Source organism: Lactuca sativa, chromosome 9, assembly GCF_002870075.4.
Source record: "Lactuca sativa cultivar Salinas chromosome 9, Lsat_Salinas_v11, whole genome shotgun sequence".
In the NCBI taxonomy this organism is placed as follows: Eukaryota; Viridiplantae; Streptophyta; class Magnoliopsida; order Asterales; family Asteraceae; genus Lactuca; species Lactuca sativa.
In genome coordinates this window covers 219,688,066-219,759,473 of record NC_056631.2, presented here as the reverse complement: position 1 = coordinate 219,759,473, position 71,408 = coordinate 219,688,066, and the positions used below count along the sequence as shown (strand labels likewise).

Here is a 71,408-nt window from a genome sequence, read left to right as displayed (position 1 = left end):
TGTGTTAGTGACCTGATAGGTCGGTACTCTAGTTACAGGAGAATTCTATGATTATGATCAGTGAGATAGATATGCTTGATGTTTGTATATGCCAGTATATGATAGCTATGCGCACATGGTTATTTGCTTGTCGGTTGGGTTGAGGCGGTCCTACTTTGTGTTGAAGGCCAACATACCCTATGGGCGGTCCGGGGAGACTATAGGCCCACATGGTGGACCAGTCATGCCGAAGGCCCGGGATAGATTCAGACAGACTGTAGGCCCGATAGGGAAGTCCAGTCAGGCTGATAGCCCAGTATGCATGATGATTGATTGATTATTACTAATATGGTATTGTCAGTGTGGTATTGGTATTTTGGGGGTACTAAGCCCTCGGGCTTACAGTTTTCAGTTTATTGTTTCAGATACTTCAGGAGTCCATGGAAAGGCGAAGGCGTGACCGTACTGCTCCTCATCCTTATGTTATGATTTTTGGGACACTCTGATGGAAAATGATTTGAAAACATTTTGTAAACGATGTTTTACGGTTTTTATTTATGATTGAAAAAATTTAAATTTGGCGTAAAATTCACTACTAGAAAAACAGCATTTTACGACGCACAATCAATGACACGCGCTGATAGAGGACACGCATTTGTGCGTGCTCTAAAAATTGATGTCAATTTTCAAAAATATGAAGAATAGAGGACACACATATTTTGCGTGTCCTAAAATTAGTGTCTAATAAAATAAAATAAAAAACACGGAGGGCACCTTAAATAAAATGTGTGTCGTCTAACTATGTCGTTTTATAAATTTTAATGAAACGCACGTTTCATCTAAGGGGGAAATGAAATCCCAAATATTAAAAAGCCCGCTTTGTTTCCACCGGCTGAAAACCCTACCTCATGCGCATCGAAACCCCTTTTCTTTCTTTCTTCTCTCTCGATTCTCAAACCTCTACCGCTTCACTTCTCCACATCTTCTCTCCAACTTTGCATCTCCAGCGCGATCCTCCGACAAATTCGCATCTTGTTCGCTTGTTCCCATAACTTCTCCACATTTGGTCTGCAACTTCTGGTTAACTTTATCTGTACGTCCGGTTCTTTTTCGACGATTGGAGATTGAGACACTGTTGGTGGACAAAGCAAGGCCATCCACCGCTGGGTAGACCCTTACACCACCCACCTCTGACCACAACTCCTTCTCCCATTCTTCCTGCCCTCTATGATGAACCTCCCCCAACCTGCAATATGTGAGCAGTGGTGGGTACTAAATCATCATGGATGCGATCGAGAATCAAACTCAGAACCGCGTTGTTGGTGGCTACCAGATCGACCATGGTCAATCAGCCCAGTCTCTATCTCAGGTTCGTATTCTTTTTGTAGGTTGTGTTTGGTAGAGGGAAATCAATGGGGAGAAATGGAACACTTAAATCGTTGCTGGTGTAGATGAAGCACACAAATTGTTTGTTAAAATGCTCGATAGAAACCATGTTTCATGGAACACTTAAATCGGTGCTTTGATTTGTGGTGGGTCAAAAGAATGCTTTTCAGTTTAGATAGTTGCGACATTTGAACAGTTGCAGCTCCAGATGTGAGATCACAAGATTACTGGTTATGTTCTTCATTCATCTTACACAACTAGATGTGTTAAATCATTGCTTTAGGTTCTTTTTCATGAATGGAAAATTAAAATAGTTGATTTTGTTTATTAATGGTTTAATGGTCTATAATGAACGTGTTTAGCTTAGAGATGACAAGGTGCAGAGGCGGTATGCCATTAAGTTTGTGATTAATAGTCTATCACTTGAATTATGTGATTCTTTCTAATTTATTTTATTATAAAACAATAATATGAGAAGACAAATAAATTTGATGACAATGAAGTTTGTGGTTTATACCTTTTATATTTAGTTGTTTCAGATACTTTATCCATTAGCATATAATAAAAATGTAACTTAAATTAGTTAATTAACAATTTAACATTTTCTTTGAACGTTAACCTAAACTATAATTTTGTTTGTTTTTGAACAAGTAATTCATTTTTTAATGGGGATGAAGAACATCCTACTCATAAGCTTTTACTTAATCATGCCTCTTACTTTTTAATCGAAAGTAATTTAACCTTCGTTGGTTTAGCAGGACTTCGGGTAAGCAGTTAAATTCGCTGGCTTAGCAGGACTTGTGACGATGTGAATGATGCACCTGCTTTGAAATTGGCTGATATTGGGATTGCAATGGGCATTGTTGGAAATGAGGTATGTGTATTCTAATAGAGATGATGAATGTAATCTATTTGTAAGCATAAATTTAATGTGAATCTTTTTGGGGCTTTTTTCTCCAGGTTGCAAAGGAGGTTGTTGACATGGTTTTGGCTGATGATAATTTTAGCACGATTGTGGCTGCAGTTAGAGAAGGCAGATCCTTTTACAACAATATGAAAGCCTTTATCCGGTTAGTTAACCAAACACTAACATAATTGAACGTAGTCTGAAACTAATTGCATTTTGTCCATTTGTGTCTGACAGGTATATGATTTCTTCCAATATTAGTTACCAGCATCTTTCTAACTGCTGCCATTGGGATTCCAAAAGGCCTGATTCCAGTTCAGCTTCTATGGGTGAATCTGGTTACGGATGGCCCACCTGCAACAACCTTGGGTTTTAATCCACTAGAAAAATACATCATGAAAAAAGCCCCTCATAGGAGTGACGATTCCTTAATTAGTCCTTGGATTTTATTCCAATATCTCGTAAGTTTTTAAAACCCTAAGCTTGCATTTGGTTTGTAGCATGATTTTGAAAAATAATGGAATTGTGATAAAATTATCATCATTGAGACATAATATGAATCTGTATTAATACAACTCTAGATCAACGTTTTTTTTTTTTTTTTTTTACTTTTCAGTTTATCTTTAATCCTTAAATCACTAGCTTATATTACAAATCATATTATGTCTCATTCAGGGACAAAACTGAGCTATGTAGACTTGTTTTTTTAATAACTGGAATTAGTTGTCTTATGAGGTTATTATGCATCAAGGTGATTGAATTTAGTAATGAATTTTTTGCATTACATTGGAGAGGTTATTATGCATTAAGCTGATTGAATTTAGTAACTAATCATCTTTTTGTGCGACATGGTTTATGTTGTATATATTAATTTAAGACTACAAATTTTACAAATTTGTCCCCATTCATGTTTCTTTCCCTTCCCCACCTATGTCCTCACTTTCTCAAATATTTTTCAAACATCATGTATCCATATCCAAACAACACATAACTCAAAAAAAAAAAAAAACAAGGACTGAATATATTTTTTTGTTAGGTTGTACCCCTTTGCATTGGGCAACACTGAGAGGAATTTTGGAGGCGTGTGTTGTACTTCAACATTCAGGGACAAAACAAGAATTAATGGTGAAAGATAGTGCTGGATTTACACCTGCACAAATTGCAGCAGATAGAGGCCATCACCATGTTTCTTTGATCCTTGTATGTTTCCTTTTTCTTTCTCATAATTCTTTTACCATTTATGAAAATTTATAATAATTATCTTTTTGTTTTTATGAAAATTATGCAGTCTAATGCACATCGTGCACAAAACAGTTGTTGGAAAGACAAATCTTGGATTAAAAAAATCAGGGATATATTCTCCGCCCTTATTTTGTTATCTTTAGTATTTGTCAGCACGTTAATCTTCATCAATTCCGTTCTTTTTGGTAGGTATCAATAATTTATATTATTATTTAATCATGTTAAAAGGATTTATTTTACTATACTAAATTACGAATCAAGATCTTCGCTTTTTCATCTATTTTAGCTTCCAATCTTGTTAAGGTCACTACTGTTGTTGGGCTTTGGGGATGGACAACTGTTACCCTTTCAATCGCCTATTTATTGATGGTTATCCGTTGTAGCAGGTATATTTTTTATTTTTTATTTTTTATTTTTTGAAATATTTCAAGAAATACAACAAATTTCATAGTGTTGCTTAATGTTGACTATTTTTTTGTTCATAACTTTTTCAGTAAAGATTCTGGTTATGTGAATATGTCGGGAGGGATAAAGAATAATGCTGATGCCGAGGTATGCTTTATTTCTGATTAATTAGTAAATGACCATTTTATCCTTACTCAAGAATTAATGCTAAATAAATAAACAAACTGTTTTATAATTCTTCTTGTAACTTAATATAGGGTCCTTTTTTGACCATTGATTTGACTAACACTGCTTATTGGAGTGCAAATTGGTCTCAGTTATGTCCTACTTGCAAGGTTTGTTAAAAAAGACTTTCTTTAATTTCTTTATTTTAATTCTTTTTTAAATCACACTTCAAACATATTATTATTAAGAGTAAATTACACGGATGGTCCCTGTGGTTTAGGGTAATTTGCATGTTTGGTCCCTAACAACTTTTTTTAACTCGGACCGTCCCTACTTTATATTTTTGTTGCACGCTTAGTCCCTATCTAACCTAAAAAGACTATTTTGCCCTCAATGACTATTTTTATTTTGTTAGTTCTTTTTATATTATTCCAGTTATTATTAATAAATTAAATTATTAATATAATGTTGGAAAAATTATTGATTCCAACTTAATCCTCCACAGTTCTTACCACCACCTCCAGTCACCGGCACCAAATCCGGTCATCATCTCCGGCCAAAGATCCATACCACAAAAATTACCCAAAAATCAACATAAAGCCATCTAACGTTCAACACTAAATCTGAATCTACATCTAAAACCAAACTTGTAACTCAAATTCAACACCAAAATAAAACCAGAAAATGATGATGAATCCTAGAAGAAAACCAGATTCAGGTGAATCCCCCTACCGTTTTGTTAATAGCAGAAGAACAACTTTTTGATGCCTTCACCGCTTAACGCCTATCCAATCGATGAGGAATCCTAGAAATAACTGTGGTCTCGAAAATCAGTGAAAATAAAGAAGATCGATGATGGGAAATCGACATTTGAAACCCAAAAATCCAGTCTAGAGACCGATAATATAAATGATAAACCAAATCGTTTTTTGTTCCATGTGAGAGAAAGGGGGATTCAGTGGGTTCGAAACTGAATAAAGGGGGGAACAAATAACAACCCTACCGATCTTTAGAAACCCAAGAATCCATCTTCACCGTTGCCAAAGTTTTTTCCCACGAACAGGAACAAAAATTGGTGCTTCAGAAACCCTAGTTCCCATCGTCGGCTGCCATGGTTGAGCTTTCTATAATTTCTGACATATAATAACGAGAGAACGAGGTGTGAAAACCCTACATCCCTTACCAGGTTGTGCGATTTATAGTTTATGTTTGCCAAAGAAACACCGACTTTCGACGTAGGTTCTTTTTTATTTAATATTGCATCTGATTAGTGGTGGTGGCTCGCCGGAGAATATAGAAGTGGTGGTGTTGCTGGTTCGTTTGAGAAGGACACGAAAACGATGGAGGTGGAGGGTGGGGTTTTATGGGAGGGGATGAGGAAGTGGGCCCACATATCTAATTAATATATTTTTTTTTCATATATATTAATATTTGTTTTTAATAACTAATATTTTAAAAAATGGTAAAAGAAATCAGTAAGGGTAAATTAGTCTTTTTAGAACGGACAGGGACTAAGCGTGCAACAAAAATATAAAGTAGGGACCGTCCGAGTTAAAAAAAATTGTTAGGGACCAAACACGCAGATTACCCTAAACCACAGGGACCATCCGTGTAATTTACCCTAATATTTAATATCCTTTTATCTAGTAATAAGACCCATTTGCTCCAAACATTGTCTTGCATGCAAACATGTGTGGAACAGTTTGACCATCATTGCCCCTGGATCTCAAATTGTGTTGGAAAGGTTTTTTTTTTAATTTTTTAATTTTTTGTATTTAAACCTTTTAAACTCAATTGTAATTAATCTTTTTTCTTCAACATGTAGGAAATACATATTATTGCAATTGCTTTTTTTTGTGCAGAAGAATAAATGGGACTTCTTTGTGTTTCTATTCTTGGGAACTCTGACTATTGCGCGTCGTAAAAGGTTGTTTTTCTAGTAGTGACTATTGATGAGGTTATTTGTTTTATTATTTATTAGATCTAACATGTAGTGTGTTTGCTAAAACGTGAGTTCTGGAAATGACTATTAGATCATGGTTTGCCAGTGTAATCCTTCATTAGATGGGCGCATGGGATGTCGGGATGAATGTCTTATTAGGATGTTGAATATAGAATGTGTAAAGAGAACATGCCCCTGTTGAGATTTGTGTTGAAATCAACAGGTTATTTATAATTTAAATTTTGAGTGTAAATACAATTTCATTTTTTTTTACATATTTTTGTAGGTGCTTGATATGCCTGCTTATGAGGCTTGACAAAAAGAATGTACTTGAAAGGGTCATAAGCATTTCTATTTCATGACATTGAATGGCAGTGAGGTTAGTATGCCCTTTAAATACACCTTTTGGATGAGATAAACAACATTTTATTTCAGATTTTAGACTATCATTATGCATAGTTTTTGTACTTATTCTTATTCAAATGTTGATAAAAAACATTTTATTTCAGGTTATTTTTGTCTCTGAGAAACTTGTAATTGGTGTGGGCTATGACTGCAATCCCATGGTTTTTGCAACAGACAGAATAAGATCATACAGAGTAGGAAGGTAGATCCGATCACAATATACATGGAGGCTGATGAAGGAGACAATTACACACATATTCCAGTAAGAAACAGAGTTGGATGATTATTTGTTAGTTTTATAGGAATAGCAATGTATTATTTTTGTTTAACATTTGAATGATTATTTATATGACATTTTGTGCAATTTATTTTATTTTGTGTATGAAATTTTATTTTATATTATGCAATGGATTGTATTTTTTGTATATGGTATTTTATTTTATATTATGAGATATTAAATACAAATTTAATTTGAAAATTAGTAAATCTATAAATAATATTTTTTTAAACATTTAAAATTATGATACGCAAAAATGTGTGTCATCTTCATTTATGACATGGCCTTTCTTGACAGGGGCTTTCTTGATACGCATTGCCTGTCATTAACACGCGCGTCGTAAGGTTACGACACGCGAATGTGTGTCGTCTTCCTTTATGACAGGGCCTTTCTTGATACGCATTGCGTGTCGTAAACGTGCGTCGTAATTGCGCGTCGTAAATGCGCGTCGTCTATAGACGACACGCAAAAGCGCGTCGTCTCTCTTTATAACAGGGCCTTCCTTGACACGCATTTGTGCGTCGTCTGAGCCATTTACGACGCCCAATGAGCGTCGTAAAAGGCTATTTTTCTAGTAGTGATTTATGGATGTTACAATGAGCCCAAAATATCAACCACACACAATCAAAGGAGAAGGGGAAGAACTAGGGTTTTCTGAGAGTGATGGATATGTGAGGAGGCCAAGTGGGAGGCTATAATGGGGTTTATATACGCCTTAAACCCTTAAATTAGGGTTTTCTTATTTGTTCACGTACGCTGCGCATACGCTGTGGTATGTTGCGCGTACGTGTGCGCGCCCCTGATTCTAAACGCGGCCCATTACGCCCCGCGTATGCCCAGGCTACGCCCATCGTACATCTTCTAGGTGGCCCAAGTCTTTAGTCCAAGTGCCTAAGTTCAATCCAATACTCCTTTTTATCCACACTTGGCCCAACTATAATTTAAGAAAATTAAATAATTAGTACCTCAAAAGTCGATTGTTACAATATAAGTTGATTCTGTTTTAAAGTAAGGTTTCATTTTGGTTTTTATTTCTTGAATCCATGACGAAAATCTCTAAGAAGGTGGAAAGATGCACGAGGTCAATTTTTCTTAGGTGGATTTATTATAGTAACTGGTAAATTTATCCCTCTACTTTACCTCTTTTCCACCAGGTTCAAAGGTACTCTAAATCCCTCATCATGACCAGACGAAACCCACATTACTCCGCATTCCTTCGTTCATCACCACAAACAAACACACTATACCACCAAACGACGACCACTACACCCCTTGTTTTTTCCTATACTCGCCAACCTCCACCCCTGGTTTTCTTTCTACTGCAATCGAATGAGCCAAAGAGTTAATCCATTTTAACCTAGCCATATAAAATCTCAGTTTGTTCATCATGTTATTTAAAAAAAATCTTCTCTTTTTTTGATTTTTATAAGATGATAGAAATCTGGTGTTCATCTGGAATAAATTTAGTTCAAAATTCAGAAGATGAAGCACATCAGGTTCTTTTCCCCTATATATCTATTTTTTTGGTTTTGATATGTTTCATTTTGATGTAGATCTAATCTGAGTTCATGTGTGTTTTTTTGAAGTTGTTTGTATGGGCTCATGAACTCATGGATAAGCACCCCAAAAGTTTCTTCTCTTTATCTGTTTTGTGAAGAATATTAGAGATATTAAAAGGGACTTTTGAAATGTAACATCCCAATCTTCAAGTATGAATTTAAAAGCTTATTATTTATATTTTCAGGGAAATTGGACAAGTTGGAAGGCTCAAACTCGTCGTGTGGAAGTATATTAAGCCGCATATCTTTCAAGGTCGACTCAACGAGTTGGAAGGCCCCAACTCGACGAGTTGAAGACTGTTTATGAAACCCTAATTTTCAGGGTTTTGCACCATATTTAAAGAACTTATGACTCATTTGTGGCCTCCCTCATCATCCCCTCTATCCAGCAAAAATCCTAATCACGCATCTTTCCCCATTTTGAGTGTTTGTGAGCTTAAAGTATGTTCTTTGGTGCTTTTCTTGAAGGAGCTTGAAGTTGGTGGTTGAAAGGAGAAGCTTTAGATCCGGGATTTTAAATGTTGTTACAGCCACTTGGAGGTATAAAGTCGTTATCTTGATCATCCCTTCTTCTAGATCTCTTCTTTTAGAAGTTATGGCCATTATTAGGTTATTTTGGGACCATTCTTGGATTTGAGCATGTTATGAAGCCATGGTTTCAGATCTGGACATTTCATGGCCCCTTTTGACATAAATTTGTCATCTTTATCAAGTATTGGCCCTCCTTCATGCCCTAAATCCCTTGATAAGCCTTATTTGAGTGTTTTAGCCCATTTGATGCCATGCATGGACGTAAAGTTAGCAACTTTACGTGGTATCTCAGTCCTAGGGGACCAGATCTATAGTGTGGAGCATTAAACTCGCATGGAAGCGTCTGAATGCATTATGGTTGGGAAAACTCGACGAGTTGCTCTGCTAACTCGACGAGTTGGTGGGGGTTTTTCCACTTTCTAGATGCTGAAGAACTCGACGAGTTGCTCTGGTAACTTAGCGATCCAAAAATCAACATTAAGCTCTTATTGGGTTAAGTAAAGTTGTCCAAACATATATCTAATCCGTAGGTAAGGACTTAAATAATAAAGTTGCCAACTTTACTCTCTTACATGCCTCAATGCCACTCAACACTTAAAAAGGAGCGTAATAAAGGTCTTAATACTTGCATGGACCAAAATCCTCTCTAAAGTTTGCATTTTATGAACAAGGAACCTTATTGGAGCTAAGATCTAACATTTATGGCTTCTGGAGTAGATTAAAAGCTCAACTTGAACTCAAAAGAGTTCAAAATGCATATAAAACAACATAGAATAGATCTAGCAACAAAGACCACCAAGGTGAGAGCTTTTAACTCAAAAGGCTTGCAAATGAGAAGGTAATCCTAGATCTACAAGCTCAAGCTATAAATCCAAGTGTTCCTCTTCTTCTTCTTCACCACAAAACACCAACCAACTCACCTTTAAGCTCAAATCTCACCAAATACACTTAGGATTTCGAATATACGGTTTAATGGGATGGAAGCTGATAATAAGAGGGTTTGGTGTTGAGTTAAGGAGCTTAAATATTGTCCAATACCCCAAATTAGGGTTTGCATGAACCTGGAGTACGCCCTGCATACTCTTAGTACGCCCAATGTACTCCAAATGATGCCCACGATCCTCCTCCCTAGTACGCCCATAATACTCCCTATGTACGCCCCGCATACTAGGTTTAGCCTTAACCCCACCAACTTCCAAAATCCATAACTTCTTCGTTCTAAGTCCGTTTTCGACGATCCTTATATCCACAGAAAGGTAACGAGAAGCTCCATACTTCTATCAAATCATCTTTGCCTTAAAAATTTTACAACTAAAATCCAAAATTCATAAAAAGCCTGATGTGACATCCCCAATTTCACGGCCAGAAAAGACCGATTTGTTTATGCTTTGTTTTTAAAATCAGAGTAATATTTTAAAGAAAACAGTTGAGGAATTTGTTCCCAAAATATGATAAAGATTTATCAAAACATTTCCTTAAAGAAATGTATTTCCATTATATAACAAAATCTCGGGATGTCATATTCCGATACAGACACATAAGCATAAACAGAACTTACATTATTTACACTAAAGATTTTACATCTCCTTTAATCTCTCTGTGAAATATATCTCCGTATCGATACCTGCGATACAAAGGAAACTGAGTGGGTCAGGCTTGGGAGCCTGGTGAGCATATAGGGTTTTCCTCCCATAATGTTATATCACATAAATATATATAGAACGTCCAAAATTATATAATTTCACCATATAAAAGCAACTCTTATCCCACCCCATCGATCCTCACAACGCTACGATCTAAACTCTCGTATCTAAAATTTTCCTCTTTATCTGATCCCTACTCATGGATCTAAACTAATCTCTCCACCTGATCCATACTCTCAGACCTAAAACTAACCTCTTGGTCTAATCCATACTCCCGGATCTAAACTAATCTCTTGGTCTGATCCATACACCCGGATCTAAAATTGTGCCCAATCCATACTCCCGAACTAGGGACAATTAACTATGTCTTAATCCATACTCCCAGATTAATAACAAGTTTACCTATTGGTCTGATCCATACTCCCGGATCTAAAACTGTGCCCAATCCATACTCCCGGACTAGGGACAATTTACTATACCTAAATCATGTTTTGATCCATACTCTCGGATCTAAACTGTGCCCAATCCATACTCCCGGACTAGGGACAATTAACTTAGTCTTAATCCATACACCTGGACTAATAACAAGCTTTATCTCTTTACCTGATCCATACTCCCAGATCTAAAACTAACCTCTTGGTCTAATCCATACTCACGGATCTAAAACTAACCTCTTGATCTGATCCATACTCACGGATCTAAACTAATCTCTTGATCTGATCCATACTCACGGATCTCATCTACCCATGTCCTACCCAACATATTTGTAGTTACAAAATACATATACAATTTAACTCATTAAAACCTATATAGTTCATCCATTCCACCAACATCTCAAATAAACAACAATATATAAACACATAGCACGTATTTCATAACAAATACTTAATATTTATGTGTTAGAAGAAAGTGACCACACACTCACTTGATCAGAAGATGATCGGACAGCACTACGGCTTGCAATGGTAGTATTCTTCGGTGAAACCGGGATCACTTCACACACCGGGTTTCATGCGGGCAGAGCTTCGGCTCGGAAACTCTTTTTCTTCTCGGGATCTTCGGGCTTCGGGACTTGCTTCGGGTCTCGGGATGATACCGGGGCTTCAGGGGGTTAAAATTACACGTAAAACAATGTAATATGGGAGAGAGATGAGAGAATGAGCAACCAAACTCGGCTAGCCCTTCAAATCTATTTATAGGTCAAAATCTGACCTTTCCACGTCGTGGCACCTTTTTCCACGTCGTGGGCTTGGTCGTCACTGCATGCGTCATCGCAAGATGCCCGGAGGTGTCAGAAGACTTGCCACATCGTGGCACTGCTTTCCACATTGTGGTATCTGGCAGTTTTAGTGTTTCGCGCCCCGAACTTCAGAAATTCATAACTTTCGCATACGAACTCCGTTTTCGACGTTCTTTATATCGACGCGTAGGTGAGATTATGCTCAACAACTCTCGTTTAGAATCCATTGGCTAATTTTAACTTTCTTTTTAATATATTATAAATATATTACTTATATATTATCTTTAGTAGGCCGGGACAGGAAAACTCCGTTTGAAATTCATAACTCCTTCATCCGAACTCCGTTTTCGTCTGTCTTTTTATCGTTGGACTACTATCGAAGACATCTTTGACTCTCGTTTAGATCACTAAGGATAGATATCTATCTACCTTAAATTCACTATTTACGTCGCGATGGGTCGCGTTGGGTCGTGACGGTTCTGTCGCGAAACTTCGACAGGTCATAACTTATTCGTTATAACTCGGATTTTGGCGTTCTTTATATGCACGGAAACCTTGTGACATATACTACAACTTGGTTAAGATTAATCCTTCTAAATAATCTTCCATAAAAAAATTCATTTTTGATGCTTATCATCTCTAAATTGACTAGCCCGGATCTACGGGCGTTACAGTTATCTCCCCCTTAAGATGATTACGTCCCGGAATCATCAACGAAATAGGACTTGTATAATGATTCCATACGCTATCTCTTCATCCTATGTAATAACCGTAACTTCTATGTTTTCTCGAAAGAGTATTTAACTCTATGGCTTTCTTGACCATAGACGATGCCCAATCTTGCAGTTGTTTATCGTACTATGTTGTACTTTCAATCATAACTTCCAAGTTACAAAATAAATCCTTATTGAGGACTCCTTCTTCTTCTTAGGATAAGTACTTTCATTCATTTATTGCAATAGATCGATGGGTCATGTTCTAATGACCTCTCATCGTATGATGCATCGCTTAGACTCAAGTCTCTTAGAGTCAAATTCCATAATGGAATATACCTTCCTTCATATTCTAATGTGATATAATCACATTTTTAACATGTAGCATGCCTAGCTACAAACTCCTTTTTTTTAACGAGCGTGATACTATCAATCGCTTTGATTTCAATCTTATGACTTGAGTTAGATGCTAACTCGAAGAACCACGTAACAAACTCCTCGTAGTCCAACTCAATTTGGTATGACCACTAGGGTCGGAATAACAACCATCTTACTAGTCACTACCGAAACAAGGGTAATGACACACTTGAACAAAACGGAATCAATTACTAGCTTCTTGGTAACCTTGTGACTTTCCATGATCCAAGTGTGAGTCCTGTGCTTTCGGTAGTATATGCATCTACTACCTTTCACACCTACTCATACTCGTCCCAAGTATTGTCCCGCAGTCGACCAAGTCACCATACAAGAAAATCACAAAACAATTTAACACATACGAATGTGTCCAAATAATCATAAACAATTTCCCTAGACTCTACTAGGACTTCTTCATTGCTCAATCTTCAATCATCAACTCTACTTCAACTCGATTGGTGATGGAAATACCAGATGATGAGACAACTTCAAGAATTTCTTCAATCGTTCCATCATCCTGCCAATCGAAGGTGTACTTCGGACATACCGTACTCCTCTAAACGTTCCATTATTTTATCAGACATAAAATAAAGGCATGACACCACTCTTACGATATCTTCCGATCGGTGTCATTCACTATCATAAGCCCTTTTCATTTCCTTCATTTACTCAATTCTCTACAAGTCTTCACCATGACCTTTTGTACACCCAAGCAGATGTTCGGTGTGCCGGCGAGAATTTAAGATAAGAAAGCTTCATTTACGATAAACGTATAAATCTCCTTATCCCTCCGAAACGTTTACATGCTAGTTCTAATATCGTAGTCATACGCTTAGAATCTTATACACATAAGGTTTCCAGATCCGGTCGGCAATAGAACATAGATCCGAACAAATAATAGCATCAATTTAGCTATCACATAAAACAATTAGCACATAAAAGCATTTTAGGCATCATTCCTAAAATAAACTGATGCAAGAGCATCGGTACCAGAACCGATCCAAGACCCGACCCCAGCTGTCCAACCGAACCCAAAACCAGTTACTATCCGGACTTACCAAAGGCGTGGGAAGACCCAATAGGATATGATCTTATTTTGATTTATTTTAAAAGTAGAAGTTATCTCTTTTTTTTATGAAAGATTCTAGTTTCTTTTTATTTGGGTTTTTTTTTTCCTTTTATTCGGCTAAACCAAAGTGGGGAAGGGATTATGTCCTTTTTTTATTCTTATTATTGAATTGAAATAAAACTCTCTGTTTTAGAGAAGTTCCAGCTTGTTGTTCATCGGCCATTTGATTTGTACCTCCGATTACATCATTTGGTATCAGAGCATAGGCGTAATCAAATGGCAGGACGAGGAAAAGGTAAGACCGTTGTTTGTAGAAACACCGACTGAGGCAACAAAGAAGACGTCCCGGATCCGTGTGATATTGAAATCGAAAGGCTCCGACAACGTGTTTGAGAGTTAGAAGTGATGAAGGAGTCAGTTGATGAGTCCGATGAGTCAACCACTATGTGGGATGAGGGTTTTGGCGAGGAGGGGAACCCTTTTGGGATCCAACGGCCAAGGAACCAACCCCATTTTCAGAATGATCCGCTCCATAATCTGGGAATTAAGATTGAAATCCCTGACTTTGATGGGAGTTATCAACCTGATGACTTCTTGGATTGGATACAAACGGTGGAACGTGTTTTTGATCTCCGAGACATCCCGGACCCGTTAAACGTCAAGGTCGTGGCGATTAAGCTTCGTAAGACCGCTTCCTTATGGTGGGAACATGAGAAGAATCGCAGGCGTTTAGAAGGAAAATCAAAGGTAGAGACGTGGGAGAAAATGAAACGGCTCCTAGTTAGGAAATTTCTTCCGATGAATCATCAACAGGAGACCTTTTTAGACTATCATCAAGCAACCCAAGGCAATATGTCAATCGAAAGTTTCATTGGCCATTTCGATTGTCTCCGTATGAGGTGTGCGGTCGATGAGGAAGAAGAACAGACAATTGCTCGGTTTTTGGGGGCCATTAAAACCGAGATAGCGGATGTCGTACATCCACAGCAATATGTAACGTATGATGATGTGTGCAGGTTGGCCCTAAAAGTGGAGAAGCAACAAAAGAACCGGAATCGTCCCTCAGGATCCCGGGTCATGCCAGTCTCAAAATTGACCCCAGTCGTGCCAGGGAAGCCCGAGTCAGCACCTGTTTCAACTCTCGGCCAACAGGGCACTTCAAATACTTCAGGAGCTAAGGTCAACCGGTGTTTTCATTGTCAAGGTGTGGGTCACATGTTCCGTGACTGTCCCAACAAACATGTGGTAACACTTGTTGATGATTCCCCGCCCCAGTTTGATGAGTACACAGAAGTGGAATGTGAAGGAGAAGACGAACAGAACCTGGTGTTTGCCGACCAAGGGGAAGCCTTAGTGATCAGGAGGATGTTGAACGCCACACCCTCACCCGAAGAAGACGATGACTATTGGAAGCGCAACAACATTTTTCGAACAAGGTGCACTTGTCACGTCAAGGTGTGTAATGTTATAATCGATGGCGGTAGTTGTGAGAATGTCGTGTCAACCTCTATGGTTGAAAATTTGGCTGTCAAACAAGTAGCACACCCGCAACCGTATCAACTTGATTGGTTAAAAAAGGGTAACTCGGTCAAAGTAGATAAGAAATGCCTTGTTCAGTTCTCGATCGGGGCACGGTACCAGGATGAAGTGTGGTGTGAAGTAGTTCCCATGGACACGTGTCACCTCTTATTGGGTCGCCCATGGCAGTTTGATCGTTGAACCCTATACGATGGGTATAAAAATACTTATCGTTTTAAAAAAGATGGAAATAATATTACATTGATCCCTCTTGATAACCGCCACCCGAGGGCTGCAGAAGCATCTGTAACCGTGCGTGAGACAGGGTTTGAACGATCGTTGTTGACTGAGAAGATTATTTTCCCTTGTAGTGTTCGAGACGAACCAATTTGGTCCGTCATTACCGTTGGCAGTCCAATCATTAATGCGTGATTTTGATGACGTTTTTCCCGATGAGATCCCGGTCGGCTTACCATTAATGTGAGAGGTTCAACATTGTATCGATTTTGTACCCGGCGTTGTGATGCCGAACAAACCAGCCTACCGAATGAATCTGAGGGAATACGAGGAACTACAAAGACAAGTGTCTGAGTTGTTACAAAAGGGGCTTATACAGGAGAGTAAAAGTCTGTGTGATGTACCCGCTTTATTAGTTCCAAAGACTAACGGAACATTTCGGATGTGCATTGATAGTCGTGTCGTGAACAAAATCACGGTCAAATACCGGTTCCCTATACCTCGTTTTGACGATCTAGTTGATTAACTCTACGGGGCGAGCATTTTTTCCAAAATCGATTTAAGGAGTGGGTACCACCAAATACGCATGAGACCGGGAGATGAATGGAAGACCGCGTTCAAAACGCGGGATGGGTTATATGAATGGATGGTGATGCCTTTTGGCCTAACCAACGCGCCAAGCACATTCATGCGCCTCATGAACCACGTTTTTAGGGATTTCATCGGTAAGTTCCTTGTGGTATATTTTGATGATCTGCTGGTATTTAGCAACACACCTGAGCAACATCTACTGCATTTACAAACGATCTTTGAGGTCCTATGTGTTCAGAAGCTGTTTGCTAATAAAGAAAAATGCAGTTTCATGGTTCGTGAAGTCACATTTTTAGGATTCATCATCTCACCTGAAGGTTTAAAGATGGATCCCGCTAAAGTCGACGCTATTTTACAATGGCCTGAGCTGACATCTATCCACAATATCCGAAGTTTCCATGGTTTGGTCTCTTTCTACCGGCGGTTTATTCAAAACTTTAGCTCAATCATTGCTCCCATTACCGAATGTCTCAAAGGGAGTCGTTTTCAGTGGACTGAGGCAGCTTCACGTGCTTTTGAAGACTTGAAACTAACGGTAACACGATCTCCAGTACTAGCCTTACCAGATTTTAACTCTGTTTTTCAGGTTGAGTGCGACGCCTCGGGAGTGGGGATCGGTGGAGTGTTAAGCCAAAACCAACGTCAGTTGCGTTCTTTAGCGAAAAACTTAACGATGCGAGGCGAAAATACACCACTTATGATAAGGAGTTCTACGCCATTGTTCGGGCCCTAGATACATGGCGACATTACCTGTTGGCTAATGAATTCGTTCTTTTTTTTTATCACGAAGCTCTAAAATATATCAATGGCACGCACAAGTTAAACCCACGACATGCCAAGTGGGTAGAGTTCATGTAGATGTTTTCCTTTGTTATCAAACATAAAGCAGGATTCCAAAACCGTCTAGCTGACGCCTTGAGTCGAAGACATTCACTACTCACCACCTTCAAAGTACTAGTTAACGGATTTGATACTTTTCGGGAACTTTATAAAGATGATCCAGACTTCCGGGACATTTGGGCAGCATGTTCAACAGGTTCTGTTACACATTTTTTGATATCCGATGGGTTCTTATTCCGAGGCATCAGGTTGTGCATTCCTACTTGTTCACTACGTGATTCTATTATCTTGGAAAGCCATGCAGGAGGCTTAGCTGGTCATTTTGGTCGAGACAAAACTTTACATATAGTCCGAGAAAGTTACTATTGGCCTCGGATGGGGAAAGATGTAGCCCAGATAATCGAACGTTGTCGTATATGTCACATCGCCAAAATGCATGGCAGCAACGCTGGTGTGTACACACCCCTTCCTACTCCGTTCGTACCATGGGAAGATGTCAGTTTGGATTTCGTATTGGGACTACCAAAAACACAGCGAGGTAAGGACTCTGTGATGGTTGTTGTTGACTGTTTCTCGAAGATGGCGCACTTCATCGCTTGTGCTCGTACATATGACGCCAGTCAAATCGCTCGGTTGTTTTTTACAAATCGCGATGTGAAGTTTATAGGGCATTTCTAGCGCACTTTATGGGCTCGTCTCGGGTCCAAACTTAGTTTTAGCAGCTCCCACCACCCACAGACGGATGGGCAAATGGAGGTTGTGAATAGAAGCCTTGGAAATTTATTACGGAGTTTGTGGGGGATCATCCCAAACAATGGGATTTGACGTTAGCACATGCTGAATTTGCATATAATAGATCTATCAATCGAACTACCGGAAAGACACCCTTTGAAGTCGTGTATGGCAAAAACCCGATAACCCCCTTGGACCTCACGCCAATTCAAGAACCTGCAACTGTGAGTGATGAGAGCTCTCAACAAGTTGGGGATATGCAGAAGTTACATATGGATGTACAGAGACGCATCAATCAAAGTAATCAAAAATATGCTAGCAAGGCAAATCAGAGGCATAAGTCGATTGTGTTTAAAGAAGGTGATCTCGTCTGGATTCGTTTGAGGAAAGAACATTTTCTAGGGGGCGCTTTGCCAAATTACGTCCCCGAGCTGATGGGCCTTTCAAAATTATTAAAAAGATAAACGATAATGCATATAAAGTTGATTTACCAGGCCACTACAACGTCTCCGCCACCTTTAGTATGGCTGATTTGGCACCGTATGACGGATCTGATAGCGAGGTTGATGAAGTCGATGGTGGAGCCTTCTCAGACGGGGAGGATGATGCAGGACCATCCGTACCAGAACCGATCCAATACCCGACCCCAGCTGTCCAACCGAACCCAAAACCAGTTACTATCCGGACTTACCAAAGGCGTGGGAAGACCCAATAGGATATGATCTTATTTTGATTTATTTTAAAAGTAGAAGTTATCTCTTTTTTTTTTGAAAGATTCTAGTTTCTTTTTATTTGGGTTTTTGTTTTCCTTTTATTCGGCTGAACCAAAGTGGGGAAGGGATTATGTCCTTTTTTTATTCTTATTATTGAATTGAAATAAAACTCTTTGTTTTAGAGAAGTTCTAGCTTATTGTTCATCGACCATTTGATTTGTACCTCCTATTACATCATAAAGTAGTGCTTGTGTCAATTTAGGTGTACTACCTATCATATTTTAGACACACTCCTCACAATCATTACTTAGCATTCTAAGTTTAAGTCTAGAAATTTCCTACAAATTCCTAGTTCGCTTAAACTAATGCTCTGATACCAACTGTGACATCCCCAATTTCACGGCCAGAAAAGACCGATTTGTTTATGTTTTGTTTTTAAAATCAGAGTAATCTTTTAAAGAAAACAGTTGCGGAATTTGTTCCCAAAATATGATAAAGATTTATCAAAACATTTCTTTAAAGAAATGTATTTTCATTATATAACAAAATCTCGGGATGTCATGTTCCGATACAGACACATAAGCATAAACAGAACTTACATTATTTACACTAAAGATTTTACATCTCTTTTAATCTCTCCGTGAAATATATCTTCGTATCGATACCTGCGATACAAAGGAAACTGAGTGGGTCAAGCTTGGGAGCCTGGTGAGCATATAGGGTTTTCATCCCACAATGTTATATCACATAAATATATATAGAACATCCAAAATTATATAATTTCACCATATAAAAGCAACTCTTATCCCACCCCATCGATCCTCACAACGCCACGATCTAAACTCACGGATCTAAAACTAACCTCTTGATCTGATCCATACTCACGGATCTAAACTAATCTTTTGATCTGATCCATACTCACGGATCTCATCTACCCATGTCCTACCTAACATATTTGTAGTTAGAAAATACATATACAGTTTAACTCATTAAAACCGATATAGTTCATCCATTCCACCAACATCTCAAATAAACAACAATATATAAACACATAGCACGTATTTCATAACAAATACTTAATATTTATGTGTTAGAAGAAAGTGACCACACACTCACTTGATCAGAAGATGATCGGACAGCACTACGGTGTGACAACCCGAAATTTCCATTCTGTACAAACCATATCAAGTCAATAGAAGTTAGAACAGTTGCAGTAAATTTCCAGACTTTTAGTATAAGTTTGAGTATTTCAGGATTTACACTTAAAGAGATATCAGGAGAGATGATGCACTAGGGTATTGTGCAACTCTGTTATTCCAAAACTCATTGATATTAGAGTTCAATGCCTGAATAAAATATTTTCTACCAAAACCCTAGGGGTATATATATGGTTATAAGCCATATTTATTCATTTGTTACATTTCCATCTAGAGAAAAACCAAATTCTCTCTCACGGATCTTCGGACTTTCGTCCCAAAATGTGAGTACTTCTATCTAGGTGTATTATAGAGCTTATTATGTGCTTAATAACCTAGAAATCATATCAAAACAACAAGATTAAAGAGTTTACGGCCCAAGAACATCTTGGACTGTAAACCCTTCTTTAAGGGACAAATGAGTGCCTAGTCCCTTCCTCTTGCAATGAAACTAGCCTAGACTCGTATCCTAATGTATTTAGGACTAGAAAACACCCCAAGAACACCAAGAGTAAGGTGTTCACGACCCAAGAAGTTCTTGGATCGTGAACTCCAAACAATAGGGCCAAAGTGTGCTTTAAACTCTCCATAAGCCTTGGACACTAGCCTAGATTCATTCCTAGTTAAGTTAGGGGCTTGAAAACACCAAAACACCCTTTCCATGAGAGATTACGACCGTAATCTCTAAGGGAAGTGGTTCCAGGGCCGTGAACTCCCCAAAGGAGTTGAAAGGTGCCCTAATCTCTTCCAAAGACTTTGCCATTAAGTAGAAATGCTTCTTAGGGTCTTGTAAAGCCTCAAAACAACAAATGAACAAGTAAGTATGAGCTTACGGACGTAAACCCATGAGTTTACAACTGTAAACTCATTTGTTGGTGACCTTAGGGCTGTGAACTCCATTAGAGAGTTTTCCTTGAACCCTACACACACTAGCTTTTCCCTACAACACTTAGATGCAATCCTTGAGGCTTATAACACTTGTTAAAGGTGTTTAACATGTTCTAGGGTGTCTAGACTTTGTTTATTAGTTGTTTAAATAATAATTTGATACATATATGTGATATTATATGTTAACTAGGATCATAGAGTGTGTTCAAGACTTCACTTGACACCTAGCAATCCTACATCTTCAGTTCATCCGTACCACTCACTACAGGTGAGTTCATACCCCTTAATCAATGTTTTAAATGTTTTTAGGGGGGGGGGGATACAAGTAGAATCATGCTAGTTATTATATCAATCACATGTGATTAATAAGCAGCATTCAAATGATTTACTACTCATTAGCTGTTTTACCAAACAGTTTTCTTCACATGATTTTCATAAATGTTTTATATGTTTAAAACTCCTTATTAAACTGTTCATTATACACTGTATGTTTTATTTTAAACTCATTTACAGTTGTGTTTCAAACAAATGTTTCTTTATACTTAAACTGTTTTATCAAACAAATACTTCCAACCCGTTTTATAGGCTGACATCAAGTCGACCTTTTCTTAGATAATAGTCATGTTCAAAGGTTTTACAAAACTTAATTTATGCTTTTATATGGTCAATTGCATGCCTATATATGTATAGTTATATAAGAAATGTTTAAAGGACTTAAGAAGGCTACCCGCTCTATTTCCTTTTCACCGTTGGGATGTGGTCTGGTGGGTATCAGGTATCCGTCCGAAGGTCGTTTAAATATTAGTTATGTATCATGTGTACATATATAGTCATAAAGGTTCTTCCAGTCAATTCAATACCCTTGGGTAGCAAGGGTATACTTCCATGTTCATACTTACCAGTTATATTACTAGTAAGCTACTATATGGGTAGTTTAGGAAGATACTAATACGTTTACTAGAATACGGAATCATGCCACGAGTCAGTTCATTCATGAGTCTATACATGCTAGATAGAGAGATAACACACATTACAGCTAGTACACACAGTACATTACTATACATGCTAGAGAGAGAGAACACATGTTACAGCTAGCACACGCAGAACATTACAGTACACTACTATACTATTACATGATTACGTTTACATGAGTACATTTACATGAGTACATTTACATAGATACGTTTACATAGAGACCCTGTTATAAGCATGCCTATATATGTATAGTTATATAAGTAATGTTTAACGGACTTAGGAAGGCTATCCGCTCTATTTCCTTTTCACCATTGGGATGTGGTCTGGTGGGTATCAGGTATCCGCCCGAAGGTCGTTTAAATATTAGTTATATATCATGTGTACATATATGGACATAATAGTTCCTTTCAGTCAGTTCAGTACCTTTGGGTAGCAAAGGTATACGTTCATATAATTTTACATAGATCCTATACGATGATAGGATAGACATCACTAGGTGCTATTACATGGAACGATTTCAGGATCTAACTATACCAATGAATCACAACGCATTGTGATAGTTATATCGGGTATACATGATCATAGTAATGTGGATGTTCATGGCTTGCAAATATGTAGGGGTCGTGTATGGGTCCCAAAATCCCTTTGACAGGGGAGCGTCTAGCCTGGGATCTAGTCATCACATTATGCCTTATCCCTCAAATAAGGCAATATTAGTACAGAAATAGTCACTTATTACAAATACTACAGTACTTACAAGATTACAATAGACTTAAGGTAGTTAGTACGGTTGTAGTTATTTGATACTACACCATAGTACTATTTCATTTTTCCATTACATTCACTTCGTGAACATTCACACGATGCACGGTAATGTAGAAACTATATTTTTGGTTAATGAAGTCAGGTTTGGGAAAATACACACTCTTACAAGAGACACACACACACAGATACTAGATGCCTTGGTAGAAGGATACTTTTAGTAGGAAACATATGGTTTTCTAGGATGTTCAAAACGTTTTCATACTTACAGTTCATATACATACAAATACTTACAGTTCATATACATACAAATACATTCTTACAAATTAAGACACTAAAATACTTATGATCTCACCAGCTTTAAAGTTGATACTCGCTTTCAAAATAACTTGTATCCTCAGGTCAACGATAGACAGGTACCGATGCAAGGTTTAGAGAAGATGGTGCTCGTTCAAGACTCATCTTTCATTTTGATTTATACTTTAGTGTTTATCATAATTTGACAGAACACACTTGTATTAAAATTATATTATTAATGCAATGGATGATGTTGTTGCTTGTTTACTACTTTTCATTGTTGTGATACTGTACATGACGTCCTCCGCCCCAGAACGTTTCCGCCGTTCATGGTTTTGGGGTGTGACATACAACTTGCAATGGTAGTATTCTTTGGTGAAACCGGAATCACTTCACACACCGGGTTTCTCGCAGGCAGAGCTTCGGCTCAGAAACTCTTTTTCTTATCGGGATCTTCGGGCTTAGGGACTTGCTTCGGGTCTCGGGATGATACCAGGGCTTCGGGGGGTTAAAATTGCACGTAAAACGATGTAATATGGGAGAGAGATGAGAGAATGAGCAACCAAACTCGGCCGGCCCTTTAAATCTATTTATAGGGCAAAATCTGCCCTTGCCACGTCGTGACACCTTTTTCCACATTGTGGGCTTGGTCGTCACTGCATGCGTCATCGCAAGATGCCCGGAGGTGTCAGAAGACTTGCCACATTGTGGCACTGCTTGTCACGTCGTGGTATCTGACAGTTTTGGGGTTTCGCGCCCCGAACTTCAGAAATTCATAACTTTTGCATATGAACTCCGTTTTCGACGTTCTTTATATCGACGCGTAGGTGAGATTATGCTCTACCACTCTCGTTTAGAATCCATTGGCTAATTTTGACTTTATTTTTAATATATTATAAATATATTACTTATATATTATCTTTAGTAGGCCGGGACAGGAAAACTCCGTTCGAAATTCATAACTCCTTCATCTGAACTCCGTTTTCGTATGTCTTTTTATCGTTGGACTACTATCAAAGACATCTTCGACTCTCGTTTAGATCACTAAGGATAGATATCTATCTACCTTAAATTCACTATTTACATCGCGCTGGGTCGTGTCGGTTATGTCGCGGAACTTCGACAGGTCATAACTTCTTCGTTATAACTCGGATTTTGGCGTTCTTTATATGTACGGAAACCTTGTGACATATACTACAACTTGGTTAAGATTAATCCTTCTAAATAATATTCCATCAAAAATTCATTTTTGATGCTTATCGTCTCTGAATTGACTAGCCCGGATCTACGGGCGTTACACTTGAAGCGAAACTTTACTGATATACCCCTCTGGCTCCAAAACATAAATTGAACTCCTCAAATCTATATTACCCACACCCAAATGGGTCTAAATCTCTCTTTCCAAAGGCCCTAAGCCCTATTATAACCTATCTTCGGGTCACAGCCCCGAATTAGGAAACGATTTGGAGCATTTGTTACATCATGAAAGTTGTTTTTATGGTGAGAAGAAATGAAAATATGATTATGTATCCAGTTTCCTGCATGTGTTTCTATAAGAAACAGAAAAGTTATAGAATACAAGATTCTAGATGTGGTAAAATCTTATTAAAATTGATGTATTTAAAAAAAATCAGTCAAATGTATGCACAATTAAAAAAGCTGCTAGCAGAACATGTATGTAACTAATAATAAAGTACAACAATTTCATAATAGAACTCATAATCATATAAATAACTTCCACAACTATTTATTATACATGCTATTTACTTTTAATATCAAATGAAAGAAAAACTTTTATCATTGAAAATCAACAAATGTTTTGCAAATATTTAATTAGTCGACATCGAATTATGAATATTGTATTTCTATTTTATCCGTGGTTTCCACGGGTTTAAACCTAGTGGTATAGTAAACACAAGTAGTTGGAGATATAAGTCCATCAGGCGTACACTCTCTAATCCTTGGACAAACACCATAAGGAATTGACACCATTGCCTCTGTTCTCAAACCCTGACCCAAATCTCCCCCTGATGGACGTCTGTAACATAAATTCCCAATTGGAAACGAATGGTATTCCCCCAATCCAGTACTATTCACATCTATAATCATATTATCCAAAACCATAGACTTCAATATCTCACTTATTTGCTGACGCATGCAATCAGTTTTATCCAACCTATTTTTAACAAAAAAAACTCATATACTCCATCAGCACTTGCAACCTTTAGCCTACGAATGATCTTTAGGGAAAGGCTTTTAAGATCATTAATGAAGACTTGATCAAGTTCCCCATTCGCATACCATGAACCACCTGTGATCTCTTTTGATGGCTCAAACTCAACTGCAATATATTGTTTTCTGCCCTTCAATTGGACATGAGCAACTTCTTTTATTAGAGGGTGTTTGGCATTTCTTTTTAATCATCTTTTGGACTTTTAACTTTTCCAAAAAGTTAAAAATTACTAAAAGTTGTTTGGCAATTTAAAAATATCTTTTAAAACCAACTTTTAGTAAGAAGGAAAAATTGGCTGGAGAAAAGATAGGAATTCCTATCTTTTTGTGACTTTTAGTTTTTATCACTTAAAAGTTATAAAAGTCAAACCAAACACATTTTAAACACCATCTTTTCCACAAAGTTCTTTTACAAAAAGGACTTTTATGCTCAAAAAGCCATCCCAAACACACCCTTAGACTAGAAGATTGGAGGTTCTTGACACACTTGTTGAAAATGGGATATGGTAAACTTGATTCTTGCTTTAACTCTGTTACCAATTCAGTACTATGCGATCTGATTCGACTAGATCACCACTTACTTTTGGTCATTGTGTAATATTTTAAATGGTTATTGTGTAAAATTTCACAAATAGTAAACAGTAAATTGGTAGAGGGTAAAAGATATAAAGTCAATTGAATGTCTTTTACCCTTTATTATTTTGTAAACGGATCCTCCTTTACCTAAATGGATTTTTTTTACCAATTTATGTCTTTTACCTTTAAATTATAATATTTCAAATGGTTATTATGTAAAATTTCACAAATGGTCCTTAAACAAGTTTCACAAAATAGCAGAAATAGTTCTGATCCAAAATTCTTTCAACTTAATGGATTAATCTAACGGACATTAACGGTAAGGACCATTTGTGTGCAAAGTTTGCTTTGTAGAGACCATCTCAAGGAAAAAAAATTCATAAGGACTATTTCAGGAAAAAACTATAAAACTAAAGGACCATTTGTGTAATTTACTCAATATTTGAAGTGTGTTTTAACTTCTTGTATAGAATATAGCATCTCAACCACCAGCTCCTGACAATTCAAAACCATTCGTATTTAACAAGTCACAAAGAGTCATTTTGCGTTACTATCTTGGTTTTTTTTTCAACCCCCATAGATGCCAGTGTCACACCTTTAAGTATCAGTTAAAGTATAACATAGTTATACCTTTATATACACATAAGCCAACCCTTAAATAATACAGTTAACACCAAAAGGCTTATAACCAACCAGCATTAGGTTGAATGGAATGTGAGTCAAGAGGTTGATGGTCAACTGTTCTGAAAAGAAAAAATAAAAAAGATGTTCGTTTCGAGAATATTCAAAAGCAGCATGCAGTAAAAAATTTAAAGAACTTTAAAAAACTTAAAAAAGAAAATAAAAAACAAACATCTCTTCTATATCCAACAGTCTGAGGTACAAACATTACAAAGATGTGTATAATCCCTTCATGTTCATGAGACAGCTAAGACCAAAAGTTTTTGCCTTCATTGTTGTGGAGGCGGCCCTCCTGCAGCCGCCGGAACACCACCTTGTCCTGGTGGTGGCATTGCGGACGGATGAGACTGTGGAGGGTATTGTTGATACGGTCCCGGAACTGGTGGTGGTGGTCCATAACCATACGGTGGCGGTGGATAATACTGCTGATAATATCGTCCACCACCACCACCTTGAGGAGGAGGCGGTGGTGGCGGATATGCAGCATACTGTGGACCACCACCACTTGAAGCACGATTTATATTTTCACCCGACCCACTACCCCCACTTCCATCTTGACTCCGAATCACCGCCCCCATCCTCTGAGGATCCATGGACGGGTAAAACGCCCGTCCATGGTGGTCCGATGGCAGCGGGATGTTAAAATAATGCATCGGCGGCGGTGGCATTTGGTGGTCCTGACCGGGCGGTTGTATCTGCGATACAACCGCACGGGGTACCAGCCCGGCATGATCCACATGTCGGGCTTCATTCGGGAGCGCTTCACCACTGTCTAGTTTCGGTGCTTGTGGTCGGCCCCACATGAGTTTTAACCGGAGGCCTTTGATGACAAGTTTGTTTGAAAGTTCATTGGCCGCGTTTTCAGCTCCTTTGCGTGTGGTGTACGTGATAAACGCACATGCACGTTGCGAGACAATTTTGACGGATTCGATTTCACCGTGTGTGTAGAAACTGTCCCGGAGGTCTTGTTCGGTGACTCTTGCATCGAGGCCGCCTATGTATAGTGTTCGAATGCTTTCGTCTTCTGGGGGTTCGAGTGACGGCATTTCACCCGCTTTGTTTAGTAGTTTTAATGCAACCGGATCGTTAACTCTGTAATCATAATTAAAAAAAAAATGTTATATGACAAATAGGACAGGACATAACAACAGGTTGTACTGCGTCTGGCATGGATAGTCTGATATATATCAGTGGGATAAAAACTACAATGTCGAATAAGATTATAATAGGAAATTAAGTTATAAAAAATAGGAAAAATAAAATAGTGACATACCCATAGTAACGATCTTTGATATTCTGCTGAGATAACTCGCCAGTTTCAGGCATCTCATGTCTGTAAGGGCATTCAGCACCTCTTGTACATTCACCTCGAATAAAGAAACTGCAAATATGTGCTCGATTTCTCTTATAATATGGTGTTGTCCTTTGCAGTTTCAAAATAGTATCACTTGGCCTTTCTTTCCCATACGAAGACTCATAATCCAAACCCGCTCTAGCCTGTTTTAATTAGTTCAGAATAAAACAAATTTACCTTTTTAATAAAACAAAAAAAGAAGAAAGGGTACTTAATGAGTAAATAAACGAAACAAGGCCTAAAGCTCCTTCATGAGAACAAAATAAAGAAGATTGGACCAAAATTAAACAATTACTAGCAAACAAAAAAAAAAGATTTAAAGCTTAGTGAAAAAAGGAAGGCAAAGCTCAAAATACAAGAAATAGCAATGTACTTTCATTCATTTGTGTACTATATATCAAACACACTTTTTTTTTCTATCTATTACATTGTTGTACTTTCAATATCTTTTCTTATTAGCACATTGTACTTTCAGTTTTTTTCTTATTGGAAAAGGTTTAGAACATTATACTTTGAAGAAACTACCAAATTATAGCAATGTTCTAGTCAGTTTTTTTCTTAATTAAAACATTATACTTAAAAAATTACCGATATAGAGCAGTGGAAATTGCTTTGTATTTAAATAACATTGCTATAATTGGGTAGAGATTTCAGAGGGCAATGTGGTAATAAGAAAAATATGAAAGCATGATGATATAATAAACAAATCAATGCAAGTACATTGCTATTTCATGCATTTAACCTAAAAAGAAAATGTTGCATTGCATCTTTCATGGGACTTGATATAAATGGAAAGTATGCATTATTTAGGGGGAAATAGAGTATATAAATTGGAAAGTTACGTACCCTACGATCATGTTCTTCTGCAAAGTATTCCCTATTCACATCACTCTTTGGAATCGAATCATTTGAGTTGATACTTAGTGCAGTATCGCGAACTTGAACTGGCAAACCGTATTCAAGATCTAATAGACACACTTGACAAACATTTTTTAATTTGCTACAAGTTTGACAAATCTCACTTTTCTTGTATCTTGCATCCCTACCAGGTCTCCATCTGAAGACTGTGAAGGGTCTTGTGCAGATTTTGCATTCTTTATCATAATTTGCTTTTGTCTGCATGTATTGTAATGTTATTTAATGAAGAAATTGAGAAGTATGCATCAAAATTAGAAGATAGAACAAGTGTTAGGAGATTACCATTCGAATGTAAGGATTGTCACCTAGGCATGATTCACATATGATTGGGAAGTCAGAGCGTTCCCAGCCATCAGCTTCAACATCTCTTAATATTCTATGTGCCATTTGTTCTGTAAAATGCAAAAAAATAATCTTGTCAATAAATGTTCACAGTTGAAATAAAGCTAAAATCACTCTCTTTGAATATTTCACTGGCTGTTTTTAACTTTAGTAAAGATATAATGATCCACTAACACCGAACCTACAAGTAAAATTACTCTATAGAGTGAACGATAATGAAAGGACTAAGACTTACAGAAGAAACAGGGCTTAAACTGTTTAACCACAACTAAACCAACAAAAATCTCGAATTTTAAACGCAAAAACGAAAAGGAAACCAATAAGAAATATTAGGGTTTCTAAAAAACTGTTGTATATTTTATCTAAACCACGAAATCATACCAAAGAGACGAGTAAGATTATAGATTCACGAGAACAGAACCAAAAAAATCAACCGAGACCTGCCCAAAATTTAATCTAACAATTGTATAAAGCCAAATCCAAGAAATATTTCGCCCTTCACTCGACGTCCTCAGTCATTTACATAAAAAAAAAAAATAGAAATTATACAAATGAAGGTATATATGAGGAGTTATTACCTGATTCTAGTTGGGGCGATGTTGATGAAGAAACTACGGATGCAATAGGATTACGGGTTTCTCCCTCGAATCCGTATCCGCGGAGATCGTTTAAAGATTTTTCGTATGCACAAAGTAGCAGGAGTGCAGGACTTCTTATATAGCTATGACACAGTTACCACGACAAAGTAGTTAATTTTGGATTTAAATAAAAATATTATATATATTCAGTAAATTAAAGAGAAAATGAGACAAAATTGCAAAAATAGTAGTATGTATTTTTTTTTTGGGTTTTGGTTCAAACCATGAGTTGTTTTTTATTGGTGGTCCTTTTGAACTAATTTGCTTGTAGTTTTAGTCCCTGTCCAAACTAAAATGACTATTATACCCTTAATGAATTTAGTTTTCATTTCTCTTTTACTTTTTAAAATTGTTATTATCAATAAATATAAAAAGTGGGCCCATTTATCTCTCTCTCTCTCTCTCTCTCTCTCTCCCCCTCTCTCTACCTTTATACTCATCTCTTAAAATACCGACCCTTTTTGCTGCTGCGTTTTCGACTTACACTCGACAGGAATGACATAGGGGAGGAAGGAGGAGTTGGTGGTGATCGAAATCAGTGGCTGGCGATGGTTGGAGTCCTCACAATGGCAGCGACCAAGGTGGGAGCGGGTGGTTCGCTAAAGGCTTTACAGATCGCTAGGAGGGAAGTCGATCTCCGGCCACCCCTATGGTTTAATCTCCAATCGGCAGCCACAGATCAAAGGAGCAAAGCAGTTTCAGTGAGGTAACTAGGCAGTTGTTTAAGGAAGAACTTTCAAGGTCGGTGATCTTCTTAGTCTCATTCAACTCGTCACTGGCGACTTCATATGCAGGGAAGAGGAATAGCAGAAACGGCGATCGCTTTCGCCGTCATTAATGGTGAGAGGGGTTGTTTTTGTCTTGTAACACAAGCGATGAAGGAGGGGGGGTTCTTCACCTTCGTGGGTTAGTTGAACAATCGAAGGTGATGGCTGACAACGGTGGTGGTGAGGGGCTGAAGATTATGGTGGAAATAAGGCTGCTCCGGTGCTCTTCTTTGATACATTCCTCTTTTTTTGTTAGCTATGGATGTGGGGTAGTGCTCGAAGTGATCGTAGGGTGTTTGGGGGTGATTAATCAACAGGAAAGAAAATGAGGGAGGAAGGGAGTTGCAGAGGTGGTGGCGGTTTGTCTTATGGTGGCGATTTGCAACAGAGTGGAAGAGGAGGTGATCTCGTCGTCTGATGTGGTAAGGGAGGTTGCTCCAGCAACTCCCTCGTGGTTCTTCTTTCTGTTCCGGTGGCACACCCATATAGGGGAAGCAACAACAGCAAAATGGGGTGTTTGGGTGAGGGAATCAAGGGGGGGGGAGAGAGAGAAAGAGAGAGAGAGAGAGAGAGAGAGAGAGAGAGAGAGAGAGAGAGAGAGAGATAAGTGGGCCCAAGTTAGTTATTTATTTTCTTTTTCCTTTAAATTAAATAGAAAAAATATAAAAAATATATCAGAAAGGGCATTTTAGTCTTTTCAGTTTTCCGAGGGACCAAAATTACAAGCAAACTAGCTCAAAAGGACCACCAATCAAAAAAACTCGTGGTTTGAACCAAAACCCTAAAAAAATGCATACCATAGAGACAATTTTTGCAAATTTGTCAGAAAATGATTATGAATATGGATGAAAATGGGGTTCACCGTCCCATTCGTGCCTAAGTTGCTTTCCATCGTAATCTCCAATAGATGCGTTCCCTCCTTTTTATATTTTGGGTTTCTTTCCGGATCTATTATCATAACAAATTCAACGTATGTAAAAAAAAATTCAAGTTCAATAAGCTTTCAAAACTAGAAACCATAATTAATTTATGTTTATATCAATCATAAAGTTGAATAAATCTCTAAACGAGAAGTGATGATTTAATATACTGACCATCGAAGAAAGCGACTATTGACGAACTCTTGAAATTGAGAACATAATTTAATAAACGATTCTATCTCGATGATATTATACAAATCAATACGTGTTTAGTTGACTTAATTCAAATTCAATAAATTATATATATATATATATATATATATATATATATATATATATATATATATATATATATATATATATATATATATATTAAATTTCTATTAAGATCAATAACTTTTTTAAGATAGTAGGATCAAATTTTCAACCCTTAAATTAAATAGGTGCACAATTAAAATAATAATCGCATAACACATGATCTATGCTAAAAACTAATTAGATGATAAAAAATGAAGACTTTATATTTAGAAACATGTATGGACAAACTCGACACCAACGTGAACACAGGAGGTGGTACTGGTGGGTGAGGTAGTAAGGTAAAGACGATGATTAGTATGTGGTCTTTTTGAGTAACAAGGAGTGAATAATTGAGTTTTTGATTGAATAGGGTACGCCGTACCCGTAAGTTATTATTCATAAATAAATATTATTATTTTTTTAAAATATAATATATATTCACGGGTTGACAAATTGACCCACAAACTCAAGCACATAAACCAACACGGCCCATAAAATAATTTGGTTGACAGATAAAAAATCACAACCCAAACCTATTTATTTTTCATATCGAGTTACACCCATATGTGTAGCATCTATGTGTTCTTGTTGAAAAAATACATAAGAAAAAGGTTCTTTAATTTTCTATTTCAATTTAATTCTCTATTAGGGTGTGTTTAAGTGAGCTTTTTACTTCAAATGTATTTTTCATAAAAGACCTTGTTGATTTATTATTTTTGCCAAAAAAAAGTTTTTAAAATATTTTTGGAATAGTTTTTAGCTTTTTACTTTTTAAAAAACCCAAAAGTCATAAAATAAAAAAACAATATTTTATGACTTTTAAAAATGATATGTTTTCTTCTTAAAAATACTTATATAATTCCTAAACATTTTATTAAACATTTTGATTTAAAAAAAAAAAAACAAAACAAAACAAAAGTAATTTTAAAAGTGACCCAAACCCTCGTAAATCGGCTTTAACGGTGAAATGGTTATAAATTAGCTTAAGTGGGAGCTTATTATCAACCAACAAGTTTTTGGAGCATTCAAGTCATAGTCAAACACCACGGCCTCTACTATCACAAGTCACAAATCTACACCAAGAAAAGACACAATGATGCCACTTTCTCTTTGCTTCTCTCCTCTCACACTCCATACCCAACAACTTCATCATTCTAGAATCAAAATCCCTCTTTTCAGGTCCAACATTGCAATTAAATCTACAATTCCCATCTCTCAAAACCCTAAACAACATCTTTCAAGATCAAGAATCCGTAGGATCCGATCATGTCAAACAAATCCCGGAGAATCATCTCCTGTGACTCTTTCTCCAGCAAACGACAGATGGGAAACTGTGTTGTCGAATTTAGCAAGCTTGTATCCTGTATATGTGACGGTAGGAGGTGTAGTTGCGTGTTTAAAGCCTTCAACTTTTTCATGGTTTGTAGAAAGAGCTCCAAATTCTTATAGCTTTTCACTTGGGTTTATTATGCTTGCTATGGGTCTCACTTTGGAGTTCAAAGATTTGGTCAATCTGTTCAAGGAAAGGCCTCTTTCTGTAAGTTCTCTTGGAATCTTGAAATGTTTATTAGGCTTCTTGGATCATTTTGACTATTTTCTAATTTCAAAATTAATGTGGGTTCTTCTAGTAATTCGAGGAGACTATTGATGCTAATTTTGCAATAAAGTTCATAACAAGTTTTGAATCGGAAAGTCAACATGATGACATTTAACAGTCAAAGTTCGTCTCTTTTGTGGATTGGAAGAATTATATTGGAATTTATATCGCTGCGCATGCTTTTTTTGCACATTTTGAGTTGGACTTAGAAATCTGTAAGGTTATTTGGAATATATACATGACACATTTGTATCAATTTTTAGATTTGAAACATTTGAGGATAAACTTAAATAGTCAAAGTTCATTTCTTTTTATGGAATGAACGGATTATAAGGCAATTTATGTAATTGGGTATGCCTTCTTTTTAGACTTTTAAGTTTATCTTGAAAAATATAAAAGGTGCTCAGACTTGTCTCAAGATTCAATCCATGTGGACGATTACAATACATAATCGCACGGTTTTGTCGATATTTATGATATTATACAACATTTTAATCCTTTGTTCTAGCAATTAAGTGACATGGGTAGTTTGGTAATTTGTAGATACTCTTTGGATGTGCTTGTCAGTACACAATTATGCCAGCTTTTGGATTCATAATAAGCAGATTGTTGGGGCTCTCACCATCTCTTTCAGTTGGTCTAATATTGCTTTCTTGTTGTCCAGGAGGCACTGCCTCTAATGTGGTAAATGTTTGGATTAATAGTTTTACAATTATTATTTTTGTTTATAAAAAAACACGTTCATTTATCTTCATGTGTAATAGTGTTACAGGTGACCTTGATTGCTCAAGGAGACGTACCATTGTCTATAGTGATGACAGTATGTAGCACTCTTGGAGCAGTGTTTCTTACTCCTCTTTTGACAATGTTTTTGGCTGGAACTTATGTTCATGTTGATGCTGTTAAACTTTCAATCAGCACAATGCAGGTTAGCTTACAATTCTTCGTATATTCATGTTGATCTCAAAATTTATAGGGTGAAATACAGAGAAACACTTGTACTTTCACCATTTTAGTAAAACAACCTCCATGATTTACTCTATAGGTTGTAGTTGCACCTGTTCTTGTGGGGTCTTATTTGCAGAGTACCTTTCCAAAGGCAGTGAAAACTGCACTGCCTTTTGCACCACTACTAGCTGTCTTGACCTCATCACTACTTGCTTGCAGGTATCTTTATTTATTTATTTTATTTTGCTTACAACATGCGTACATTTAATAAATGTAATGATTATATTTTGTTTTCTTTTCACACTCATAGTGTATTATCTGAAAACATCGGTCGTCTGAAATCATCAATGGTTCTGACATCATTATCATCTGAAACCTCTCCCCTTCTTTATGCTCGTTCCTTTTTGTCAAGTGAAATGGGAATGGTTGTTCTTTCGGTGCTCTTACTTCATTTTGCAGGCTTCTTTGTAGGGTAAGTAAGACTTGCACTTTTTCCATCACTTTTGTTTGAATATATGATATGTGCAAAAAGTATTTGAGAAAATGAAAGGGAATATAAATGAGGAAAATTTTGTAAAAAGTTTGGACTTACCTGACTTAACTCATTTTTTTTTGTTTTGGTATGAAATTGGCTTGTAGTTTTGGTAATTGTGGATGTGTCTATTTGTAGGTATATAGCAGCAACCCTAGTGGGATTTAAAGAGAGAGAAAGACGTGCTGTATCCATTGAGGTAATTTTTGAAGGTTTTAATAGGTCAAATATTTGTTATGATTCGTTATCCTAAATACATGTAAAATTACTTTAGGAAAATACTAATTATTAAAAATACTAATTATTAAAATAAATGTAAAATTACATAACCATCCTTTAATTTATCTTCTTCTAATTCTTCATGCTGCTATAGTTACTTTGCAAAACAGACATTCAAATGTCCCCTTAAGCCTATCTAGGATATTGTTCTTTCCCGTGATGATATGATATGTAACCTTCTGTGATTTCCCGAAACTACCCTTAAGGATTACATGTGTTGAGACTAGAGAGGCGAAAGTGAAAAGACTATTCTACCCTTGTGCCATGAGTCGCAAAATAATGTTGTTTTTGCCAACTTTTTTGTTGCAGGTTGGAATGCAGAATTCATCATTGGGTGTGGTGTTAGCAGCATCACATTTCAGCTCGCGTATGGTTGCATTACCACCAGCAGTTTCTGCTGTGGTAATGAATATAATGGGTAGCAGCTTGGGTTTCTTTTGGAGATTTGTTGATCCTTCTGATTCAGAATCTAGCTCCAAAGATGTGTTCTTGTGATTTTTTTGAATGCTTATTAGCAATTTGTAGGGTTAGTCGTTTGTGATCAAAAGGGTCATTATTACAGTTCTTTTTGGAAATGCAAGTAAAAGACTGTGTACAAAGACTTCCATTCTTGTTTTGTTGAGCTTGTAAAGAGCTTGAATGTATTGGGATGAAGTCATGGCTCATGGGGTGGGGTCAAGTTGTTTGGAGGATCGCATATTATTTATGAAATATGGAATAATGTTTTATTCATAAATCAAAGTCAAAATATATAATTTTAGGTTATGGGAGCAATCGTTTCTTATTTTGGACACTGATTGTAATTGTATATACAACCCAATCCAATTTGATGTTTCGTTATAAAGTTTATTATTTATAATCAACTTTTATTATTAAAGAAAATATTTAAATTTCTTTTCAAAAACATGACAAACTAAACTGTTATAAGAAAATTTAAATTTCTTTTCACAACATAACAGACATTTTTTTTTTAAGATTATAAATAATTTAAAAGATATATAAATATTGATCACATATAGTACAAAAATACAAACATTTATGAACTTTAATATATTTTATTCATTTATTTTTTTTTTAAAAATAAAATAATCAATTACTATATAAACTTTGTTAGGAAACCAAACACCACCTAACTGACTTGCTTCCACCTTCCCAGTTCCCTCCCATTTCCCGGTCAACCAACGTTCATACGGTCGACCGGAAATGGAGACAATCGCCGGAGACTCCGTATCACCTTACACACTGTTGCTCAGAAGCCTAGCGCTCATACCTATCTCTCACTACCTCTTAATAGCGTTTTTTGTTTTGGTTGTTTTGGTATACAATCTACTCGAGATTCATATCGTACAGGACATTATTGGAGGGTTTGGAGGTGATTCTGTATCTCTGACCTTCCATTCTTCATCCGAGTTGTACAGAGAAGTCGTATCTAAGTGTCACCTGCTTCATGGAAGGTTAATTCCTTCTCTTCTTTTTAATTATAAACTGTTCGAGTTCGACCTGAGAGTTTTCTGACTAACTTGTGTTTTTTTGTTTACAAAAAAGAAGCTTCTGAATGATACAATGTTTTTCTGATTGATTCATCTCGTGAAAAAAGCAGAACTCAGCAATAGATTATGAATTTAACTGATTTCGATTGACAGAGCCTACCATTGTTTCTGATTTTGGAAAACGGAGGTTTTTTCAGACGAAAGGAAAATTTGATAATAGGGGAAAAGTTTTTACCAGTAGCTAATCACACAGTGGCAGTGCTCTGACTAAGTAAAATGCACGTTTATGACTGATTCTTAACCTTCCACCATTGATTGTTCGCTGGTGCAGATACTTTTCCACTCCATGGCTTTCTAGTCCGCATCTTCAGACTATTTTGCTGAATGTTTTGGTCAAGACTCCTAGTTTCAGCTACAAAAGGTAGAAATCGTTATTCACCTTCTTATACTTTGATGATCAATTGGAGTAAATGATTCATGAAATTAGTACTATGGCTCTCAATCCACACATATCAATGATAACAAACCATCCCCTTACAGCACTAATAGTTTAATTAGGTAGTGATATATTGTGTGGCAAATATGGTCAACCAATTTCCTCTTATTAAACCTAATAAATGTTTTTCCATTTCCAGAGAGATATTTCGCACTTCTGATGGTGGAACAATAGCATTGGATTGGTTGATGAACTCTGATGGTAAAATAATATGATTATGATGATGATGTAATAAACTTTTTTGAGTGATCATGGTGCTAATTGTTGGATGCAATGGTTCAAAAAAGTTTACAAGAATCTATATTTCTGTTTGACTCTATAGTTTCAGAAACGAGCCTTCAAGTTCATGGAACCAATACAGATGCTGTCATTCCTCTTGTGATAGTGATTCCTGGCTTAACAAGTGATTCTGCTTCCCCTGTGAGCTTTTTGATCTTATGAAGAAGTTCTTCAATGCTTTTTATATCTTTTCATGTCAATATGTTGTAACTTGTATTTCAGTATATTAAGGAGATTGCATACAACATGGCAAAATATGGATGGAATGTTGTTGTAAGCAACTATCGAGGGCTAGGAGGTGTTCCACTCACTGTAAGTTTTTACTATGTCAAGTAATCTAAATTTCATGTCCTAGAGCATGTTTTTTGTCCTCAATGTATAAGCAGTATTATTTTTATTGTTTTGGGATTTATGAGTGTCCATACAACTAACAAGTTTGTTAATTGTTCACTTCTGCAGTCTGAATGCTTCCATCATGCAGGAAGGTCAGATGATTTAGGCGAAGTAGTGAATCATCTTCATTCCAAACAACCTGAAACTCTCCTATATGCTGTTGGAACTAGCATGGGTGCCAATATATTGGTACAACTTTAATCTAGAATAAGAAAGATAATCCATAATTTGATTTGTCAATAAGTATAATGAACAAATTATTGCCAAGTTCCCTAAAGTATCAAACTGTTAAACATTTCTTCTCCATGTTATACATCTTTTTGTAAGCTTTCAATATGTAAAGACGCTTTCTAAATTTTTCATATGACCACTTTAAGGTTTTGATTAATAATGATTGATCTTGTAGGTAAAATATCTTGGTGAACAAGGGGTTAATGTACCTCTTGCTGGGGCAGCATCTATCAGTAATCCTTGGGATCTTTTGGTTAGTGTTTTGTACTTTTGATGAATATCATTTTAAAGAAATATCCAACTTCAGTTGTATGTATTGGAGGAAAAAAATTCACATTTGATATCACTATTTCGTACAAGTATAATTCCCTTTTTTTTGGCAGATTGGTGATAGATTCTTCAATCGTGCATTTATGCAGAGGTTCTACAATAGAGTTTTAGGAAATTCCTTGAAAAGCACTGCCAAATTGTATGTGTTCTCTTTGATTCTTTTCATAACCTAAACTTTGACTATGTAATTCTTGTCTTGATCATCTATTTTCTTTCTTCCTTGATTAAGTAATTTTGAGTTTGTTGTAGACACCAAGAAGTTTATGCTCGCCTTTCAGATTGGGAAGGAATTGAAAAGGTAATCTGTTTGTTGATATCTTTACACTGTATTTTGTGAAAAAAAAAAAGTAAATTGAGGAACTACACAAAAGTAAGAGAAAGATGAAATATTTAGGTTTAAATTGAGCAACGAATTTCCATTTATTTGTTTATTATAGCATTCTACTTTCATTTCTTCCTATACAACATTGTACTTTGAAAAAATTCTATTAATTGCTGACTTCTCTTGCAGTCACGTTCAATTCGAGAGTTCAGTAATTACTCTTCTCGAATTGCGGGGAATTTTGAGGTGATATTTTATAAATATAAAATTCCGCACCTTTTTTTTTTGCACTCATTCATTAATCAATGATAATGTGTGATTAATTCTTTCAGGCTGTTGATGAATTTTATAGATGGGCTAGCAGTGCACGTTTGATTAGCAAAGTATCGGTTCCACTTCTATGTGTCAATTCCATAGATGATCCTGTCTGTAGTCATGAAGCCATTCCTTGGGACGAGTGTCGGTATGAACACATAATTTTTTTTTCTTATTCTAAAAAATTACAACATCCAAAATATTCACACTTAAAAATAAAATGAAAGCCTTCATTATCATCAACTGGGACTGATGTCAATGAGAGAAAATTACAGTTTTTTGTTGTACCCAAAAAGGTGGGAAAAGGACTTGCTCTTGATCTACCGTATATGAAAAAGACATAAATGCCCTTCTCATCCTCATTAGATAGTCCTACATGGGGACAGGACTGAACTGGATGGGACTGGGTGCTTTTGTCATTGATGTCTATTCTTATCAGGAGAAATAAAAATATTGTTCTTGCTACCACACAACATGGAGGACATATTGCATTTTTTGAAGGAATGCCGGGAAAAAGCTTGTGGTAAAAGTTTTCTCCTCATTTTTTTTTTGAAAATGGTTTGTATGCGGATACGTTTATGAATCATTCACACTGATACAAAAATGTTATCTACAATCACTTATGAGCTATGATGATGGTCATTTCTTTTACAGGTGGATAAGGGTTGTTGAAGAATACCTCTCTCATCTGCATGCAACCTCCTCAATGAGCAAACACTAGGTACATATGATACCTCTTAATAACCTCTCTTAATTTTCAAACAATCATAACAAAAGTAAAGTAAAATGCTTGTTTTGATTAAATACTTCATTTGATGCATGGGTTAGTTTCATAAAGTTCAGATTGTTTTTGCTACCTTTGGTTTGCAACTGATCAATAATTTTGGGATTTAGTTCAAGAAATTCAATATGCCTAATTTCGGGCTTCCATTGTTGGTTACATGAGTGAAATCTATTGGAAAAAGATGATGTTTTTCCTTAGAATATTATGATTTTTCACTGACTTTGGACACGACACGTGTAAATATAAATATTTGTGGTCAACTTATGAAATTTTACAGGGAAATACTTTCTTCTTAATGTGAGCTTCGTATGATATATTATATGTCAAAATCTGAGCTAATGTGAATAAGATATCAACTCTCAAAGCGATGTATTTGGAAAAGAAGTTGGAACTTAAAAGTGGGGGGAATGAGTTGTCCCACATAGACGGGATTCGGAAGCTAAATTTGTATAGAAAGTAACCCTATAAAATCTGTATTGAACCACCCAAATTACACTAGCAACTAAAACATCCTTGTGTTGTAATTCACCCACTCGTTTGTGCTAAAGTTCGTATTTCGTATTGCAACTATGACCCATATTGATTTCCACCATCAAGTGTATCGTTAATTCTTGATATAAATTTGTTTAATATGGGTTCATGAGAAAATCAATTCTAAATTAATGGTGACGACTACTATAAATTGAAAGCTATACATGTTAGCAACACACACATATCAACAATGACATAAAGTAGGCCACGACATTTAGAAGTTTGACAAACAAATGAAAGTGGTGACAAACGGACAACCTGATGTTACCTTATAGGATCATACAAATATTAGATTGTTCGTGTAATCTTAGTAGGGTTTGCCAAATGAAAGTGGAGAGAAACAGACAACTTGTACATAAAACATACAATATGTTATATTCATCACTTAACTACTAAATTGAGTACTTGATAAAATTTAATTATTGAAATTTTTAGTATATCCTCTAGAAATATTCCTCATATCATTAAAAGAACATGGCAAACAACATACCTGATTTGGAGTCCATATGCAAAAGTTATGTCATTTTCAATTTTGGCACATACCGCTAAACGAACTATGTAGTATTGCCTTGCAAATTACATGATCGTGTAAATGTACAAATAACCAAAAACATGGATTTTACCCACTAAAGGTCTTGTACTTTAGTGCTTTTGTTCCCAACACTTCATTAAACATACCAAATGTTTTATATCACATATAATATGATTATGACATACTTAAGCCCCATTTAATATCATAAAAACATGATTACTTATGAAGTTAAGCATTCATATTGGAAGATCATAAGCATTGGACATCACTTCCAGAAATAACAACCTCAAATGATCATGATACCTCAAACAACAAATCTTAATGATTTTTTCCTTGATTTTGACTCCACTAGACGTTGATCGCTTTCTTGATCGAGGAATTTTCTTCTCTAAACTGTTGGGAAGTGGATGTGGATGTGCAACGGTGTTACCATTTTGCTCGTTCATGTTAAGAGTAAGGTTTAGGTTGGGTTTTGGGTAAGGGTTAAGGTTATTGGGTTATTTGTCTTTGATCTAGCAACATCTGCAGTTGCAGGGGTGGATATAAGAGCAACTTCGGAGCTCCATATCTCGCATGATATCTCAAACGTGATTCTGATCATGGGCGCTCTTGAAGACATATTCTTTGTCGGAATTGATCTTATTAAGAACATTCTGGTAATTCTTCTTCAATCTCCGTAGCTTCTCAACCAATTGATTCTTATTGAAATCCAACTTCAATTTATTCTTGATTTGATCATAAAAAGCAGTGATATCATGGTGATGGAACATGTTGTTTGTGGGTGTTGGTGGAAATAAATGAAGGTCATTAATCATTGCACATGTGGCGTCGAGTCGGTAGCGAGTCTGTGTTAACTCACCAATTTCGTTGGCAGATGACAAGACATGGTTACCTCCTAAAGTAGGTAAATGTACCTTTTAAAACGGTAAAACAAAAGTTCGTACCCCTATGAGGCAAAAAAAGGTAACAATGAGCCTTTTAAACCAATATATTAAATATTGTTGGGCTAACAATAACCCTTCATGTAATTTACTCTATAGTTAATATTTGCAATTTTTTTTAAATTGATATTGGACTATATTTAATTTAACCATCATCTAAACAAGTTCAATAATAATTTTGTTGTAAAATGCAAACCGAACACTACATTTTTCTTAATTTATTGATTCAGTTCAACCCAATATTTTATAAAAGATTATTATTCATTATCAACTTTTATTAGTTTTTATATCATTAGATTATAAAAACGCTATCAAGCTGGAAATTCCTTTCTTTAATAATATTATTTTTTTCAACAAACATTTGTATGTCTTATTATATGGAATCTACAAAAAAACGTGATTGGGAGAGAGGTTGTAAGTCAAGCTTACCTTTCTTGACCAGTTGACTTGCTTTTCGCCTTCCCTCCATCTTACTTATTCAGTCTATCAATGATTCCTACAGACGATCGGAAAATGGAGTCCATCGCCGGAGACTCCACTTCACCTTACAAGCTGTTGTTCAGAGCCCTAACGCTCATACCTATCTCTCACTACCTCCTATTAGTGTTTTTCGTTTTCGTTGTTTTTGTATACAATCTACTCGAGATTCATATCGTTCAGGACTTTTTCGGTGGGTTTGGAGGTGATTCTGTATCTCTTACGTTCCATTCTTCATCTGATTTGTACAGAGAAGTCGTATCCAAGTGTCATCTGCTTCATGGAAGGTTAATTCCTTCTCTTCTTCTTAATTATAAACCGCCCGACTTATTTGATTCTTAACATTTCCATCCTTGATTGTTCACTGGTGTAGATATTTTTCCACTCCATGGCTTTCTAGTCCGCATCTTCAGACTATTTTGCTCAATGTTTTAATTAAGACTCCTAAATTCAGCTACAAAAGGTAACATCTTACATTCATCTTCTTGTACTTTGAAATTTAGTATTCATAGTTTTACTTATTACTAAATGGTTTTCTATTTCCAGAGAGATATTTCGTACTTCTGATGGTGGAACAGTAGCATTGGATTGGTTGATGAATTCTGATGGTAAAATAATCATATTATGATGCTGATGTATTAAACTTATATTATTACGATCATTCCACTAACCGTTGTATGCTATGCGATGTTTCAAAAGAATTCACAAGAATATTTTCTGTTTGACTTCATAGTTATAGAGACAAGCGCTCAAGTCAATGGAACCAATACAGTTGCTGATATTCCTCTTGTGATCTTGATTCCTGGCTTAACAAGTGATTCTGCTTCCCCTGTGAGTTTCTTGATCTTATGAAGAAATTCTTCAATGATTTCCTTCACCAAATTGGAACATAGAATGATTATTATAGCAACCCTAACTAAGTATATTCAATAATGATTGCTGTAATTGAAAAGTGTATAAGTGTATTCTTCTCTTGTTATAGAAAGGCTTGATTTTTGTATCTTGTTTCCATATAAAGTTTTAGTTTCACCAATTATCTAGTGAAACTTTATGACTAAGGCACAACGTTTTATGATAGTATATGAAGGAGATTGCATACAAGATGGCAAAACATGGATGGAATATTGTTGTATGCAACCATCGAGGCCTAGGAGGCGTTCCACTAACTGTAAGTTTTTACCACATCAAATAATTCTAAAGCTAATGTCATAGGCCATGTTTATGCAAATAATTTATGTTTCAATTGTCCATACAACTAACAATTTTGTTGTTTGCATGTGCAGTCTGACTGTTTCTACACTGCAGGAAAGTCGGATGATTTAGGCGAAGTAGTGAAATATCTATATCACAAACAACCTGATACTCCCATATATGCTGTTGGAACTAGCCTTGGTGCCAATATTTTGGTACAACTTTTCAGCTTTTAGTACAAAAAAATGTTGTTAATTAATTAATCTGGAGTAAGAATGATTGATCTTGCAGGTAAAATATCTTGGTGAAGAAGGGGATAATGTACCTCTTGCAGGGGCTGCATCCATCAGTAATCCTTGGGACCTTTTGGTTAGTGTTTTTTTTTTGATGAATTAATGTTTCAAAGAAAGTAGAGGAAACAATTCGCATTTCTACATACACATGACAATATAAAAATTTGTTCTTGCATATCATAATTCATAAGTCTGTAATACTTTTTGCCATCAGTATTTCAACAAGTTGAATCCATTATTTTTTTGGCAGATTGGTGATAGATTCTTCACTCGGGGGATTATGCAGAGGTTTTACAATAGAGTTATGGGGAATAACTTGAAAGGAGCTGCCAAGTTGTATGTGTTCTCTTTTCATAACCTCAACTTTAAACTTTCATGCATATGATTTATTATTTATTTATTTTTTTAACTGGATATAGTAATTTTTGAATTTGTTGTAGGCATCAGGAAGTCTATGCTCGCCTTTCCGATTGGGAAGGAATCGAAAAGGTAATCCATGTCTCCATTTTTGCACAGTAAATAATCGGCAAAACAAGGTAAAAATTACAGAAAGATGAGGCATTTCCAACAGATGAGTTAATGTAACAATCATAAAAACATAATAGGGTTAAATGAAAGAAATAAAAATATACTTCCATTTATTTGTTATTTTCTAACATTCTACTTTTATTTCTTCCTACTACAACATTGTACTTTGAAAAATCTACCTCATAATAGTTCATGACTCATGTCTCTTGGCAGGCACGTTCTATTCGAGAATTCAATAATTACTCTGCTCGAATTGCTGGAAAATTTGATGTAATGTCACTCCCCTCCCCTTCTTCGTCTATATCTGTATCTATATCTATATCTATATCTATATCTATATCTATATATCTATATATCTATGTATCTCTATATATTTACCAATGATAGTGTGTGATTAATTGTTGCAGGCAGTTGATTCATTTCATAGATGGGCTAGCAGTGCTCGTTTGGTTAGCAATGTATCAGTGCCGCTTCTATGCCTCAATGCGATAGATGATCCCGTCTGCACTGATGAAGCCATTCCTTGGGATGAGTGTCGGTATGAACAAGCACACTTTTTTTTTTGGACTGATAATTTGATCAAAGAAAAGATTAATTTATGTATATATTCTTTTTTCGTCTATATGTTTGTCTGGTTTGTTAACAGGAAGAATAAAAATATTGTTCTTGCTACCACACAACATGGAGGGCACATTGCATTTTTTGAAGGAATGTCAGGAAAAAGCTTGTGGTAAAAACTTTAATTCTTTCAATTACATCTATACATTAAATAAACATTGATACATAAATAGTTAAATACTATAAGTCTATAATGTTATCAACAATCACTAATAATTCCATTCTCATTGACAGGTGGATAAGAGTTGTTGAAGAATACCTCTCTACTCTGCACTCAAGCATGCTAATGAGCAAAAAGCAGGTACGATAAAACTAAAAAAGTAAATTAAAAAAAAATGAAAATGCCACATGTTACATATCCATCTAAATAGGTAGAAACATGTTACATATCCATCTAAGTAGGTAGAGAAAGAGAACATTTTAATTACTGAATGTCCAAAAATGCAACATGTTCTTTTTTGTCAATTAGCCACTGGTAAATGACATGTGTAACTTTTATTTTGGTCCACATGTTTTCTTCACTCTATCCTTATTAGACATTGGACCAATAGTCAAACATTTTCATTAAACACTTTGACAAGTCAAACGCCACCTTTTTGGACCATGATAAAATGTGTCAAAGTAAACGCACAAGAGATGTTTACAAATGTCTCGATCACATTTAAGCCACTGCAATACATGATTCATTTATTATGTTGTAACAGGCGCAACAGTTTGCAGAGACATCATTAGAGACTCCACAGTTTCACGAATCGCTTTCTTAAGACAATTAGAGAACAAGTAATCATTTTAGCTTCCACTGAGTTCTGCTTATTGTGATTCAGCTCCACTGTACGCAACAAATTCGATTTGTTAGTGTACATGTGTATTGTATGTATTTGTATCTGTCTTAGCCCATGTATTATTTTTTGTATGTAGTGTAGGGTTGGCTCATGGCCCATATTATAAATACGCATGTACTCTTTCATTTGAAGTGAAGGAGAATAATCTCCAATATGGAATTTACCTAAGTTTCCTAAATTCTCTCTCTCTCTCTCTCTCTCTCTCTCTCTATATATATATATATATATATATATATATATATATATATATATATATATATATATATATATATATATATATATATATATATATATATATAGAGAGAGAGAGAGAGAGAGAGAGAGAGAGAGAGCTAGGTTCAGGTATTTAAAGTAATTATTGTGTTATTGTATGCATAAATGTGGACCAATCAAAATTTAAAATAAAAATAAATAATTAAATTAATAAATAAGGGTAAATAGGTAATTTGATAATTAGTTTCCACAAATAATATCCTATAATTATGGTAACTTGATATTAATCACATATATTTATAGATGATAATTTCATGGTGTCAATTTTCCAATTAACTTCTACCCAGAGCCAAGATCAAAATCCCGATTTCTCGACATCAACACATCACTCATCAGTTTCGTGACATTTGTCGTCCGTCGATACTCGATTGCCTGTCCGTCTTCACCGAATCACCGTCTTTGGTCGTCTTCACCATCTCCGGTCGTCTTCCTCGTCTCTGTCTGCCGAGTGCCGAGTGCCGACCTGTTGCTGCCTCCGATCAAGCCTCACCGACCCTCCTATCTTGACAAAAAAGCAAGCCTAAGAAGCCCCTGCACCATGTCGATCTCGGCTACACCCATTCCGACCACAAACAGCCCCACCTAAGAACCCATGTACGGTGTAAAATTAGGTTACAAATCAGCGACTCTGATTTTGTTTATTTACATACTGCGGCTAGCAAGGGAGGCTATGAGTGGGCTTTTCCCGCTAACTCCTGCAATGTGGCAGCAATGGGCAAATGACGAAATTTCTCTCACCCTGTCTTCTGGGTAGGCTATTGTTATGGTTGGAGTGTTGGGTATTTATGGTTTGATTATCGTTGTGATTATCAGTACTGGAATTAACCCTAAGGTTAAATCCTATTACCTTTTCGATGGATATGCTCATCTTTCCTCCGGTCTTGCTTGTGGCCTTGCTGGTCTTTCTGCTGGTATAGCTATCAGAATCGTCGGTGATGCTGGTGTTAGGTAATTTCCTTCAATATCTCATTCTATACATCTCTGTTACTGTTTTATTTTAATTACTTCAAACTTATATTTTCCACATTTCAGATCAGTATCCACATGATAATCTGTAAGATAACATGAAAGTTTTATCACGAATCCATTAAGGTTAATTCAATTTCTTATAAGTTCAAAGCTTTACCATACATACAGTTGAAGTTCCAAGATTTTGATTTTTGTTCAAGTTCTTGTCTTCATACATTGCAACTGCAACAAGACTACAACCCTTCATTCATCTCTAGTTTCTTGAACTCTTGGTAACTTGAATTTGTTTCTCCAGAGCCAATGCACAACAACCAAAACTATTTGTTGGGATGATCCTCATCCTCATTTTTGCTGAAGCTCTTGCCTTATATGGTCTCACTGTTGGCATCATTATTTCTTCTCGTGCTGGTCAATCCATAGCAAATTAGAAGGTATTCATTCTTTCTGATTTAACACTTCATTTATGTGGACAGTGCAGGATCATGACAAGGTTGAATTCTGAAAAGGTATCAAGTTTGTTTTTGTAGATGATTCAATGGTTGATATTGGTGAGATTCAAATTCTATTGGAATGGAATCACGAATTCCAATTCTGTTGGAATGCAAAACGGGAGACCAATTCTGTTGGAATCACATAATTTGATGCTTAAAGAACGAACCACAAAATTGAAACGAACCACATTATTCTTTTAGAATGTATTAGTCATTGTTAGATTTTGATGTTTTCTTTCGCGTTTTGAAAGTTTTTTTAGTTTTATTCTTTAACAATAAATGTAATTCTTAACAATTGTTACCCGTATTCTATAAGAAATAATGTATTTTTTGTTTTTATACTTCAATTGATTGTTCAAGAATTTGTTATTCCACAAGAAAATTTTAAATTCATGATCAAGAAATAGGTTCAAGAATATTTTTATTATTTATGGTTCAAGAATATTTTTATTTTTTGAATATACTCATAAACATATTATATCAGAATGTACGAATTAAAAGAATTATAATTCGTAAAATCGGATTTTTAAAATTAATTATGATCCCTTAAAAATGCAATTTTCCTTTATTAAATCTATATTAATTGACTAAATTACCATTGTAATTAATTAAGATGATATTTTTCAATTATATTTAATTCAATAATATATATTAATCACTTTCTTAAAATAAGTAAATTTGATTGGCCCACATTTATGCATACAATAACACAATAATTACTTTGAATAGAATAACCTAAACCTATATATATATATATATATATATATATATATATATATATATATATATAAGAACCACGGTTATAAAATTAATTAAACTTTCATATTAGAAAATCAAATTATTGCAGTTATTTTAAATAAGTTATTATTTAAGAGATACTTTTTTAGTTATATAAATTATAATCATTGATTTAAATAAATACGTTAAGTTATATCACCTTATAATATGTATTAATTTTATTTTATTTTTTAATCTAATTTTATTAATTAAACAAAATCATAGTAAAAAATTTAAAATTTGAAATTTAAAATTGAGAATCACTTCATAATTTAATGTAGTTAAAATGGGAAATTTAAAATTTAAAATTTGAAATTAATAATTAATAGGTTGGCAAGTGGTTGTTGGATTAGCGTCTAAGCCCGTAACTATATTTGGTATGTACTTGACCCGGTTGTGCATGGTCCTTTTGGGTTGCCTTCACCAAAGCAACTTGATAGGATGATTTATAGAGAATGAGGATTAATTACGATTTATTAATATATTATATGAATAATATATTAAAGGAGAAATCATATTGTTTAATTAATATTAGTCAAGAATTAATTGATAGTTAGTTTTGTGACTAAAAGACATTGATTAAACTTAGGGGACTAGAATTATAATTATAAGATAATTGCAATTGGGCTATGGATCACCTTAGAACATAGGTTGGATGAATTCTATGGGAAGCCCATAAGGAATTCGTCCAAGGGGTGTTCTAAAGGGATTCCAGGTGCTGCTTAGGGCCTAAGCAGTCAAATTAGGGTTTCCTAGTTGAAAACCCTAACAACCTCACTATATAAAGACCCTTACGGCCCCAAAAACATGGTGAACTCTCTTGGAAGAACCCTAGGTCATTTTTGGTGCTCCTCCTCATTCTCATAAGTCATTCTATTGCTTGTGGTGTTTGTAAGCCATTAGAGGAGTGACACTTTTGACTCTAAGCTCCAAAGACAAGAAGATTCAAGCCATTGAAGAAGAGGTAATAATCTAAATCTGCTCTTATGTGATAATTTCGAAATGCATATGCTAGATTAGGTTTCTTGAGTCTTGGATGAATTGCATGTACAATAGAGAAACCTAGATCCAAGCATTAGGGTTTGCATGAGCACATAGGATGTTCTTTTGTATAAAACCCATTAGTGGTATTAGAGCCTTGATTGGTTTCTGTTGTATGTGATGCAATGCTTGTTTATGATGGGTTTTGAGCATTCTAACACATCCTAAGTGTACATGCAACCCTAATAACCTTGGATCTATGTTTGTCTAATTATCATGCAAAGTTGATTTCCAAGGTTATGTTTGTTGGAATAGTGTCTAAGGCTGCAACTATATTAGGCAAGTATTTGACCCGGTTGTGCATGGTCCTTTTGGGTTGCCTTCACCATAGCAACTTGATAGGATGATTTATTAAGAGAGAGTAAATATTATTAGTATATTATGAGAATAATATAAAGAATAACATATTGTTATTTGATTAATATAAGTCATAGAATTAATTGGAATTAATTTGGTGACTTAAAGAGATTAATTAAATAAAAGAGTATAAACTGTCAATTGTTTGATAGTTAAACTTTAGATTGTAAATCCATATTGATATGTATTGGACGGATTCTAGAAGCTAAGGATTGCTTCAAATCGTCCAAGAGTTATCTAAGGAATGGATTTGGATAGCTTTAAGAGAAGATTATCCAATTAGGGTTTAGGTTGTAACCCTTAAGGAGTCTATAAGTATAAATAGACCCTATGGCATAAGGAAATCGGTACTTCACCAAAAGTAGAGAAGCCCTGGCCGAATTCCTCCCCTCTCCTCTCTCCCAAATCATCCTCCTTGCTATTTGGTGTTTGTAAGCCGTTAGAGGAGTGACAATTGTGACTCTAGAAGCTCCAAGACAACAAGATCAACAAGGAACTCAAAGGTATGATTCTAGATCTGCTTCAATATTGTTCTTATTCCTAAATATTCATTAGAAGTCTTGGATTCAAAGTATGTTTAATTAGAAAGCCTAGATCCAAGCATTAGGGTTTTGCATGCGCACATAGGAAAGTTCTTATGGCTAAAACCCATCAGTGGTATCGGAGACTAGCTTGGTTTTCATTAAATTGTTGCTTAATTGTCTGAAACTAAACTGAAAAATTCGATTTTTGTGTTCCTGAGTCATGGACTCGGCGAGTCCCATAGTGGACTCGGTGAGTTGGCCTGACTCGGCGAGTCCATTGATGCACTCGGTGAGTCCAAGCATCAGGAATGGCCAGATTCGGGATTTCTTCATGATTATCTTATGGAAACTTACCTTAATCATATTAGATCAACCCTAATCCGAATTTTTGATATATATGACTATAATCTTGATCTAATTAAAGATATTTATCAACTAATAAAATATTTAATTTCCTTATATGATAATTAATTAATTATTTTGATTATTTTGGTAATTATCTTGAAAGAAATCTTGAATAAATCAAATATAGATAATTAGGAAATTAATTGTTAATTGAAATTATTTGTTATTTGATCCTCTATGTTTTAAATGTTTAAAATTTGTCCTCAAGTTTTGAAATTTATATTTTGTGATTAAAAGTTTTAATTTAGACAACTTAAATTTCAAACCCTAGATTTTAAAAGGTTTAAAATACAACCCTATACTAATATAATATTACAAGAATAATATATATATATATATATATATATATATATATATATATATATATATATATATATATATATATATATATATATATATATATATATATGTATAACTAAAATGCTAGTCTTACCGTTAGTAGGCCTCATTCACGAAGCCGATCTATAAGGTGGGTATAAGGTTGCGGCCTATAAAATGACGCTTAATGGGTGTACACTCTCATTAAAAGTATAATAAGTAATACAAAGTAACTACACATTTTAAAAAATTTCCCAATCTTAGTTACTTTAGGAAAAGTGAATTGATGCAATCCCATGAAATTACACTTTGCACCCTTGCTAAGAAGTTAGTGGAGCGTGTGTGGTTTACCGGCACACTAATTGGTTCTAAGCAAAGGTGGCAAAGGGTGATTCATTGTTTATCATTGTTCGATGGAGCGTGTGTGGTTTACCGACACATCAAATAGGTGATCGTTACAATAAAGGCACCATGTGAATTTGCATGGTAATTCACACCCGCTTTGTGATCCTTAGTATCCCAGTCACAAACAAGAGGGGCATATCGAGATTTAAACATGCCATTGAATAGTTTCAATGAATCTCATCCGAACCTAGGAATTCTCAATACATTTAGGACTTATAGTTAGTTTTTATGGTGGAGAATTAGTGAATCGTCATTCACTTACCTTCAATTTATTTGCATGTTAGATTACGACATCCCTTTTCTAATATGTAAATGTTATTGTTGGATCCTAGCCCTAATCTTTCTTATTGGGTGATAATTAGGGATTCTTATTCTAATCTATCTTTGTCCTTTTCTTTTTGTAGATGTCGAACGCAAACAACGCTGTTGCTAGTTCTTTCACGTTGATGAGCCTTTTCCAAAAGGTCACCTTCGATGGAACGAACTTTAGCGAATGGATAAGATACATTCGCACTATTGATCGCTATGAGGATAAGGAGTATGTCCTCGATGAGAAGCTCGAGAAGATCAACCCTGAAATCGCCACTCCGGCTGAAATTACCGCTTTTGAAACTCATGAGCACGATGCAACGAAGGTACATTGCATCATGATAGCCACCATGAACTCCGAATTCCAAAAGTCCTATGAGGACATGTACCCATACGAGATGCATCAAGAATTATTGGAGAGATACCATCAGAACGCGAGACAAGAGCGTTATGAGATTTTCACTAACATGATTTCCGCTAAGATGGGTCATGGAGAATCTCTTACCGTGCACCTGCAAAAGATGCAAAGGTATGTCGACCGCCTTCGCAAGTTAAATGTTGAATTTGGAGAAGACTTGGCGATCGACATGGTGCTTCACTCTTTGCCTTCGATGTACAATCAATTTAGGATGACCTACCACATGAACAAATAGGAGGTCACCCTAAGCAAACTCCAAGGTCTCTTGAGGGTCGCTGAGAGCAACTTCAAAGACAAGTCTGTTGCACCAACTCCCAATCCACCTGCTGCTCCTGTCTTGGCTATTTCTCAAGGAAAGGGAAAGAAGAGGAAGGCTTCGTCTAAGAACTATCGCAAGGTTAAAGCCCGAGATGGTGCCATTTCTAGTGGGAACAAAGTTGATCCCGCTAAGCCCTGCCCTAACCCTAAGGAGGCAGAGTGCCACCACTGCCACAAGATAGGACATTGGAAGAGAAGCTGCCCAGAGTACCTGCAAGCCATCAAGGAAGGAAAGATCAAGCCATCTTTCGCAGGTATATACATAATTAAATCTAACGATTCTAATCATGTTATTTCTTGGGTTCTTGATACCAGTTGTGGTTACCACATTTGTTCTAATGTGCAGGGACTAAGAAGAAGTAGGGATGTGGAGCAAGGAAGGATCAATCTAATCATGGGGAACAGAAGATCATCGCCTGTGACCAAGATGTAACGACCCGTCTCCGGTATGGTAATTCCTTGGTATTTATTTTGAAGTTTTGCAAGAGGGACTCGGCGAGTTCATAGCCTGACTCGCCGAGTAGGGTCGGGATTTCGAGCACGTGATTAGCTGGCGACTCGGCGAGTCCATATTCTGGACTCGGCGAGTCTGCCCGTCTGGGAGAAACCCTAAATCCCCGGGTTGCCCACTATTTAAGCCACCTTATAGCCCCCAATCTCGCCTCCTTCACCCTCTAAAGCTGTGAGAAAACCCTAATTCGTTCTTGAGTGATTCTAAGTGATTTTGTGTGCTAATTTGTGAAGGCTTGAAGAAGGAGAAGAAGAAAGGAGCAAGGAGAAGGATTGTAGAGCAGAGATTCAAGGGAAAGCAACAACTCTTTGAGGTATTCTTCAGATTTCCTTCCCTTTTATGCTTTGAAACCCTTTCTAGATCTTGTTTATGCCTTTCTAAAGCCTTATGTTGATATGGAAGCTCTCTTATGCCGAGATAACCTTAGATCTGTTCATTTAGGAGTTGTAGAGCCCAGATCTATTGCCTTTATGGAGCTATTTTGTACATTAACCCTAGATCTACCCCTTTTAAGCATCTTTTAGCCTTTATTCCCTTGTTCATGCGTTTGTACACGTAAAGTTGGAAACTTTACGTGGTAAATCAGCTTATTGGACTAAGATCTATCATTTGTATGTATTGGATTCGATCAGAATCGAGTGTAGAATAGTTGCATGGAGGTGACTCGGCGAGTCAGAAGAACGACTCGGCGAGTCTAGTCGCGAGTCCCCGATTTCTTCCTTTTGAGTGGTATCGAGTGGGACCAGTGAGTAAGGGAGTGGACTCAGCGAGTTTGAAGGTAGACTCAGTAATCGAGGGACTCGGCGAGTTGTTCATACAACTCGGCGAGTCCAAGGCAATCTTCTTAAGCTCAAGAATAACTCGTCGAGTTGTTCATAGGACTCGGCGAGTCGGATGAAGATTGTCTGAGTTCTTGGATCGGGAGAGTATTCGTCGAGTCGATGCCATACTCGACGAGTAGCAGCGAGTTGAGTCGAGGAGTGAGAATAGGGACTCGGCGAGTTGGCGGCCCAACTCGGCGAGTCAGGTCAACTATGGGTTGACTTTGACCGAGAGTTGACTTTGTCTGAGAGTTGACTTTGACCAAGGGTAAAAGAGTTATTTTACCCAGTGCAGTGTTTAGTATTTGATTGAGTGTGTTTATGGACTTGTAGCCGGGGAGATACCGGAGCAGCAGCAGCTAGCTTCCAGAGCCATACACTCAGCAGCCAGTTCACGAGGTGAGTTTCCCTTCAGTAGGAACGGGTCTACGGCCACAATGCCGGCCCGTGTAATTATCAGTAGTTCTGGTCTTTAGTCTGATGCAGTAGCTAGAGTGCTTGATGTCTTTGTGATTCAAGCATATTCGTGTATGTGTTCCGGACTTCGGTCCGATGCAGTATGCAGTATGTGTGATTATAATAGTTGTTATGTGCTATGTCATGATCAGTCAGTTCTGGACTTCGGTCCAATGCAGTTAGTTCCGGACTTCGGTCCGATGCAGTTAGTTCTGGACTTCGGTCCGATGCAGTCAGTTCCGGACTTCGGTCCGATGCAGTTAGTTCCGGACTCTGGTCCGATGCAGGGGACAAGGTCCCAGTCAGTTTCGGACTTCGATCCGATGCAGCTAGTTCCAGACCTCGGTCTGATGCAGTGGGCAAGGCCCAGTATGTGCTTTATATGTATTGCATGGTATGTGGTAGTTTGGGGGAGCTCACTAAGCTTCGTGCTTACAGTTTCAGTTTTGGTTTCAGGTACTTCCGCAAGTAGAGGGAAGAGCTCGGGATGATGGCATCGCACACACCACAACTTCAGCTTTTATCCTGGGAGTTGATTTGGTTCTTGATTTTTATATGACATGGATATGATACAGTTTTCCGCACAGTGTTTTATTATTATTTTGAGATACATCATGTATGGTTTATGATATGACACTCAGATTATGTTTTTGGTTATGTTGAAAAACGAAATTTTTGGGTCGTATTTTTGGGTCGTTTCAAGTTGGTATCAGAGCCCTGGTTTGAGGGATTCGGATACACTTCCGGGTGTATTTCAACTCAAACTAAGGGGGAAATAAAAAGATTTTTAAAAAAGAAAAATGTTTCTAAAAGAATTTTGAAAGCACTTAGAAAGAAAGATTTTTTTTTTTAAAACGAGATAAGGGTGTGGTGCATGCGATCAGCCGAGCTCAAGTAAGTACTCCTAAATTACCAATACAAGTTTTATTATTATGATTAATTGTTCCAACTTCAGTAGAACAGCATGCTGGTATAGGACTAAGGATTTAGGAGGATGCCTTATGTACCTGCTTTATGTGTTACAGCTTTATGAGTATTGCATGCTAGTATTGAGTAGATAGCAGTAGGATAGCCTGTTTAGGTTATGACTGATAGTGTGAGCTTAGCATTGTATGCTAGTACAGTTTCTCGTTTTGAGAATAGTTTTGCCTGAGTATGTTTCCTTTATCCGAATGCTGCTTGCTTCGTGCTTTGTGGGAGTTCTGAGTGATGGAAGTTAGCCATTAGGTGAACACGTCACACCATATGTGATCAGGGTTGAATAATCCCAGAGTGCTGGAACTGGCCCTATTGCGCAGCTCTTGTTTGAGTCCAACCGTTATAGGGACGGGTCCTTTACTTGAAGGATTATCTGACCTTCGTCACATGTGATGGTGTTCAGGTGGTGGTTAATTAGCATTATAAGGAGACTCTCAGCAGCTGAGGACTAGTTGAGTTGAGTCTGAGATTTCCCTAGGGCAAGCCTAGGACGAGAGTAGCAGAGATCAGTAGTAGTAAAAGTGACTTGGTGGAGCCAAAGCAGTTCTTGAAGAAAGTACGGATAAATGTGGAAGGTAGTATGGGCCCGTACTACTGAAAGCAGAGGATCCGTACTCGAATCAAGAAAGGCTGAGACAAGACCAGGAAGCTAGTTGTAGTATCAATGATCCCTTGAGATATTTCCGTTTTCTGATGTAGTTGTGATGTGTTTCAGAATGGTGGTTTTGCGTTCGAGACCAGCAGCCGGCAGCGGAGGTGCCGGCTGCTGAGGGATCAGGTTCAGGCTCGGGGGATGAGCGCATGGATGAGCAGACCCGAGAGTTTCTTTCTTCGGAGATTACGCGTATCATTATAGAGCAGACTCCTGTGATCTTCGGTTCGATCAAGGAGGGGATTCTAGAGCTGATGGATGAGAGATTGGGCACCTTCCGTGCCGAGGTGGCGGCCATGATGGGGTCACGCACCCTTACATTCAGGGAGTTCAGGGCATGTGGAGCTCCGGACTATCATGGGGCGCGGGACCCCATAGCGAGTACCAGATGGTTGGCGGATGTGGCCAACGCTTTCCGCACTAGCAGGTGTCCCGAGGGGGACAAGGTCAGATTGGCATCCTGTCTTCTGAAGGACAGGGCACGAGACTGATGGGAGGAGGTCGGACATTCCATTGGAGATGACGCAGCATTGGATGCCATGACTTGGACTGATTTCTCTACCAGGTTCAGGGCGGAGTTCGCACCGGTTATTGAGGTGCAGCAGTTGGCTAGGGAGTTTCAGGACCTCACCCAGACTACAGAGACAGTGGCGGAGATCACCGCCAAGTTCAGGGAGAGGACTCTTCTCGTTCCTCAGTACGTGGCTGATGAGGAAATGAAGAAGGCCCGTTATCATGAGATGTTGCGGAGCGATATCCGCCAGTTTGTGAGCCGGTCCAGCTATAAAACGCTGGAAGATATGATTGCTAGGGCTCGGGAGAGGGAGATTGATCTCGAGATGGAGAAGAAGAGGAAACCGGAGGCGGTTTCGGGTTCAGGCGGTTCGGGCAAAAAGCCCAAGGTTTCGGATCACAGATCTAGGAGTCAGCAGAGCCACGGTCGATGTGGCAAGTGTGGGAGATTGCACGAGGGAGCGTGCAAGGCAGGGAGTTCCGGCTGCTACAAGTGCGGTCGGATTGGGCATTTGAGTAGGGATTGTATGGCCCCTGCTACTGCCGTCACTGCATCAGATCTGATTTGCTTTCAGTGCAATCAGAGGGGACATAAAAAGTCCCAGTGTCCGAGTTTAGCTGCAGCAGGGAAGGTGGCTGCACCTGCCCCTGCTACCTTGAGGATTACAGATGGCCGGCAGGGCCGAGCTGATGCGCCAGTGGCGAAGAGTAGGGCGTTTCAGATGACAGCAGAGGAGGCGCGAGCGACTCCTGATGTGGTGACGGGTATGTATCTTCCCTTTATCTCTTTATTATTATTGATTGAATATTGCTTATGATTGTATGTTTTATTCAGGGTCGTTCTCTGTGAACGGCATTTCTGCTTTGGTATTATTCGATTCGGGGGCTACCCGATCATTCGTATCGCTTGCGCTTAGCAAGAGATTTAGTAGGGCTCCAGGGGAGCTGGATGGTCCATTAGAGGTTGAGATAGCAGATGATAGGACCGTGAGGGTCGACAGGGTGCATAGAGGGTGCTCTCTTCAGTTATTTGACGAGCAGTTTTCAGTGGATCTGGTATCTATTCCTCTGCGAGGGAATAAGGTTATTGTGGGCATGGATTGGCTAAGCCCCAATGGGGCGGTGATTGATTGTGAGCTTCAGCTAGTGAGGGTCCGCACTCCCAGTGGGGGAGAGTTAGTGATTCAGGGCGAGAAGCCACAGCGGGGACCGACCTTTTGTTCCGCCGCAAGGGCGAGGCGCTATGTTCAACAGGGTTGCACCGGCTTTGTAGCTTACGTCTTGGATGCCCGGGAGAAGGGCAAGATGACAGTTGATGATGTTCCTATTGTTCGAGACTACCCGGACGTGTTTCCCGAGGATTTGCCGGGGATACCTCCTGAGAGACAGGTCAAGTTCGGGATCGTCCTAATTCCTGGTGCGGCTCCGATAGCCAAAGCACCGTATCGATTAGCTCCCCCTGAGATGCAGGAGTTGTCTACACAGCTGCAGGAGCTGTTAGACAAGGGGTTCATTCGGCCGAGCAGTTCGCCTTGGGGAGCGCCGACCTGTTTGTGAGGAAGAAGGATGGGTCGCATCGTATGTGTATTGATTATCGGGAGTTGAATAAGGTAACGGTGAAGAACCGTTACCCACTTCCGAGGATAGATGATTTGTTTGATCAGCTTCAGGGAGCGTCTTGGTTCTCCAAGATCGATCTACGCTCCGGTTATCATCAGATGCGGGTTAGAGAAGAAGATGTACAGAAGACTGCTTTCAGGACCAGGTATGGTCATTATGAGTTTGTGGTGATGCCATTTGGGCTCACCAATGCTCCAGCCGCGTTCATGGATCTCATGAACCGCGTGTGTAGGCCAATGCTGGATCGGTCGGTTATAGTGTTCATAGACGATATCTTGGTATATTCCAAGACGCAGGAGCAGCATGAGGAGCACCTGCGGGAGGTGCTGGAGGCTTTGAGGAGGGAGAGACTTTTCGCAAAGTTCTCCAAATGTGAGTTCTGGTTGCGCGAGGTGCAGTTCCTTGGTCACCTCGTCAACCAGAAGGGTATTTTGGTAGATCCGGCCAAGATTGAGGCCGTGATGCAGTGGGAGGCCCCGAAGTCTCCATCTGAGATTCGGAGCTTCCTGGGGTTGGCAGGGTATTATCGGAGATTTATTCAGGATTTCTCCAAGATAGCAGTGCCGCTCACCCGACTGACCAGGAAGTCAGTGGTATTTCGTTGGGGTCCTGAGCAGCAGTCAGCGTTTGAGACCCTCAGGCAGAGATTGTGCGAGGCTCCGATCCTTACCTTGCCAGAGGGAGTAGAGGACTTCGTAGTCTATTGTGATGCCTCGATCACAGGTATGGGAGCAGTTTTGATGCAGCGAGGCCATGTGATAGCTTATGCCTCGAGACAGTTGAAGCCTCACGAGGCTAATTATCCTACCCATGATTTGGAGCTGGGGGCAGTTGTGTTTGCCCTCAAGATTTGGAGGCATTACCTTTATGGGGTCCGTTGTACTATTTACACGGATCACAAGAGTTTGAGGTATCTTATGGATCAGCCGAGTCTGAATATGAGGCAGAGGAGGTGGTTGGATGTGCTAAAGGATTACGACTGTGAGATCCTATACCATCCAGGGAAGGCCAATGTGGTGGCCGATGCCCTGAGCCGCAAGGTGTCGGTGGCCCCTATCAGGGATCTATGTTTGAGGATGACATTGATCACTCCATTGTTGGAGCGGATCAAGGAGGCTCAGGTAGAGGGTCTCAAGGAGGAGAGACAGAAGTGTGAGAGGATCGTGGGTCGAGTAGCCTCGTTTGATTATGATAGTCGTGGTTTGCTGACGCTTCACGGGAGAGTGTGGGTACCGTACTGGGGTGGAGTACGGCAAGTGCTGATGGATGAGGCTCATAAGTCTCGGTTTTCTATCTACCCAGGGGCGACGAAGATGTATCGAGATCTTCGACCTGATTATTGGTGGCCCTGCATGAAGCGGGACGTCGCCTGGTACGTCGAGAGATGCCTGACCTGCCGGAAGGTCAAGGCGGAGCACCAGAGACCTCACGGCAGGATGCAGCCGTTAGACATTCCTGTGTGGAAATGGGAGGACATTACCATGGATTTTGTCACCAAGCTTCCTCGGACCGCACGTGGAGTGGATTCGATATGGGTAGTAGTGGATCGGTTGACGAAGAGTGCCCATTTTATCTCGATCCAGGAGAGTATATCGGCGGAGAAGTTAGCCGATATCTATGTGCGTGAGATTGTGGCACGTCATGGGGTGCCGGTATCGGTGGTGTCAGACCGAGATGTCCGTTTCACATCCAGATTTTGGAAGCGGTTCCACGACGAGATGGGTACTCGTCTCCATTTCAGCACCGCCTTCCACCCTCAGACAGACGGGCAGAGCGAGAGGACGATTCAGACTCTCGAGGACATGCTAAGGGCGTGTGTCCTAGATTTCGGTGGCAGTTGGGATACGTATCTTCCGTTAGCGGAATTCTCGTATAACAACAGTTATCATGCTAGCATTGATCGACCTCCCTTTGAGATGTTGTATAGGAGGAAGTGTAGGACCCCGATTTGTTGGGGCGAGGTTGGTCAGCGAGTCATGGGGAGCACAGAGGTGGTGCTCAAGACGACCGAGTTGATTCAGCAGGTCCGTAGTAGACTGCAAACTGCTCAGAGTCGGCAGAAAAGTTACGCCGATAGGAGGCGTTCGGACTTGGAGTTCCAGGTGGGGGATATGGTCCTTCTGAAGGTCTCACCTTGGAAGGGTGTCATCAGGTTCCGGAAGAGGGGCAAGTTGGGCCCCAGATTTATTGGTCCTTTCAGGGTTTTGGCCCGGGTGGGTCGGGTTGCTTATCGGTTAGATCTTCCTGAGGAGCTTAGTCAGATCCACAACACTTTCCATGTGTCTCAGTTGAGGAAGTGTCTAGTGGATGAGTCAGCAGTCGTTCCCCTAGAGGATATTCAGGTTGATAGCAGCCTGAATTATATTGAGAGACCGGTCGCAATTCTGGACCGGAAGACCAAGACCTTGAGGAACAAGGAAATTCAGTTAGTAAAGGTGCAGTGGCAGCACCGGAAGGGGTCCGAGTGGACGTGGGAGGCTGAGGAGGAGATGAGGGAGCACTACCCAGAGATATTTGCAGATTCAGCCTCAGCAGACTTCGAGGACGAAGTCTGAGATAAGTGGGGGAGAATTGTAACGACCCGTCTCCGGTATGGTAATTCCTTGGTATTTATTTTGAAGTTTTGCAAGAGGGACTCGGCGAGTTCATAGCCTGACTCGCCGAGTAGGGTCGGGATTTCGAGCACGTGATTAGCTGGCAACTCGGCGAGTCCATATTCTGGACTCGGCGAGTCTGCCCGTCTGGGAGAAACCCTAAATCCCCGGGTTGCCCACTATTTAAGCCACCTTATAGCCCCCAATCTCGCCTCCTTCACCCTCTAAAGCTGTGAGAAAACCCTAATTCGTTCTTGAGCGATTCTAAGTGATTTTGTGTGCTAATTTGTGAAGGCTTGAAGAAGGAGAAGAAGAAAGGAGCAAGGAGAAGGATTGTAGAGCAGAGATTCAAGGGAAAGCAACAGCTCTTTGAGGTATTCTTCAGATTTCCTTCCCTTTTATGCTTTGAAACCCTTTCTAGATCTTGTTTATGCCTTTCTAAAGCCTTATGTTGATATGGAAGCTCTCTTATGCCGAGATAACCTTAGATCTATTCATTTAGGAGTTGTAGAGCCCAGATCTATTGCCTTTATGGAGCTATTTTGCACATTAACCCTAGATCTACCCCTTTTAAGCATCTTTTAGCCTTTATTCCCTTGTTCATGCGTTTGTACACGTAAAGTTGGAAACTTTACGTGGTAAATCAGCTTATTGGACTCAGATCTATCATTTGTATGTATTGGATTCGATCAGAATCGAGTGTAGAATAGTTGCATGGCGGTGACTCGGCGAGTCGGAAGAACGACTCGGCGAGTCTAGTCGCGAGTCCCCGATTTCTTCCTTTTGAGCGGTATCGAGTGGGACCAGTGAGTAAGGGAGTGGACTCAGCGAGTTTGAAGGTAGACTCAGTAATCGAGGGACTCGGCGAGTTGTTCATACAACTCGGCGAGTCCAAGGCAATCTTCTTAAGCTCAAGAACAACTCGTCGAGTTGTTCATAGGACTCGGCGAGTCGGATGAAGATTGTCTGAGTTCTTGGATCGGGAGAGTATTCGTCGAGTCGATGCCATACTCGATGAGTAGCAGCGAGTTGAGTCGAGGAGTGAGAATAGGGACTCGGCGAGTTGGCAGCCCAACTCGGCGAGTCAGGTCAACTATGGGTTGACTTTGACCGAGAGTTGACTTTGTCTGAGAGTTGACTTTGACCAAGGGTAAAAGAGTCATTTTACCCAGTGCAGTGTTTAGTATTTGATTGAGTATGTTTATGGACTTGTAGCCGGGGAGATACCGGAGCAGCAGCAGCTAGCTTCCAGAGCCATACACTCAGCAGCCAGTTCACGAGGTGAGTTTCCCTTCAGTAGGAACGGGTCTACGGCCACAATGCCGGCCCGTGTAATTATTAGTAGTTCTGGTCTTTAGTATGATGCAGTAGCTAGAATGCTTGATGTCTTTGTGATTCAAGCATATTCGTGTATGTGTTCCGGACTTCGGTCCGATGCAGTATGCAGTATGTGTGATTATAATAGTTGTTATGTGCTATGTCATGATCAGTCAGTTCCGGACTTCGGTCCGATGCAGTTAGTTCCGGACTTCGGTCCGATGCAGTCAGTTCCGGACTTCGGTCCGATGCAGTTAGTTCCAGACTCTGGTCCGATGCAGGGGACAAGGTCCCAGTCAGTTCCGGACTTCGATCCGATGCAGCTAGTTCCAGACCTCGGTCTGATGCAGTGGGCAAGGCCCAGTATGTGCTTTATATGTATTGCATGGTATGTGGTAGTTTGGGGGAGCTCACTAAGCTTCGTGCTTACAGTTTCAGTTTTGGTTTCAGGTACTTCCGCAAGTAGAGGGAAGAGCTCGGGATGATGGCATCGCACACACCACAGCTTCAGCTTTTATCCTGGGAGTTGATTTGGTTCTTGATTTTTATATGACATGGATATGATACAGTTTTCCGCACAGTGTTTTATTATTATTTTGAGATACATCATGTATGGTTTATGATATGACACTCAGATTATGTTTTTGGTTATGTTGAAAAACGAAATTTTTGGGTCGTATTTTTGGGTCGTTTCACAAGATTGGAGTGTATTCTTTAGTGCTTAGGAATAATTTATATTTAGATTTTAACAATTGTTGCTATTCGCCAGAAATGGCTAGAAACATCATTTCATTTCATGGTTTATATAGACAAGGTTTTAGATTTTCTTTTAATAATGAGAATGGTTCTATTTTGGCTTATCTAAATGATGTCTTTTACTTTGAAGCTATACCATGTAATGGAATTTATGAAACTGTTATGATTGTTGATAACTTAGGAAATGATGTTTTAAACATAGATTCTTCCACTAGTATGGATAAAGCATCCTTGTGGCATTTTCATCTTGGACATGTCAACAAGAAACGCATAGCCCAACTCCAAAAGGATGGAGTGTTGGAGTCATTCGACCTTAGGGAAGATGACACGTGCGAGTCTTGTTTACTTGGAAAGATGACTAAGTCACCATTCACAAGTACGTGTGAAAGGGGTGAGGGTCTATTGGACCTAATACATACCGATGTATGTGGACCGTTTAGATCAACCACAAAGGATGGGAACCGCTTCTACGTGACCTTTACCGACGATTATAGTAGATATGGGTATATCTATTTAATCAAGCAAAAGTCAGAAACCTTTGAAAAGTTCAAAGAGTTCAAGAATGAAGTGGAGAATCAATTGGACAGGATAATCAAGATGCTTCGATCCGATCGAGGAGGAGAGTACCTAAGTCTTGAATTCCACGATTATCTCAAGGAGTGTGGAATAGTTTCGCAATTGACGCCTCCTAGGACACCACAGTTGAATGGTGTGGCAGAAAGGCGTAATCGAACCTTATTGGATATGGTTCGCTCTATGATGAGTCGTGCTTCACTACCTATCTCTTTTTGGGGGTATGCCTTAGAGACTGCCACCCATATCCTTAACCGAGTCCCTACTAAGAAGGTTGCCAAAACACTTCACGAGATGTGGACAGGGAAAGCTCCCTCGTTGGCACATATCAAGGTTTGGGGTTGCGAGGCTTTCATAAGACGAGATACTCACGACAAGCTCGAACCTCGAAGTGAGCGATGTATTTTCATCGGCTACCCGCAGACATCTTTTGGATATCTCTTCTATAGACCGAAGGAGAATGTTGTCTTCGTCGCGAGGAGAGGAGTTTTTCGAGAGCGAGAACTCATAGGCCAAGGAGACAGTAGGAGGCAAATCGAACTTGAAGAGATTCAAGAGTCGATAGATGAAGGAACCTCTACCGCTGGCTCTCAACCCGAGGAGGAAACTCCGGTTGAACCGATTGACGAATCCTTACCTCTTAGACGTTCCGATAGAATTAGAGTTCATCCCCAGTTTTATGGTTTTCATATTACTACCGAAGGGGACACGTATATTAGTGATGGTACACTAATAAATCTTGATGAACCTAATAGCTATAAGGAAGCCATGGCAGGCCTGGAGTCTACGAAATGGAAAGAGGCAATGGATAGCGAGATCCAATCCATGTATGATAACCAAGTTTGGAATTTGGTTGATTATGTGCCCGGACGTAAGACCGTTGGGTGCAAATGGATCTTCAAGAAGAAGACCGACGTGGATGAAAACGTACACACATATAAAGCGCGATTGGTTGCGAAGGGCTTTACTCAAACTCCCGGAGTTGACTATGATGAGACCTTCTCACCAGTTGCGAAGATTAAATCTATTAGAGTGATGCTAGTTATTGCCGCATTTCATGATTATGAGATTTGGCAAATGGATGTCAAGACCGCTTTCCTTAACGGAAAGTTGGCTGAGGATGTTTACATGACTCAACCAGAGGGGTTTGTGGATCCGAAGCATCCGAATAGAGTGTGTAAGCTTGAGAAGTCCATTTATGGACTTAAGCAAGCGTCTCGCAGATGGAATCTTTGCTTCGATGAGAAAGTCAAAGAGTTTGGATTTGTACGAAGCGAAGATGAATCATGTGTATATGTTAAAGCCAGTGGGAGTATAGTTAGCTTCCTCGTTCTATATGTCGATGACATATTAATCATAGGAAACGACATCCCGACTCTGCAGGAGGTTAAGTCCTGGCTCGGGAAGTGCTTTGCTATGAAGGACCTCGGAGAGGCTTCTTACATTTTGGGAATAAGTATAGTAAGAGAAAGAAGTAAGAGACTAACTGGACTTAGTCAGAACACTTACTTGGAGAAGGTACTAAAACGTTTTAGTATGGAAAACTCGAAGAAGGGAGAATTACCGATACAAAGTAATGCCAAGTTGAGTAAGACTCAAAGTCCGAGTACCGAAGCTGAAATAGCAGAAATGAGCCGAGTACCATACGCTTCCGCAGTTGGCTCAATCATGTACGCTATGACTTGTACTCGCCCTGATGTAGCCTTCGCTTTGAGCATGGTTAGCAGATATCAAGGGAATCCTGGCAGAGCACATTGGATTGCAGTGAAGAATATCCTTAAGTACCTTCGGAGGACGAAGAAATGGTTCTTAGTCCTCGGAGGGAGTGATGAATTGAAGGTGCGAGGGTATAGTGACGCCAACTTTCAGACCGACAGGGACAACTACCGTTCGGAGTCGGGCTGGGTCTTTAACCTAAATAGAGGAGCAGTGACATGGAAGAGTTCCAAGCAGGAAACCGTAGCTGATTCAACGTGCGAATCAGAGTACATTGCAGCGAGCTAAGCGTCGAAGGAGGCAATATGGCTGAAGAACTTCATCGGTGATCTTGGAGTTGTACCTGCCATAAAGGAGCCCATGGAGATTTTCTGTGATAACGAAGGAGCGGTTGCCTTGACCAAGGAACCGAGGGATCATGGTAGATCAAGACATATCGACAGAAAATACCACTTCATTAGACATCTTGTAGAAGAAGGACAACTCGTAGTAAAGAGGATATCATCAGAAGATAACCCAGCAGATCCGCTTACGAAGGGACTGAGTAGGGTTAAGCACTTGCAGCATGCTAGGAGTATTGGGCTGAAGGATGATATTAGCATAGATTAGATAGTATTAGAAACATGTAATAGATAAATGTAATTAACATTTGATGATTAAATAAAGGAGTTTTATTTATGAGTAATGTTACTATCTTATGTTAATTGTTTAACTATTGTTTCACTTTGCATGTTTTGACTTCCAGAATAATTGAGTTTATTAGGAATAATAGAATTATTCGAATTGTCCACAATCGTTCATATGTTGGAAGTAGATATGAATGAAGATTGTCATGAATTGGTGTGTAGATTGTCTAAATGGTGTTAGACATAGCAAAGGGTTGCTGCAACGTTCATGAGTGCTTATGAACTAGTTTTGAGCATTGGAACTAACCCGCGCTTGCTGGAATCACCTTATGGAATATGATATAAAAGGGTGATCGCAAGACGATAATATCATATAGTATTAAAACCTAGATATATGGTTTGTTATTTGTTAATTGATTGTACATTGATAATGCGAAAACGCATCAGTAACTCGATGTTATAAAACGCATTGTTGTGTATAGTTGGTTAACGAATAAGTAAATGCATATAAGTCGAAGTTTATCTGTAACTTTTATCTAAGAAGGTAAAAGCGATATCTCGGCCGCTCGATGATTTTATTTGACTTATGTGCCGGGTCCGGTCAGAACTTAATTGATGTGTTCGATTAAGTTCTATGTCAAATAAATCGGAGATCGAGAAACCTAAATGCTTGACTAACCATTCCATAGGATTGTCAGCATGATATCTAACAGAGGACTGTACGATCCCTTATCTAAAGGACAAGATTGATTAGATTAGAGTTTGACAACGTCTTTGAGAGCTACGATTGCAAACCAAATTGTACTTGTGCATATAGTTACTAGACTTATCCAAGTGGAAGACTGTTGGAATAGTGTCTAAGGCTGCAACTATATTAGGCAAGTATTTGACCCGGTTGTGCATGGTCCTTTTGGGTTGCCTTCACCATAGCAACTTGATAGGATGATTTATTAAGAGAGAGTAAATATTATTAGTATATTATGAGAATAATATAAAGAATAATATATTGTTATTTGATTAATATAAGTCATAGAATTAATTGGAATTAATTTGGTGACTTAAAGAGATTAATTAAATAAAAGGGTATAAATTGTCAATTGTTTGATAGTTAAACTTTAGACTGTAAATCCATATTGATATGTATTGGACGGATTCTAGAAGCTAAGGATTGCTTCAAATCGTCCAAGAGTTATCTAAGGAATGGATTTGGATAGCTTTAAGAGAAGATTATCCAGTTAGGGTTTAGGTTGTAACCCTTAAGGAGTCTACAAGTATAAATAGACCCTATGGCATAAGGAAATCGGTACTTCACCAAAAGTAGAGAAGCCCTGGCCGAATTCCTCCCCTCTCCTCTCTCCCAAATCATCCTCCTTGCTATTTGGTGTTTGTAAGCCATTAGAGGAGTGACAATTGTGACTCTAGAAGCTCCAAGACAACAAGATCAACAAGGAACTCAAAGGTATGATTCTAGATTTGGTTCAATATTGTTCTTATTCCTAAATAGTCATTAGAAGTCTTGGATTCAAAGCATGTTTAATTAGAAAGCCTAGATCCAAGCATTAGGGTTTTGCATGCGCACATAGGAAAGTTCTTATGGCTAAAACCCATCAATGTTCCTATCTAGCATACATGGGGAACAATTTTTCTTTGAATGAAAGATAGAACTACACACCTTGTTGTTGAAAGTGTTCCTTAAAACCTTGTGAGCCTAGCACCTCAAGTGTGATGCCTCAAATGCTTCACACAACACCAAATGCAATGAACAAACTTGAGAGAAAACTCTAACACTTGCAAAATCGGCCAAGCCCTCTTCCTTTTTTAGTGTAGCCGATTTTGGGGAGAAACACATTGCTTATATAGTGTGTTGCATTAGGTAAACCCTAATGTAACATGACTATTCATTTCTTGATCCATGGGTTAACTCCATAGAGCATCCATGGACCATCCTATGGGTGGAACCCAACTTGATAATCCATGGAGCCTCTTAGCCCACTATATAAGATATGGAAGATTTACATAATCTACCCATATATTTAATTAGTTATCTTTTGATCACTTAATTAATTCTTGATCAAAACTAATTAAATAATATTATTAATATATTAGAACTTATAATATATTAATAAACCATAAGTGTTATTTCTCTCATTTAGTTTATTCAATTGCATGATGCCATGCAACCCAAATGGACCATGCCGGGTCGGGTCAAGTACATACCAGAAATAGTTATGGACTTAGACACCTTATCCAACAATCTCCCAGTTGGATAAGTCTAATAACTATAACTGCAATACTTCAGGAACCGATCAGCAATCGTAGCTCTTTCAAGGTTTCTCGGAACTGAGAAAATATTGATACGCCATTTAAGATAAGTGATCACATAATCCTCTGTTCTAGATATCAGCCGGACAAATACATGGAACAATGTCTTACTTATTGTCCAACAGTTTGTTTCCCGATTTCCGATTTGTTTGACAAAGAACATAATTGAACACATCAATTTATTCTGACCGGGCCCGATACATAGGTCAAAACAAAATCATCGAGGGGACCAGATATCAGCTTCTAATCCAAGAAGGAACAGATAAACTTCGACTCATATGTTTGTTCTACTACTCATTGAATTATACACAAAAGCACGTTTTATAACATCGAGTTACCAATGCGTTTACGTACAATCAATGCATAACCAACTCATAAATAACAAATTATATCTCTAGGTTTGAAGACTTATATGATATTACTGTCTCACGATCACTCGAGATAAATTCCATGAAGTGATTCCAGTGAGTGTGGTTTGATTTCAATACTCAGAACTTATGAGTACTCATGAAGTGTTGTCCTTAACCTTGACACCTACAACCAACTTCATGACAGTCTTAATTCATATCTACTTCCAACATATGACTGACTGTGAAGATTTGAATAATATGTAGAACCACAACATAATATTCTGGAAGTCAAAACATGCAAAAGAAATTATAGTAAACGATTGACAAAAGATAGTAACACTTTACTCATAAATAAACAACCAACTATTATTTATCATCAAATGCCTAACATATCTGGGTGCTGGCCTCCCCTTCGGTCCTTTCGACCGGCTACTGCCTAGCATATCTGGGTGTTGGCCTCCCTTTGGGTCCTTTCAACCGGCTACTGCCTAACATATCTGGGTGCTGGCCTCCCCTTCAGTCCTTTCGACCAGCTACTGAGGACTATTTCACCCCCTACTACTACCAGATAACACATATCACATCATCTATCTAACATGGCTGGGCATGACTACCCCTTCGGCCCTATCGACCGGCGATTTGAGGACTATCTCCCCTACTGTCACTAGCACATAGCATCATATCATACTAGCACATAAACATATCAGGTAGTAGCAAACCTAGATGAATATCACAGAGACAATCATTTAATCATACAACTCCTACTGATGGGCCGACATTGTGGCCGTAGACCCACCGCTACTAGAAGGTAACTCACCTCGTAGTAGCTGTTGATCTGTGCGGTAACTCTCTATCTGCTGCTGCTGCTACTCCGGAAATCCTCTGGCTATAAATCCCACAAAACACACCATCAGAGTCTGATATCTACTCTTTGGGTAAAATGACCATTTTACCCCTGATCAAGTCAAGTCAAAGACAAAGTCAACTTCCAGTTGACCTGACTCGCCGAGTTGGCTTGCCAACTCGCCGAGTCCCTATCCTTCCAATTGTCCTTAAACCCGCTTCTACTCGTCGAGTTGGGCCGTCAACTCGACGAGTTCTTCTTTCATATGAATGACACATGAAAACTCATCCGACTCGCCGAGTTGATGAACAACTCGTCGATTCCACCTTCATCTAATGAACAAGTTCTATCCTCGACTCGCCGAGTTGATGAACAACTCGTCGAGTTCTAAGAAGATTGCCTTGGACTCTCCGAGTCCGTTCATGCACTCGCCGAGTTCCATGAACTTCCAGAACAATGGCTTAGTCCAGAACGTTGGGTCACTCCCCGGGACCTTCCTGAAACCTTTCCACACTCAACTGGGTCCTTAAGACCCTCAACTGATATAGGACAGAACCTTGGACTCGCCGAGTCCAAGAACGGACTCGTCGAGTCGGTCACATTCACTCACTGAATCTTCGATTACTGATGTACAACCCTTGATCAAAAGGTAGATCTATGCTTCTACAATCGATCTAGCACGTAAAGTTACAACCTTTACGTGCTTGCATGGGACTTTAAGCTTAAAAGGTCCTAAAACAAGCTCTCACAATGCATGGGGTCTTCCTTGAGTGCAGAAGCCATTCCTTTCTGCCTTGTAACCCCTCTAAGGACCTAGATCCGAAACATCCACCTCAAACCATGCTTGCAATCATGGTTGGTGACCAAAATGGCTTAGAAAAGCCCTAAAACTCCACAAAATGGGATCTATCAAAAGAGCAAGCAAGGTATAGACTTTATACCTTCTGAAGACTGCAAATGATGCTCAAAACTAGGGGTGCAAACGAGTCGAGCCGAGCCCGAGCCTGGCTAGGCTCGGCTCGGGCTCGTTTAAGTTATATGAGGCTCGAGCTCGAGCTCGAGCTCGGCTCGATTCGAGTTTTCTTTTACTGAGCTCGGCTCGAGCTCGTAAAGAATTATACAAGCTCGGCTCGGGCTCGAGCTCGACTCTTTTTTATCTGACGTGCCTAAATAAGCTTAAGCCCGGCTCGAGCTTGTTAAAAAGCTCGTTTACTAATACCCTAAATTCATAATTCCCGTAATATGTTTTTATTTTAATATATATAAATAATAATAAATTATATTATATAAAAGCTCGTTTAGGATCGCGAGCCTAATCGAGCTTAGTGACATAGGCTTGAGCTCGAGCTCGTTTAATAAACAAGCTTAATATTAAGCTCGAGCTCGGCTCGGGCTCGTTTAAAATTGGTTTCGATTCGAGCTTTTAACGATCCGATCTCGATAGCTCGTGAGTAGCTTGGCTCGTTTGCACCCCTACTCAAAACCGAATCCTTCTAGCCTCCTCTTGATCCTTCAAGCTTTTCCTTCCTTCCTTGGATCACAAAAGCACCAAATCACTCCAAATGCCTTAGATTGCTTCAATAACGGCTAAGGTTTGCTATGAGGGTCTTCTGGGAGCAAATGAGACTAAGGAGGCCAAGTTAAGGTGTTTAAATAGGGTGCAAACCCTCGGATTATGGTTTTTGTCCAAATAGGGTCTACTCGCCGAGTCTGAGACCCGACTCGCCGAGTCCACCACTTAAGTCCCGTGTCCCTTCTCGCTTCTACTCGGTGAGTTGGACCTTCAATTTGCCGAGTCCAAGGCCAAAATGCAAAGTATTTAACAAAAGAATATGTACCAAGAACCAGATGCTACAGGGTTTTTTTAAGTAAGCATTTTTTAGTTTTTGGAAATGACTATTTACTCCTAAATGCTTCATTCTAAATTTGATTTTCAAATTTTGGAGTTCATTTTTGGTTTATTTTTCAAAAAACAAAAAAAATCTCAATGAAATATATCTATTTATGTCCGAAATGTCCATTTCGAAGTCTCTAATGTCACAATTTTTCAATCAAATATCTGATTTTATTTTAAAATATTGTATATAGTTTACTTTTATTATATTTGTTTAACTTTCTGTTAAATTTAATTAAAAACGATTTTTTTTCTTTAAATTCAGGAGCTTTGATCGAATTTCAAACTTATTTTTGAAATTTTAGAGTTTGTTTTTTCAAACTCCAAAATTTATGTCCAGAATCCTGAATGTTGGTCCATAATTCCAGAATATCGGTCCGACATGTATTTTTTATCATATAAAATGTGTTTTTTTTTTTTTCAGTTCAGAATATACATTCTAAATTAAGTGACTATTTTTGTCGAAAACGATTTTTTAAAATTTTTTTTCTAGTACATATTAAATTATGGTTTGATTATTTAAGTTCACCAGATATATTATCGAATTTATAGTTGGTAATTTTTGTATTAACTATGAATTATTTAATTATTTAACTACTTTTGATATACATATAAATATATTTAGTGAAAAATAACTTAATGTTATAATATAAATAATATAAATTAATATATATGGAGGACAAAATTGATGGGTTGGGATTGCATTTTGGGATGTGATTTGTACACAATAATTTTTCTCCATACATAACAATTAGTGCTTTAAAATGTTATAATATACAACTTTATAATGTATAAATTGTTGTGTATAACAAAAAATTGTTGTGTACGAATTACTTCCCATGCATTTTGCTTGCAAAGAACACATAAAAGTTTTGATGACATGGCCATATCATTTGAAAGGATTGGAAAGAAGAATGGGTGGCCGATGTAGATGCTATAATCTACCCCCCATTATTGACT

At 38.0% G+C, this 71,408-nt stretch overlaps 5 protein-coding genes and 1 pseudogene across 7 annotated transcripts; 4 read left to right on the top strand and 2 right to left on the bottom strand.

Annotated features, from left to right (window-relative positions):
* Nucleotides 1-24,474: 24,474 nt before the first annotated feature.
* On the bottom strand, nt 24,475-25,249 carry LOC111879023 (uncharacterized; annotated as a pseudogene).
* Nucleotides 25,250-26,275: 1,026 nt separating this feature from the next.
* On the bottom strand, nt 26,276-29,451 carry LOC111879004 (zinc finger CCCH domain-containing protein 40). Its single transcript, XM_023875472.2, has 5 exons — nt 29,308-29,451; nt 28,670-28,779; nt 28,316-28,585; nt 27,389-27,612; nt 26,276-27,207 (listed from the first exon to the last, which is right to left on the bottom strand). Exons 2-5 carry the CDS (start codon nt 28,772-28,774, stop codon nt 26,385-26,387), a joined length of 1,422 nt encoding a protein of 473 aa, XP_023731240.1. The 5' UTR covers nt 28,775-28,779; nt 29,308-29,451; the 3' UTR covers nt 26,276-26,384.
* A 2,908-nt stretch (nt 29,452-32,359) lies between these two features.
* Nucleotides 32,360-35,481, top strand: LOC111879017 (probable sodium/metabolite cotransporter BASS1, chloroplastic). Its single transcript, XM_023875495.3, has 7 exons — nt 32,360-32,888; nt 33,492-33,632; nt 33,721-33,876; nt 33,994-34,115; nt 34,207-34,368; nt 34,567-34,627; nt 35,017-35,481. Exons 1-7 carry the CDS (start codon nt 32,445-32,447, stop codon nt 35,200-35,202), a joined length of 1,272 nt encoding a protein of 423 aa, XP_023731263.1. The 5' UTR covers nt 32,360-32,444; the 3' UTR covers nt 35,203-35,481.
* Nucleotides 35,482-35,829: 348 nt separating this feature from the next.
* Nucleotides 35,830-41,485, top strand: LOC111878991 (embryogenesis-associated protein EMB8). Of its 3 annotated transcripts, XR_006187570.2 has the most exons (16): nt 35,830-36,161; nt 36,529-36,618; nt 36,833-36,894; nt 37,016-37,113; nt 37,195-37,284; nt 37,432-37,554; nt 37,772-37,849; nt 37,980-38,065; nt 38,176-38,224; nt 38,438-38,494; nt 38,581-38,711; nt 39,003-39,086; nt 39,218-39,284; nt 40,763-40,863; nt 40,939-41,066; nt 41,159-41,485. XR_006187570.2 is itself a non-coding variant. In XM_023875453.3 (14 exons), the coding sequence occupies exons 1-13, from the start codon at nt 35,911-35,913 to the stop codon at nt 39,282-39,284; spliced, it is 1,266 nt and encodes a 421-aa protein (XP_023731221.1). In that variant the 5' UTR covers nt 35,830-35,910; the 3' UTR covers nt 39,625-39,939. The 3 variants fall into 3 exon arrangements, 2 of the variants coding, with proteins under 2 accessions (XP_023731221.1, XP_042754551.1); XM_023875453.3 differs by lacking the exons at nt 40,763-40,863; nt 40,939-41,066; nt 41,159-41,485 and adding an exon at nt 39,625-39,939; XM_042898617.2 differs by lacking the exons at nt 40,763-40,863; nt 40,939-41,066; nt 41,159-41,485 and adding an exon at nt 39,392-39,466.
* Nucleotides 41,486-41,751: 266 nt separating this feature from the next.
* Nucleotides 41,752-45,478, top strand: LOC111878990 (embryogenesis-associated protein EMB8). The gene is made up of 14 exons (XM_023875451.3): nt 41,752-42,115; nt 42,202-42,291; nt 42,375-42,436; nt 42,562-42,659; nt 42,907-42,996; nt 43,112-43,234; nt 43,311-43,388; nt 43,563-43,648; nt 43,753-43,801; nt 44,054-44,110; nt 44,248-44,378; nt 44,487-44,570; nt 44,693-44,759; nt 45,163-45,478. The coding sequence occupies exons 1-14, from the start codon at nt 41,841-41,843 to the stop codon at nt 45,220-45,222; spliced, it is 1,350 nt and encodes a 449-aa protein (XP_023731219.1). The 5' UTR covers nt 41,752-41,840; the 3' UTR covers nt 45,223-45,478.
* Nucleotides 45,479-45,625: 147 nt separating this feature from the next.
* LOC111879010 (V-type proton ATPase 16 kDa proteolipid subunit) lies at nt 45,626-47,009 on the top strand. Its single transcript, XM_052767955.1, has 2 exons — nt 45,626-46,521; nt 46,838-47,009. The coding sequence occupies exons 1-2, from the start codon at nt 46,337-46,339 to the stop codon at nt 46,968-46,970; spliced, it is 318 nt and encodes a 105-aa protein (XP_052623915.1). The 5' UTR covers nt 45,626-46,336; the 3' UTR covers nt 46,971-47,009.
* Nucleotides 47,010-71,408: the final 24,399 nt, after the last annotated feature.

Bases quoted from the DNA above. Each gene is read 5' to 3' on its own strand.
- LOC111879004 (XM_023875472.2), bottom strand. From the start codon at position 28,774: ATGGCACATAGAATATTAAGAGATGTTGAAGCTGATGGCTGGGAACGC. The intron at 28,586-28,669 runs GTAATCTCCTAA...CAATACATGCAG, and splicing joins ACAATCCTTACATTCGAATG to ACAAAAGCAAATTATGATAA. The intron at 27,613-28,315 runs GTACGTAACTTT...TAATTAAAACAG, and splicing joins CAGAAGAACATGATCGTAGG to GCTAGAGCGGGTTTGGATTA.
- LOC111879017 (XM_023875495.3), top strand. From the start codon at position 32,445: ATGATGCCACTTTCTCTTTGCTTCTCTCCTCTCACACTCCATACCCAA. The intron at 34,369-34,566 runs GTAAGTAAGACT...GTCTATTTGTAG, and splicing joins TTTGCAGGCTTCTTTGTAGG to GTATATAGCAGCAACCCTAG. The intron at 34,628-35,016 runs GTAATTTTTGAA...TTTTTGTTGCAG, and splicing joins GACGTGCTGTATCCATTGAG to GTTGGAATGCAGAATTCATC.
- LOC111878991 (XM_023875453.3), top strand. From the start codon at position 35,911: ATGGAGACAATCGCCGGAGACTCCGTATCACCTTACACACTGTTGCTC. The intron at 36,895-37,015 runs GTAAAATAATAT...TTGACTCTATAG, and splicing joins TTGGTTGATGAACTCTGATG to TTTCAGAAACGAGCCTTCAA. The intron at 37,555-37,771 runs GTACAACTTTAA...TTGATCTTGTAG, and splicing joins GCATGGGTGCCAATATATTG to GTAAAATATCTTGGTGAACA.
- LOC111878990 (XM_023875451.3), top strand. From the start codon at position 41,841: ATGATTCCTACAGACGATCGGAAAATGGAGTCCATCGCCGGAGACTCC. The intron at 42,116-42,201 runs GTTAATTCCTTC...TCACTGGTGTAG, and splicing joins TGTCATCTGCTTCATGGAAG to ATATTTTTCCACTCCATGGC. The intron at 43,802-44,053 runs GTAATCCATGTC...GTCTCTTGGCAG, and splicing joins ATTGGGAAGGAATCGAAAAG to GCACGTTCTATTCGAGAATT.
- LOC111879010 (XM_052767955.1), top strand. From the start codon at position 46,337: ATGGTTGGAGTGTTGGGTATTTATGGTTTGATTATCGTTGTGATTATC. The intron at 46,522-46,837 runs GTAATTTCCTTC...TTGTTTCTCCAG, and splicing joins GTCGGTGATGCTGGTGTTAG to AGCCAATGCACAACAACCAA.